The 72,089-nt window shown below is 32.6% G+C and overlaps 3 protein-coding genes, 1 long non-coding RNA gene and 1 other non-coding gene across 5 annotated transcripts; 2 read left to right on the plus strand and 3 right to left on the minus strand.

Moving 5' to 3' along the window:
- Nucleotides 1–21,883: 21,883 nt before the first annotated feature.
- Nucleotides 21,884–24,620, minus strand: LOC107922479 (uncharacterized). Its single transcript, XM_041103505.1, has 11 exons — nucleotides 24,490–24,620; nucleotides 24,322–24,400; nucleotides 24,059–24,206; nucleotides 23,781–23,904; nucleotides 23,453–23,621; nucleotides 23,174–23,202; nucleotides 22,897–23,045; nucleotides 22,705–22,807; nucleotides 22,504–22,599; nucleotides 22,360–22,412; nucleotides 21,884–22,263 (listed from the first exon to the last, which is right to left on the minus strand). The coding sequence occupies exons 2-11, from the start codon at nucleotides 24,389–24,391 to the stop codon at nucleotides 22,017–22,019; spliced, it is 1,188 nt and encodes a 395-aa protein (XP_040959439.1). The 5' UTR covers nucleotides 24,392–24,400; nucleotides 24,490–24,620; the 3' UTR covers nucleotides 21,884–22,016.
- Nucleotides 24,621–26,168: 1,548 nt separating this feature from the next.
- Nucleotides 26,169–28,642, minus strand: LOC107945644 (translocase of chloroplast 159, chloroplastic-like). The gene has a single exon (XM_016879725.2). The coding sequence runs from the start codon at nucleotides 28,414–28,416 to the stop codon at nucleotides 26,197–26,199; it is 2,220 nt and encodes a 739-aa protein (XP_016735214.2). The 5' UTR covers nucleotides 28,417–28,642; the 3' UTR covers nucleotides 26,169–26,196.
- Nucleotides 28,643–38,798: 10,156 nt separating this feature from the next.
- LOC107915824 (uncharacterized) lies at nucleotides 38,799–41,884 on the plus strand. The gene is made up of 2 exons (XR_001689287.2): nucleotides 38,799–39,656; nucleotides 39,788–41,884. It is a non-coding gene; the product is annotated as an uncharacterized lncRNA (long non-coding RNA).
- Nucleotides 41,885–45,944: 4,060 nt separating this feature from the next.
- Nucleotides 45,945–49,372, plus strand: LOC107915823 (probable protein S-acyltransferase 15). The gene is made up of 7 exons (XM_016845025.2): nucleotides 45,945–46,302; nucleotides 46,995–47,087; nucleotides 47,184–47,285; nucleotides 47,370–47,441; nucleotides 48,584–48,682; nucleotides 48,779–48,874; nucleotides 48,952–49,372. Exons 1-7 carry the CDS (start codon nucleotides 46,027–46,029, stop codon nucleotides 49,045–49,047), a joined length of 834 nt encoding a protein of 277 aa, XP_016700514.1. The 5' UTR covers nucleotides 45,945–46,026; the 3' UTR covers nucleotides 49,048–49,372.
- Nucleotides 49,373–51,561: 2,189 nt separating this feature from the next.
- On the minus strand, nucleotides 51,562–51,667 carry LOC121222741 (small nucleolar RNA R71). Its single transcript, XR_005920112.1, has one exon. It is a non-coding gene; the product is annotated as a small nucleolar RNA R71 (small nucleolar RNA).
- Nucleotides 51,668–72,089: the final 20,422 nt, after the last annotated feature.

Genomic DNA, 72,089 nt, shown 5'->3' on the forward strand with positions numbered 1-72,089 from the left:
TTGGATTTTAAAAATGAAAACGAGTATGGGAGTCACCACCAATCCTTTTTGATAAGGTGTGATCGGGCCACCTTAAAAAGTGGTTGTTTTTAATAAACAATTTAATTTTATTAAAACAACGATTTTGGTCCACGAAATTCAAAAAAATGGGTTCAGGAGTCGGTTACGTACGAGGAAGGATTAGCACCCTCGTAACGCCCAAAATTGGTACCTAGTTGATTAATTAATGTCTTAGTGTTAAAGATTGAAAACTTTAAAGAGATTTAAAATACGATCCTTTATTGAAATGTTGAAAATTTTTGGGAAAAAGGCATATTTCACGTTATTCGAGAAAGGGAATTATATCCAGTAAGTTAGGATACAATGTCTTGAATTCCCGATGCGCGAATGAATGACAAAAATTTACTTATTTAAAAGATATTTAGCTATCTCGGATTTAAAAAAGGGATCATACCCAGTAAGTTAGGACACGATCTTTTCTTAATTCCCGAGATCGTTTAAAACTTGAGGAAAAAATGGATCATGCCCAGTAAGTTAGGACACGATCTCTTCTTAATTCCCGAGATTGTTTAAAACTTGAGTTTGAAAAGATTCGTATATTTAGATTTATTGTGAAAATCGAAACCCAGTAAGTTAGGGTACGACCTTCCCGAATCTAAACACGAGATTTTGCTTATCCAAAAATCGTAATTTATGCACTGAATAAAATTAATCTAACATGAAATAGTAGAAATAAAACACGGTATTAATGTGCGTGACAAAACAATAATGAATCTGATGATGTAAATATAAATAATACAAACAACAAAATAATAAGTAAATAAAATAAAAGGACAAAGCAATTACATATAAAAAGACAAGTAAATAAACGAGTAGAACAAAAAATATTTATTTTAAAATGATAATGGAAATTTAAATAAATAAATAAATGAACACCAAGTAAACAAGGATAATAAAGAATAAAATAAATAAAGCTATAAAAATATGAAAATATATGTAAGTATGTATATATATGTATACAAATGTATATAAAAATTATGAAAATAAAATAATATAAAAATATGTGTAAATATATATTTACAAAAGTTAAAAATGTGTACGTATATATATATTATAAAAAGTATGTATATTATAAAAATATATGCATGTGTATATAGATAACAAAATTTGAAGTTTAAAAAGTATAAATAAGTAAATAATAATATTAATGATGTAATATAATAGTAATAATATATTAAAATGATTAATTTAATAATAAATAACTAAAATACCACGCAGCGGACTAAATCGAAACTAAACAAAACTTTAGGGTCGAAATCAAAAATGAAGAGTAGAGAAAAGGACTAAATCATAACGCGCGTGAAAGGAAAAGGACCAAAAAAAGAAATAAACCAAGTTCCCCAAAACGCAGTGCTGCAATGGGCTAAAATGAAACAAAAATAAAATTATGCGGCTAAATTAAAATAAAAGAAAAGAAAGAAAAAGGGCCAAATTGCATCGCCTTGCAAAATCGGAGGGACCGCGTGCACAAATATCCATTTTTAAGAAAACACGCGGATCCTCCCCCAAGGTCAGGTCAAGGTAAAACGACGCCGTTGTAGGGCTATTGTAACCAACCCAAAATGACGCTATTTAGTCAACCATAAAAGTCAGGTTTAAAAAAAAATTTCACTTCCCATCACTTTTCAGAGAAAAAAAGGAAAAAAATGAGAGTTTCCTCTCAAACTCCCTTCCCTCCGGCCTTTGAGCTTCCCTTGGCCTCCGTCGCACCGCCGCCATAACCAATGGCCGGCGTTGTGAAAAATAGGCTTTTAAGCCGTGAAACCATAGAAAAGGGATTTTCAACCCCCCTTAGGCCCAAATCGAGCAACGGAGAAGAAGCTCTCCGACGGCGAGGCCGCGGCCGTCCGGTAAGTCCTTTTATCTTCTTTATGTTATATACGCAGATAAATAAACAAAAAAAATGAAAATAAAGTTAAAATATTTGAAAAACCCGAAATGAAAAACACAAGAAATCACCTTTAAGTTTTTTTGCTTTTATTTCTGTGAAAATGTTCCAAAAAAGAAAAAAAGAACCCCCTAAATCGAGATGATATTCGGCTTTTATAGCCAATTTTATATGGTATTTTAGTTTTCTTTTTCTTTGGTTGCTACTGTTCTTTGCGTGTCTTCTTCTCTGCAGGTGGCTGACAGTGTAAGTGGGGCGGCGACGTGACGTCAGAAGGTGACGGTGGCAGAAGTCTAAAAGTCAGCAAATGTGGCGCTAGAGTTTCAGACCTTCTGAAACCCTAGCTTGACTGTTGGGTCAGGTCTTTGGGCCAATTGGGTTATTGGGCTTTGTAATTGGGTTTGGGTAGATTTAGGTGGGGTTTTGGGCTTATTTTGTAATTGGGCTTGTAACGGGGTTTGGGTTGTAATGGGTATTTGGGTTTGGTGCGGGCCCCGGGCTAAAATTGGGCTTGTACACTTATCATTTGAACTCCAAAATAGCTAGGGCTTAAGCCCATTGTGGTTAAAACCACCAATAACAATATGCATAGAAAACTATCGGTAAAAATGCAGACAAGCTGCCAATAAAAATGTAATAAATTGCCCAATCTCCTAAAATCTCTAGTGCAACACACTGACAACAGTATTGCGGACTTTAAATGCCGTCGGGTTATCTACGAAACTCCTTCGTCAACCACAAATACCCACCCCATGCAAATACAATTATGACATACAATCAGTGAAGCACATCATGTTTATCAATAATAGTTTAGTACAATGGCATGCTTATCATGCTTTTCGATAAATAGTATTGGGGTATGCCTTGCATACTTTCAATTAACAGAATCAGTTGCATGTGTACATGCTTTGAATACAATCAATGCCATACATGGTATGTAACATAATTACATACATAGCACAATTTCAATCATGGTAAATTTACATGCACATCAAATAGTAATACAAAATCTAACATGTTGTACACGTATTCCATTCACAATTTCATCACCCAAACATGACATTTAACAATCAGGCTTTCTATTAAATTACGTTCAAATGACATTATTTAAATATATATTTTTTAATTTTTAAGTTATTTCGACTTAGGGAAAACCCACACCTGATAAGTGTAAACACGAATCCTTAACATAAATTCGTAGCTCCTAAGACTTAAATCCAATCAAGACTCATTTAGATATGTACAAGAAATTATTCATAAAAAATCAGCCCTTTAAAGCCCCCACAGGGTTCGTCCATGCAACAACTTTTAACTGAAACTTCAAATCTGAAATGGAAAATTACTGCTTACCTTAACTAGCTTATGACGGCTTGCAAACAAACTCCCCAACACTACGGTTGATCCGTATGATTTAGATCCAAATCTTGAACATTTAAACACCAATAAAAGGATAACTCATCCGATTCGATTATATCAGAATATATAAAATAAAAAGAGAACTACATAGATTCAATTGAATTAACTAAAAACTATTCTACACTTACGCAGATTTGCGAAGATAGAAAAATAACGAAGAGTAGAGGAAGAGGAAAATATGGGCGGCAACGGAAAAAGGTGGTGTATTGGACGGTAGTAATGAAGAGTGAAAGGGCTACTAATATGTGGCAATGACAATAAAAAAAGAATATCAAAGTTTAACTTTTAGGAAAAAGGAAAGATGAGCAGAAAAATAAAATCAAATGGAAGGAATTTAGCTTGTTCGACTTTAATGACACCATCGCTTATCTACTTGCACATCTTGGAGAACAATTTAGCTTGCTCGACTACATTGGATCTAATACAGACGACTTGAAAACAGGAGATTTCACATTTGGACTATACACAGTCTTGCACATATAAGGTTTCCACTTATGATATTTCATAGAAGTATAATCAAAAATACATATTTATAGGCGTTTGAAATTTTGTGGATTATACTTGCGAATTCTTTCTTCAATAATTGTCTTTGCGGACTCCTATGCAATTAATTCCCTGAGAGATTATCTTTGTAGATTCTCACTTGTGGACTTATCAAAGAAGACCCACAGGTAATTCCTATGGTAAGTGACTTGCACTAACAAATACAGATAGCCAAGTGAGGTATGCCTTAGCGAATGGTTTTTGCTGTGGATTGTTATTAGTAACTTGTCTTAACGAACTCAAGTTTGTAGGATGATCCTTATGGCTCATGTTTCAGACTCAAGTATATTGATCCATAATTGCGAAACATATAGATGGATTCATAAAATAAGACTCTCATCTAAGGGAAAGTTTATAGACGATTTTCCATGTTGTGGATACATACACATTTCGCACCGAATCTTAGACAAATACATGCTTGAATAAGCAACTCACCCATTACAGATTTATAAAGAAAATGATTTCTCATATAGAAAAGGTTCACACCGGTGAACTGTTTCATGGACTTCCCCAAGGCGGAACCCCACATATAATTAGCATGTAAGTGAATTAGGCGGACTATCATGTCTTACATATGCAGGATCATAAAATGTGAATTCCTAAAAGGAACTCCTCATATAGAAAAAGATTCACATATGCGAATTTCCTCGCTGGCCTCCACTAGATTATGCCATACAGGTGAATCTAGTGAAACTCTATAGATTATGCTATGTAGGCGAATCTGGAGGACCTCCTTGGATTATGCTATGGACATGGAGTTGCTTTCATTCATACGACTCAAAACCTTAGACTCCACAGAGTCCTATACTGCTTTTAAAGGGTTCTCATACTACCCATAAAGGGCTTTCAAACTACTTGTAAAGGACTTTCATATCCATGTACACATATTCTCTATACAAACCAACCGAACCTCTGCAAAGTTGATTACCATTAATACTCATTCACTGTACAATCTGCTTGAACCTCTGCAAATTTGAACAACATATGGCACAGAGTGCACAGCGTGACATAACACCCTCTATCATCCACCAGTACATCCCTCCATGTAACAACCTATTTTTCAGTAGTTTTGAGACCACAAATTCAACGAGTGAGTCTTTAAATATTATATTTTAATATTTACAAGTCAAATATAGTATTATATGAAATTTTAATTTGATAAATTTCGTTAATTGGACGAATAATTAAGTTCAAGTGGTTTTAAAAAAAGAGATATTGGGACCTCATTTCCATAAACCGAGCCCTTAAATATTTATAATAAATATTTACGGAGTGGTTATATAGGTATATTGAAGTTTGGTTTGAAAATTTTAATATTTAGATGATTAATTAAAGAAAAAAGACTAAATCATAAAAAATGTAAAAGTTAATCGCTATTATTTTTATTAGTTAAAATGCATGATTGATTTTTATTTAAGGATCTAAATGGTAATTAAACCCTTTTTAATGTTGTTGTACAGTTAGTGGGTGAATTAGTTAAAAGAATATGTATTTTATAATAATAAAATTATAAATAAAATATGATAAAATAAGTAAAACAAAAGATATCTTCCTTATTTTTGTTCTTCCACCGAAATAGAAACATAAAACCACCATGTTTGAAGCTTAAAGGATTCAGACAAGTTGTGTTCATACATGGTAAGCCTTTGTTAATCCGTTCTTCGTAAATTTTATATTTTTAAGATCGTTGTAGCTTAGTTAACCCAGGGACTAATTTGTGAAACTTTAAAATTTTTTGAGTTATGTCATTGATGAATTGTGATGTTTTTAAGTTAAAGGTTATGTTAGAAAATGGGAAACTACATAAATGAAATAATGTGTATATGATTAAACGGTATAGATATGAAACATGACCCGCATGAACCTTGTTAATGCTTAGGATACAAATGACATGTTATTAGGGTTATTTACCGTTTCGGGTGCTGGTCTCGGATGTCCTACCGATGGCTGTGGTCCTGCATTTGTTACGGATTTTCCAAAGTTTATGTGAGAAACATCATGTAGCCTAACATCCTAACCCACAACTTGTGTGAGAAATTACAGTTACAGGTCGTGTGAGCATTTACAGTTACAGCTTGTGTGAGCATTCTTCTCTTGTATCCAACGCTATTTCATTATGGTTCATCAGGTGAAAAAAATGAATAAATGAAATGGTTATATGAATCAATTATATGGAAATAGATATATGAAATAGTTATATGAATCGATTATATGGAAATAGTTATATGAAATGGTTATATGAATCAATTATATGAAAATAGATATATGGAATGGTTATACAGAAATAAATATACGGAATGGTTATATGAATCGATAATACGGAAATAGTTATATGAAATATTTATACGAAACATTTTTATGCGTATAGATATGTAAAAAGGGATATTTGATATGAATATTTGAAATGAAAATGTTAAATGAATAGATGATGGATGAATAGTATATCAAATGTTTTCATATATGTAAATTTACTAATCTTGTGAGACTTGTGATGTGTATAGACAATTAAATGAACTCATGACCTTGATTATGATTTTTATTATGAAAGGTTTTGAGTCATTTATGGTAAGTTAAAGTTTACGTTCAATATGAACTTACTAAACTTTACACAAGCTTACCTCATTTTGGTTTTTCTTCCTTGTAGATCATCGAATACGAGCTGTCAATTGGATTGCTTTCAGAGATCACACTATCTGGCATCTTAATCGGTAACTAATTGTTCACTTTAGTCTGGTTATAAGTGGCATGTAAATAAGGTTTTTGTAGATATATATGTTATAAGCATTATGGATACGTTTTGTGTCAACTGAAGTTATAGATGTATATATTGATGTAATATTTTGGTTGATTGTGGTGTATGATAGCAATGGTATGTTTTTGGTTTTAAAATGCATTTTGAATGGTTGGTTTGGTACAAATGCTTAGGTAGTTTGGTAAAACTTGGTTAATGATTTTGGGCATGATAAATGAGGTATATTTGATAGCTGAATAAGTATGAAATGTTAAGTAGTTGTATTTGAATGGATTATATGTTAACACTTGACTTGTGGTGTCGATGAAGGCATATTGGTTAAGCACTTAGGTTGAATGGTATTTGGTATATTTTGGCATATATTAATGTATTTTAGGTAGGTTTAACGAATGCAAATAGTATGAATTGTAGCCTAAGTGTTTTGGATTGAAATTTTTTTTATTTCGAAGACACTTTTAGGTGCACCTGCCACACGGTCGTGTGCCATACACGGTCACTCCACACGACCGTGTGGCCTATTTAATTTTGGTGCATGATTTTCCCAGACGGCATCTGGTTGTTACACAGTCGTATGACCCTGAGATACACGGCATCAAGTTGTTACATGGTTTGGCCACATGGCCCTTGACCCCTATTTTTAGTTTTTTCCACATTTTTCTGTTTTCTTTCAAATTAGTCCTTATTTGTTTCCAAATTTATTTTAGGGTTATGTAGCTTGATTTAGAGCCTGTACTCGTATTCTTACTATGAATTATGATTGGTTATGAATATTTGATATTTAAATTTATTTACGAATTGTTTTATATTATTTTTTGAATTTGTTAACTGTTGTAATACTCTATAACCTTAATTCGGCAACGGAGACGGGTTAGGGGTGTTACACTCCATACTCCGCATATCATTTATATACAAGCCTTTTATACACAAGCACTCAACCAATACTACTGTTAATACACGACACATTATTATGCCAAAATTTCATCTATGCAACATGGTTAAACTTACAGTCAATCATGCATTTGCATATCAACACACAACATGCAACATGACACATCAACATTCAGCCGTAGAATAACTCATCATTTGCAGAACACTAAGTTAAACATACCCAGCACATGATACTGAAGAAATAAATGAACAACCATTTAAGACCTGAATTCTAGAAGTTGACACCAAATCCATTTACTTGGCTTTTCTCTTATTCCATGAGCCTCCTTAGCCAACTACACATAACAACCATTTCAGAAATCCAACGAAGACAATTCACAATCATAAGAATCATAAATTTTTTTTGCATGTACAGGCAATTTAATGATTATCCACAACTTTACCCATTACTCAATAGAACCAATGGACTAACTGAAATCCTTAGCTTTATTCTATTTTATTAAATTTGCTAATACATAGGGGTTAGAAAGCTTACCATCTACGAAAATTTTCAATTTATTAGGCTCAAACTTGAGTTTCTTCCCTCCATGCATAACACTCCTTAATCATTATCTCTTCCAGAACATACCAGACTAAAAGACGAAGAAAGAACATAAAGAAAGAATAGTATCGGATAATAATGTCTTTCCTTATATAATCCTCTTGTACTTGCTTTGTCAAAATCAATTCAAAAGCAATTGTAGATATCTCTAATCATCATATCTCTCACTAAGAATATTTCTAGTTGAAAAGTAACTAAACTAAAGGTTGAAATCTAATCTTTTATCAACCAGACCGCAAATTGCTCTTATTTACAATAGAGCCCACTCAAATAGAAAGTTCTTCAAATCAATACCCAAAGTTACCATTGCAACTTAAACTTTAACATTTTTGGGTGTGACATCACCAGACTTCTAGAGTAATAAAGCATTCCATGTCTCATCAGTAAAACATAATCCCTCAAATGTTTAAAGATTTGCCATTTTTTGTCCTCAACCATTAGAGGTGTACTAGGATTTAATATGGTTGACCTGTTATTCATCGCCACTACTCATTTATTGGCAGCAGAATACCTACCTTTGCCTATTTATGTTGAATGTCTGTTAGTCCTCCCTCCCCTCCACATGAGTATGACCATTTTCTAACTGAAATCGTGAAAACAACGAAGAAAAGAAAATTTTGAAATAGAAAAAATTGAACAAGAATCCCAAGAAAATTTTTGACATGACAAAGTAGTCCTAGGCAAAATAGAAGAACAATTTATAAACTTCTTGTAACGCCCTAAATAATTTATTTATGTTTCTATAAATCCTAATACAAATGTGTATCTGCTTTAGTGGCTAAGTGTTCCGGGTGTGTGTGTGAGGTCTTGGGTTCAATTTCCACTTTTGGCAAAGTTTTGTTCTTTTAGATCCATGTCTTATCCTTGTTGAGTGGGCTTATATAAAATTGTCTGTTAATCCATATCAAAATGAGCCTACTAGTTTGAGTGGTAAGAGGGTTAGTGTGTTGGAGGTCTTGTGTTTGAATCCCTGTGTGAACGTGGGTGATAATTTTTTTCCAATTGTCTGAAGAGGTTCGGTGGAGTTGGGAGTCTGAAATAGTTGAATGTGGTTAGTGTAGAGGATTTTATGGAATGTGGTTGTTGTGGGGAGTTGGGATATTAATTAAATTTATTTTTTAATTAATTTTTCTATCTCTTCCCAAAATTTGACATCAATTTCTGCTTCTTCTTCATTTTTTCTGTCATTCTCATCTTTTCGTTCCTCTTCTATTTGTCTTGTTTCTTATTCTTCCGCTCCTTTTAATTTGTGTTCACTCTTCCTGTTGTTCGCGCAATTTCGATAAGCCTTTCAATTATTTTTCGTTGTAGTAGCGTAACATTGATTGTAGATAATTTGATTTTTGCAGACTGTTGTGTAGGAGAAGGCGGTGAGACGGTGATTTTTTCTCTAACGGTTAGTTTATTACGTGTGGTCGATTTTATTATGGTAAGTTTTTTAGCCTTGATCGGTTTAGTTTTGTGAACTCTTTAATTGGTTGCTAATAGGTCGTTCAAATGCTACCTTTAGGTTTTGGTCGGCTCGGGAGTGCTGCAGTGTCAAAACCATACCAGGTGTGTACCTCAAACATGAAAAACCGAGCTTTGACGAAAGCTAAAAAAAGCATTCTGTCGACACTACACGGTCGTGTGCCCGATCATATGGTTGGATGTGTGCGAGAGACGGCCATGTGTTTGATGAAAACATGGCCGTGCGCATGATACGGTCGTGTGATTATGTAAGTGTGGCCGTGTGGGCCATGCAAGAGTGTGGGTTTTGGGCCAAGCCGTGTGGGCCACATGGGAAAGACCAATCTAGGCGTGTTGGCCCATGATTCTGAAATTTTTCTTAGGGTCGCACGGGTCGTTCCGATCGACTTTGGGCCTATCGTAGGGTCAGTAAGGGCTAACCAAACCCTAAATTATGTGATCTGATATTCTGATAGTCTACTCTGAGTAGGACACCATTATGCATATCTGACTATTCTGCTAAATATATATGTTATCTGTATACGAGCATGTTAAGCATGATATTTCTGTATCTGTATTCTGTATTTATGATTAGGGTGAAATCGTATATGTGGAGGCAGTGAGCTATATGGTGACCTTTCGTCTATATTCTGGTAGCTTGACTACATATTATATGTTATGTATCGTATCGACACTATATAGTGTGTAACACCCTAAAACTCAACCTAGAAGTTTAGACCGAATCTCGGGGGTTACATTGGCTACCAAATATTGTGGAAGAAAATACTTTAACTCAAACCAAGAAAACCTTTTTTCAATTAGGTTTGAAACAATATTAAACTGACGTCAAACATTCGGAAATAAAATCCACAGTTTCTAAAGTTCAGTCCAAATAATACCATACGAAATACCACCATAAAAACTTGTATCACAATTTATATAATCGTTTTACAAATCGACTTAAAATTAACCGTATAAAAATCAAACCATATCTTTCTGAGACCTTCGATCCAACTCCAAAACACGAAAAGTACCTGAAAGGAAATACACCATAGAGATGAGCTACGCGGGCTCAGTGTGAGTCTGAAACATGAACAGATGGCAAAAGACGGAGTGACACAATAAATACTTCAGACAAGCATATGTATAATAATATGACTTACGAAAGTCTCAATTCATAAGTCAAATACAGTATCAAACCATAAAAATGATATTTCAATCATACGCAATAATCAGAACATATTATATGACATTAACTATATTGTCAATAACCAAAAGTTCACACAAACTGACAAATTGTTCTGACAAACCGATGTCTATTCAGATGCGAAAGGATGCACAAGTCAAAATCCCACCCCACCAACCAAACACCACTTCGTCCATCCAGCACACCACAAGGGCTATGGTAGCCCATCCACCATACACACCACATAGAACCATAATAGGTTCATCCAACCAACTCACCACAACGTGAAACTATGCCACTTGAGTAACTGTATACAGCTGAGCTGATATATGTATAGAATAGTGCTGTAAATCACTATACAAAAGTATTGCAATTAAAACTACTAAGTCTGTTTCCTTCTCTTCATAACCAGATCCCAAAATTTTCATGCTATGCAACTATGCACACATTACACAGAAAACATACAGAAACGGACATTAACATTTCTAGTTGAACATATTCAGATTTCATTACATTTGTATTCTAATATTCAGTTACGACAACAATAATAAACTCATACTTATTCATCACATAAACGAGCAATAAAATTAAAGCTCATAAACTCACATATATACACGAACCAAACTAAACCGAGTCTCAAACACACTTATCGAAGCTTGACCAAGGGTCAGATTACACAGAAACATAAAAACAGACAGTTTATGACTTAAAACAAAAATTCTACAAAATAAAGCCACACGGCCATGTACCTCGATTGTATGGAAGTGCCTAGGCCATGAGGGGCCTACACCCCTATGTGAAGGCCACACATACCCATGTGAAGGCCATATATACTCGTGTAAAGGCCATACACGTCTGTGTCGAGGGGACACACGCCCGTGTGAGCAGCCAGTGTAACTCACTGTCCAAAAATGCCAAAAATAAAGAGTAGAGGGGACACGATCGTGTGGAGATCTTACATGCTTGTGTAGGTACACATGCTTTTGTGGTACCAAAATTTGCCTAAAACCCTAATTCCCAATTTCGCATGGACGTGTGAGCCACCCATGTAGGGCACACCCCCGTGTGGCCACCCGTGTGGTCACGAAACCAAATCGAATTAGCCTAAAATTTGTGTTTTTGACGCCGAAATGATCCCCTTCCTTTGGAAATCCAGAAATGTACTGAAATATGCAGAATATCATGCAATCCATTAATAACTTAATACTTAAAATCAATAGTTTCAGAAACATACCTTAAATTAGAATTACAAACAATAAGGATTAACCACTTCGCCTCCACAAAACTATTCTAACTTACATCCGGTAACATGAAACACGCAAGAGCAATCTCCTTTGATGGAGCGATAAATAAATTGCGTAAAATAGAAGAAGTAAAGACAAACGCAATTAAAATTAAAAAGAACAGAAAAAAGGAACGATGGGGAAGAAAAAGAAAAAGTAAAAAATGAAGAACATAAACTTATTTTCTATTCTAAAATTAACTTTCCCTTTTTTAAAAAATAAAATAAAAACAAATAAATATAAAAAAAACTCACTGGGATTCGAACACGAGACTTAGAGATACACTAACACACAACTAATCACTAGACCAGCAAACCATACATACCTAGAACACTTAACCAGTGAACCAGATCAATTTATTTTTCTATTACACATACAAACACAATGCCATATTCAAAAAGTTAAATCACTTACAAACAATAGCACACAAAGTCAACAATATCACACAACCATACTTGACTCAATGTCACCGAAGACAGTCCCTAATCTGATGCCCCGTGGACCCGCATTTGAGATACGCTCCTAACTTTTTCCAACGATCGCTCGGATGACACTTTTTACAATTCCCACAAACTGACAAACTCGTCCCACTACTGGAACCTCCCACATTACTCTTACTAATATTCTGCTGAGACCTGACATGCTTCGCAGATCGAGGCTCCAACCTCAAAGTACTACGATCTCTTTTCTTCCCATAATCCGCACACCTACCTTGAACAATTTCTCTAGTTCTATCTAAACTAGCCTCGAAGACTTTCTCTAACACTTCTCTCACAACCCGAGTCAACGCCTCAGTGCTAACCTCTACCTTGAACAATTTCTCTAGTTATATCTAAACTAGGCTCGAAGACTTTCTCTAACACTTCTCTCACAACCCGAGTCAACGCCTCAGTGCTAACCTCTGGGTCATCACTACCCGAAGCTGGCAGAACCACATTGACTTCTGACTCCTGAACAGACACATGTCTCAGAGAAGCCGACGACTCCTCGAGAGTCTCACCAGACTAACCCTCACGATCTTGCTTATCACCAAAATCCATATTGAACTTCGAACTAACCTCAAGAATCTACAATACCAAAATCAAACACAAAAATAATTGTCTGAACATTACCATTCTAATATTATAGAACTAATTCGACAAGTTCAGAGTTTCGCACGGACCAGCATCGGAGTCTTAGACATTTTATTTTCTCAAAAACTTTTTTGAAATAATGTGGTATAATTTTTTTCAAATATTTTTTACAAACACGCACGCACAAGAATACATAAAAACACAGGCCGATTTTTTTCAAACCTGGCTCTGATACCACTAAATGTAACACCCCTAAAACTTGATCTAGAAGTTTAGACCAAATCCTGGAGGTTACATTGGCCACCAAATATGGCGGAAGCAAAGACTTTAATTCAAACCAAGAAAACCTTTTTGTTCATTATGTTTGAAACAATATTAAACCGAAGTCAAACATTCAGAAATAAAATCCACAGTTTCTAAAATTCAATCTAAATAACACCTCACGAAAGTCCACCATAAAAACTTGTACCACAATTTATATAATCATTTTACAAACCGACTTAAAATTAACTGTATAAAACTTATGAGATTTTTCTTAAACTGAATCAAACCATATCTTTCTAAGACCTCCGGTATGCTGAATCTAACTCTAAAACACAAAAAGTACCTAAAAAGAAATACACTACAGAGATGAGCTACACGAGCTCAGTGTGAGTCCGAAACATGAACAGATGGCAAAAGACGGAGTGACACAATAAATACTTCAGACAAGCATATTTATAATAATATCATTTACGAAATTTCAATTGGTAAGTCAAATACAATATCAAACCACAAAAATGATATTCCAATCATACGCAATAATCAGAACATATTATATGACGTTAACTATATTGTCAATAACTAAAAGTTTACACAAACAGACAAATTGTTCTCACAAGTAGACGTATATTCAAATGTGAACGGATGCACAAGTCAAAATCCCACCCCACTAACCAAACACCACCTCGTCCATCCAGCACACCACAAGAGATATTGTAGGTCCGTCTACCATACACACCACATAGAACCATAATAGGTTCATCCAACCAACACACCACAACGTGAAACTATGCCACTTGAGTAACTATCTACAACTGAGCTGATATATGTATAGAATAGTGCGGTAAGCCGCTATACAAAAATATCGCAGTTAAAACTACTAAGTCTGTTTCCTTCTTTTCATAACCAGATCCCAAAATTTTTATGCTATGCAACAATGCACACATTACGCAGAAAACATACAGAAACAGACATTAACATTTCCAGTTGAACATATTCAGATTTGATTACGCTTGTATTCTAATATTCAGTTACGACAACAATAATAAACTCATACTTATTCATCACATAAACGAGCAATAAAATTAAAGCCCATAAAACGCACATATATACATAAACCAAACTAAATCGAGTTTCAAACACACTTATCGAAGCTTCACTGAAGGTCGAATTACACAGAAACATAAAACAGACAGTTTATGACTCAAAATAAAAATTCTGCAAAATAGGGCCACATGGCTGTGTGGAAGTGCCCAGGCCGTGTGGGGGTCTACACGCTTATGTGAAGGCCACACATGCCCATGTGAAGGCCACATAGGCCCTTATGAAGGCCACACACGCCCGTGTGGAGGGGACACACGCCAGTGTGAGAAGCCCATGTAACTCACTGTCCAAAAATGCCAAATATAAATAGTAGATGATACACGATCGTGTAGAGATCTCACACGCCTGTGTGGGTACACATCCCCGTGTGGTACCAAAATTTGTCCAAAACCCTAATTCCCAATTTTGCATAGCTGTGTAAGCCACCCATATAGGGCACACGCCTGTGTGGCCACCCGTGTGGTCACGAAACCACACCGAAACAGCCTAAAATTCATGTTTTTGACACCGAAACGATCCCTTTCCTTTGGAAATCTAGAAATGTACTGAAATATGCAGAATATCATGCAATCCATTAATAACTCAACACTTAAAATCAATAGTTTCAGAAACATACCTTAAATCAGATTTGCAAACAACAAGGATTAACCGCTTCGCCTCCACAAAACTATTCTGACTCACATCCGGTAACACAAAACACACAAGAGCAATCTTCTTTGATGGAACGATAAATAAATTGCGTAAAATAGAAGAAGCAAAAACAAACGCAATTAAAATTGAAAAGAACAGAAAAAAAGGAACGATGGGGAAGAAAAGGAAAAAGTAAAAAGTAAAAAATGAAGAACGTAAACTTATTTTCTATTCTAAAATTAACTTCTCCTTTTTAAAAACTAAAATAAAAATAAATAAATAAATAAAAACACTCACAAGGATTCAAACACGGGACCTAGAGATACACTAACACACAACTAACCACTAGACCAATAGGCTTATTCTGACATTAAAATGCGAATTGAACCCAAATGTTCAACCCACTCGCTAACCCTAACCACAAACCTCAAAACTTCTAACCTCAGATTTCGGGTTGTTATATGGTGTGTAGGGATGAGTGTGTGTTTTTAACCCCACATGGTGTGATAAGATGGTCGAAGTTGGTGTGTAGAGGATAGGGGTAGGATTCTGTATATCTGCTCTACCTATTTGATTCTATTATCTGTATCTGTAATGGACTTAAGTCTGAATTTGTATCTGACTGTATATGAGATATGTTATTGTATATGAGATTTCTGTATGTATAGCATGTCTTTTTCTATTGGATTACACACTGAGTTTACGAAAACTCACATTTGTTCGTCTGTTCTATTCAGGTAATCCACAGACTTAGGTAGATCGGTGAGACAGAGTCTCACGGTGACCACGAGTTCGTGAACTGCTTTTGATAATGGTTTTTATTTAATTTAAGTATTATTTTCTGAGAGTTTTGTAATTATTAGACTCTCTAGACTGTTTGATTTTTATTTTAGTTTTGGGTTTCGTTTGTTTATTATCCTACATGGTTTGATAAAACAATTTATGAAAACGACGGTTTTACGCAAACAAAGGTTTTTCTGAAAATACGAACTGGATTTCCAAAATATAACTGTTTTTAATACTTCCACTATAAATTATGTTTTGGAAAATGAATTAATTAAATAATGTTTTCAATAATAGATGAATAAATGAATATAGGCTATAAAACTTGGTTGATTTATTGAAGAACACTGATTTCAAAACCCTTCATCGGAACATTACCAGATTCGGCCATAACGTCTAGGCCGAGTTTGGGGTGTTACACTTCTTAACTATTCTTCATAAACGTGTCATATTAAAGATTTTTTAGGTCATGACTGATAGCATTTGACCACCTACACAATGTTAGATGCTCCTCATCATGACTATTACTCCCTAAAAGAACATCGCATTTATGACAACTGTTTGATGATGCTTTTCTTTCTCCAGCGAGATGAGCCTTTAATGGGGCCTCTGAGCATGTCTTACGGAAGGCCACATTATAACCTCCCACTCAATTGGAGGGCAATTGTTATATCTTTTCACCAAACAGACACGTTTTAGTCCAAAATGTATTGTTGACTCTTCATTGGCTTCCTAAGCATAACCACCCGTCCTATCTCAAATGTAACCATCTACCTGAGCTTAAGGGTGAATGTTATCCTAATGTGAATACAATGTTGGAACGCCGGCACCCCTACGGCGCAGCGAAAAATTAAACATTCGACGATCCTAACCATGGATCCATGTGTGAGGAACAAATCGGGGTGAATAAAGGTTTCGAAATTACCAAATCTTTATTCTGAATAGACAGCAACGCCTCAACAACAAGTAATATGATCTACTATCGAACCAAGCCGCAATCTATCGTGACTCCGGCCTCTACGTAATCCACCCAGTTGACAATAAACGGAAGGAATCCCTAAAAAAGTTTTGGAGAACACTTTACTTTGACGGCTGCTAGACCCCAAGCAAAGAAAAAATGGGATTTTTATATCTATTTTTAGGGTTTCTAGAAATTAAATAAATATAACAATGTTTTAAACCGAAAATTATAATTACATTAATTATAATAATAATTTCGGCAAACTATATATTTATTTGAATTTATATACTAACCCAATTCATGTTCTCATTATGCGTACAACAACCTTGTACATAATGTGTTCGATATTTGATTACCTAATTAAATTAATTCTATAATTAATTTAATTCAAGCAACAACCAAACACAATACCAACTATATTTTATTCCATTCATTTCAACTATAGGGTGTGACCCTGTAGGTTCTTGTAACGTTAGCAGTAATACTAGAACGATTCCAATGTTACAAACAATGAGTGGCACCTAGCAATACATCATTGCTACCTAAGTCACAAGAAATCATGATTCGACATAACCTTTTTATGATTAACCTTTCATGCAATAATCCTTAAGTCCTTTATCTCTGGATTGGACACAAGTCATGGAATAGTCACACTTGCATAGTCCATTCCATGTTTCTTGATATCTTAAGTAGACTATGATATACAAATAAGTATGACATCTCATATCAACTTATTTGAGCATGGCCATGCATTTCTAGTCTCACTCATCAAGTGGCCTAAGATATTACTCCCATTATGTAGGAGGGATTTATCCTATATCGATCAACTATATCCCTCTACATAGATCGTGGTATATCCAACATCAGCCTTTATAGAACAACCAGTTACGATGTACGTTTGACTGTATCAAAATATACAATTCACGATAACGAGTCAGTCCAATATGTTGTTCTCTAACACACATATTCATGCATCAATTTTGACACTCCATATCAATGACAACTCTTTATCATCAATCAACAACATGTTAGTCTTAATGCATTATTGTTGTCCTATCCAACAATAATACTTGACTAAGGACCTTTTAAGAATAATCATATTATTCTCAGGACATTATTATAAAACAGTTTGTTTATACACACATAAAAGAAACTGAAATAATAATGGTAACGCCTTATATTAATAAACATGATAAATCAAGTATGTTATTACAACCATCTCATGATTGATATTTGGGCATACTCTAACATACAATTCCAAGGTAATAAGGAGTCTATTTAGGTTTAACTACCTCGTATTGATAGAGTCTCATGATATGTGCTAATGATTATTCATTACCCATTTAACTGGATTGAATGTATATCCTAACACGTTATACTCGCGGATAAGGGGACCTCTCTTATAAATACTCTGAGAAATGAAGAATAAAGGATCAACCTTTTGGAACCTTAAAGTTACTCTAAGCATTTGTCTACCCAATTAACCTGTCCTCTTATCCTTGTCCCAGCTCTCAATCTCTACAAGTAAATCGGCTTCAATTACCTCACCTTGACCTCCTCCTTACTTCGCCTTATCCTCTTCCTTTATTGTAACTTATATCAACAAATTTTAAAAACATATGTTTTTTTAACAAGTCATATCCAGATTATCCTTCGTAAACCTACGTTTTTTAAATTTTGTATGATATAATCGTCACTATACATGAAACCAAGGTTTTATTGGATCAAATCAACATGTTAACATTTGCAAGTGCTGTACCATCCGCTTGCATACAAAAGTTTCCATTTCTCTGGATTCCCTCTTTCTTTCGAATTTCTCTTTTACTTTTGTGCTGCATAAACTTCCAAAATTTCAAAGAGAAAATAACTCCAAAAGGTGTTGGAATAGCACTAAGATTCTTTGCAGAACCTTTACGTAAATAGTTGGCTTATGTTCTAGCATATAAGTGGTTCAAGAAACAAAGCTCAATAGGAAAATCATTGAGCTACCAATGCTATATTTATAGTTCACAGAGCTGCAGTTAAATATTATAATAATATTGTGTATATATCCAATATATACAATTAGTTCCGACTTCATAGTTAATTAACGGGAAAAAACTTGACACATTCAAAGTCTTTATCTGATTGTTTATTTCCACTTAAAAGATTATATTGTCATTTTCATCGAAATAATTTTGATTGCAAAGCTTACCTTAGTTAGCTTATACCTTCATCAAAGTAGTTGGTTGTGTTTAGGAAATTGAGCTGACATATGTGTTTTATGAAGAGAATCGATTAGCAAGTCGAATAATAGTTATGGCTTTTAATTTAGAATTGGGTATTTGCGTTTTCTTACAATTATTAAATGTAATTCTTCGGATTTTACATGAAGATTTAGTTAATATTGTTAACTAGTTTAATCAAAATGCGAATATCAATTCTCTTTAAGAACATTGTTTGAAGAGAAAAAAATTATATATTTTATCATGATAAGTTTAAATGGATGTTTTAGTAAAAAAAAACTTAATAAGAGTTTTTCCCATTATCTTTATTGTTACATGACTAGATTTTAAAAAGAATTTCAAAATATCGCACCAAAACATTCAATAAAAATTTATAGTAGTGGTAATAACGAGATTTGAATTTTTAAATCCGAAAATTAAAAGGACTAAATTCCTAAAATTAAAGGGAAGATAACTAAATTTCAAAATGTATGGAGTATATAAAAACTTACAACATATTTTAACTTTTAAATTTTTTTGCTTAGAATTATCTATAGCCCCTCCCTAACCCATAAATAGGAGAATAATGTGCTTCAGCACACTCGAAACCACAATCTCCTGCATTGACAATTATATCCATGTCAATCGAGCTAACTTAAAAAGTTTTAAACTAAAATTTAATAGAAATAAATAAATAATTTAACGAAAAACATAGATTAAAAAGATATAAAAGGAAATTGAAGTTTTAGAGACTGAAACCATTTAATTTCTACCAAATTTTTTCTGTTTCCCAACATTATGTTAAATATTCATTAATATAAATATGGAAGTACGTCTGTAGTATTAAGGTTGGACGGCTGGCAGCTCCTAATTTTCACCTAACATCTCAATTTCGTCCGAGAAGAACACATCAAGAAAAGTGAATGTAAAGATGACCTCTCATTTATTTTAAATAGATTGATAGTCAATAAATCATAAATCATAAATGTTACATTCCTATTCCAATATGTTTATCACTCAATTTACATGATTTTTTAATCCTAAATTCAAATTCAAAAACGCTATCTTAAGGATTTCAGGTGGAGACCAAGTAATATCATCATAATTAGATAAGAGTAAATTGAAAGTCTAATCAATTTAACAAGTGATTTATATAATTAAAATAAAATTGGAATCGTTTAATAAAACTGAAAAAAAAATCAGGAATAACAAAACCAGTTAAAATCGTAAAACCCATGTACTTATTTATCTTTATCTTTTTCATTTTTTATTTTAACAAAAAATAATAATTTTACATTATGTTTTAGTTTACTTTTATCTTTTATTTTTTTGTAGACACAATTTCGAGTATTTTAATATGTTTAATTATTTTTATAACCTTTTAGTTTATTCTTTTTTAAATGATAAAATAATCTATTAATCTAGTTGAATAAAAATTTATCGGTCTAACAGATTTAGGGCTAATTTTTCATTGCCTTTGAAAAGTCATGTAAAAAAGTGTTTTTTTTTAAAATACTTTTGAAAAGTTTACTTTATAATTTAAGGGTGCGTTTGGTTCGCTGTATTGGATTAGAGGTGTATTGGATTAGAGGTGTATTGGGATTAGAGGTGTATTGGATTAGAGGTGTAATAGCTAATCCACTGTTTGGTTGAATGTAATAGAATAGAGGCGTAATAGTAATCTTGTGTTTGGTTGAATGGAATAGAGGTGTAATAGCATAATGGAAAAAACTAAAATGACTAGAATACCCTTAGCATAAAATTGTTTTGGTAAATGATTATTGTTATTGTTATTTAAATTTTAATAAGATTATTATTATCAGTAATAAATATTTTAATCATATTTAAACATAATTATTATTAAATATATTTTAATTAATAATATATAATTTAATAAAATTCTTATAATTAGCAGAAATTTGTTTTGGTAAATTATTATTGTTATTGTTATTTAAATTTTAATAAGATTATTAATATCAATAATAAATAATTTAATCATATTTAAACATAATTATTATTAAATATATTATAATTAAAATATATAATTTAATAAAATTCTTAATAATTAATATTCTTATATGAATTTACTCAAATCATAATATATGATACTGTAAAATATAAAGTAACATAATTATTATTAAATATATTATAATTAAAATATATAATTTAATAAAATTCTTAATAATTAATATTCTTATATGAATTTACTCAAATCATAATATATGATACTATAAAAGAAAATTTGAAATAATTAATATTAAATATATTTTAATTAAAATATATGATTTAATAAAATTTAAAATAATTATAACTAATAAATTATATTTCCAACTGAAACAAGCCAAACAACATAAGCAGTATTAGAACGGGGATTATTAAATCGACTTTTGTAGTATAAAGTTCCAAAAAAAATTTTCTTTATCTGTAGATAGAGAGAATCATGTTCATAAAACATATAAAATTTGACGTTGATGAACTGCAGTCTCTTCCATTGTTAATGCAGGTTGAAAGGCTTGATTTCAATAGTGTTACGGCCTTTGTATTTAACTTCAAATAGAAGTTTGTACAATTGCTCCAATTAATATTTTTTTCTTTGCTTCTATTGGCTGGGTTAGAAATTCAAAACAATATTTTTGAAAGACTTGTATAATTTCATCTGCTCAATAATTGGAAAAACTCAATTTGATTTCTTCCTTTAATTGTCTCTTTTTTAAGTACTAATTATCAGCAACAGGCACGGCGATTTAATGTGGTCAAAACAACCACATCAAGCACTCTCATCTCTTTGTTTGCAGCAAAGATGAACTCAACAGCTTCAAACCATGGCAAAATAAGTACAACATATATAACCAAAACAGGATATGCTTTCTTCAATAACATCTCAACTTAAATAACGAAACATTCATATTATGTTCGGAACACAAAATAGGTAACTTATAAAGTACTGAATAAAAAACAGAAGTGTCCACTGCCATGGTTTATGCAAAGTCCTACCAATTCCTCAACGATTGGCCTTGGCAACTCTCTCGATTTCGTCCTTCTTCTTGATGGCATAGCTGCACAAACAACACGAGAAATGTTCCTACGAGCTTGTGTAATAGTATTTTGTCTTAAGAGATGCTTCACAAAATACTTTGCAGATGATATACTAGCTGTTAACAGAGCAGGTGACCACCAAGTCCTGCAACCAAATAAATGTCCATGCTTAATAAACCGGTTTTATTTATGGATTCTACCAGTATTGCAATCTAGATTCTTCTTCAAGCTTATAATGAACCTTCTTTTATTCGATCCTGAGGCAGCTGAGTTCTCTTTATTGGCAACAAGAATCTGCAAAGTTATCAATGAAGATTATGATAAATCATAACAAACCTAATTTCTATTGTATGTATAGGAACAGATCTCGATAACATTTTCTTACCCGGAAAAGATTAAGAAGGCCTTCAGTTTCATCAAGAAAAGAAAAATCTCCATGGATATATGCATCTGCAAGGCCTATATCAGCTTCTTTCATGATCTGGAGGGAAAGCACATATAATGCTCATAAGCAAAGGTGACAATAGAGTTTAATATTAACAAGTAATCCAACTGAATTAAGAATTAAGTAATGTGTGGTGTGTACCCTCCAGTAAAACTGAGGATTATGCACTTTCAGAACTGTTTTAAGAGGACACTTTTCCATGTTTCCTTTGAAAGTGAAAATTCTGCCTCCTTCCTCTAAGAAACTGATGATAGCCACATGGTCAATTGTGTCAAATTCAAGTAAAAAAACATGCAGTGAACTAACATTGAGTGATTATATTTAAGAACTCACGTTACGCAGCCCATAGATATATATTGTTGAAAGAATTTAGTAACAAAGAGGCGTGCCGTTGTTTCCATGAAAGAGGGTGACATATTCTTTGGACTGTGCAGAACAGAAGAATGCTTTCCCAAGATACCATGTGCAGCATCCATACCAGCCTGAGAAAAAAAGAGCACCTTAGAAACATGCTTTGTGGATTCTTGTACTTTCATTGCAGCCTAAACTAAAGGAATTTATCTTGCTTGTTAAGAGTTGAAAATAAGCAGAAATTACTAGGTAGAGGTACCTTTAGTTCATCCTGATTGAAGTCATAGCCTGAAATAATTGTAAAACAGATACTCAGACGAGAGGCAGTTGACATCGTGTTTTATTATCTTATAATGACAGCTAATGAAGGTTTTAGAACACAAGAAATATAAAAGCACAGCACCATAACAGTAGCAATAATACTTCACAAATCTATAGCTAGTGGAAGAGAACTAAAAGAGCTAGTTTCATCCCTTGATAATTTACTTCTCCCCAAAATTTTGGTCCAAAATGTTAACTAATTTCATGAGGATCTCACCACAGAACCAGATTCCTCTCTTCCCCTGAATCTGACCAAGCTCAAGTGAAGGTTTTGATGCAGCAACAGAGGGAATTGCATGGCCAGTCGACCACTTAAGCAAGGTATTCTTCGGGGTATGGTCTGGATTGACAGTCACAAAAAATGGCTCACTTGTTTTCCCAATATACTGTAAAAAGAATAAGAACCACTCAGCATTACTCAAGTTATAACTGGATAAACAACCAAGTATTTTAGTAATTCTGATGAAATAAATGGTATCTGACAAGAATCTTCTATGCTTCCCTAGATGTTAGACAATATTAGCAAACTTAATTTTTTGACATACCTGTAATGCATTGAGCCAGTATGTTAAGAATGCATTATTTTTGCTACTATTGAGAAAATTCAATGCACTCCAAGCTGATTTGTTTTGTGGCATTAAAGTACTATCCCGGTGAAGGAAAATATCACTGCCAACAGAAACAATTGATTAGATTTCATGAATTTTAGTAGCTCACTTTAAATAAACTAAAGAACGTGCAAAATAGATTAGATTATACTTGCATATTAATTTTGAGACGTTCGAAGGCAAACAGATCAACGAGGGAGTACAAATTTTAGTACCTGGTAGCATATTGGAAAGCACCCAGTACTCTTGTTTCTTCAAATGTTGCTTGATTTCCTAATAATTTTAGGGCAGTGGGAGCATCAACAGCCATTATGCATCCATTGTAAGTTTCTTGAAAACCATCTCCACAGACCATGGTGGTACCTGTCAATCCATTTATACACAACTATCCTCAGGGGTCTGTAAAATCTGATATGAAAAAGTCATATTTTTCCTGGTAAATATTGAAAGATGGATGATTTTCGAGGCAAGCACTCACCATTATCAGCAGGCAAAACAGATTGTACTTCACAACCAAGTTTAAATTGACAACCTTTAGTCTCCAGCATTTCACTAACCTGATTTCATTGAATTGGATTATACTTTTAATTAGCTTACATCAATAGAACCGTATGTGGAGAGTTTAGGAAACTAGAAAAATGCTCACCCTTTTAACAAAATGTGAGTGCCCTTTGATAGTCAACCACTGTGGCTGCCCAAATTGCTGAAGATGGAAAAGGAAAACAAAAAGATCAACAAACGAAACCGACACATTGAGTTTTATATAGGAAGAGTCTAATGCAAATTAAGCCTACAATATACAAGATAGAATGATAATGCAGGAGAATTGATAATTTATCCCCAAAAAAACCCTAATTTCAACAGACAAAACCCACCATAGTTGAAGAACACAAATCTGTTTTTTGTCAACAAAACAATCATGAGGAAGAAAATTAAAAATCCAAATTAAGTAAAAAAAGAGAAAAAGCACTTGCCGCTTCTGTTGATGTTGGTGAAAGATGCCAAGATGAAAGTCGGCGAAAGATCTGAGCGGGTGGAGGTTTGGTTCGGTGGCAACTTCTGTTGATGTTGGGAGGGAGAGGGAGAGGGTGGGGAGAACGATTTCTGCTGGGAAGGGTAAAACAGACACCGATTAGCTAATCCTTTCTTTTGGAAGGGATTGGAAATCAGCGTTGAAGCAGAGAAAATGAGGATTGCGTACGTAACGTAATAGGCCCGTATTAGGGCAATACACCCAACCAAACGTGGGATTAAGTGGGCCCACCGATTAGGGGTGTATTGGCTATGCCAATACACCCAACCAAACATACTCTAAGGGCACGTTTGGTTCGCTGTATTGGATTAGAGGTGTATTGGATTAGAGGTGTATTGGATTAGAGGTGTAATGGAATAGATGTGTAATAGCAAATCAACTGTTTGGTTGAATGTAATGGAATAGAGGCGTAATAGTAAAACTGTGTTTGGTTGAATGTAATAGAGGTGTAATAGCATAATGGAGAAAACTAAAATGACCAGAATACCCTTAGCATAAATTTGTTTTGGTAAATGATTATTGTTATTGTTATTTAAATTTTAATAAGATTATTTATTATCAAAAATAAATAATTTAATCATATTTAAACATAATTATTATTTAATATATTTTAATTAAAATATATAATTTAATAAAATTCTTAATAATTAGCAGAAATTTGTTTTGGTAAATTATTTTATTTAAATTTTAATAAGATTATTAATATCAATAATAAATAATTTACTCATATTTAAACATAATTATTATTAAATATATTTTAATTAAAATATATAATTTAATAAAATTCTTAATAATTAATATTCTTATATGAATTTACTCAAATCATAATATATGATACTGTAAAATATAAATTAAAATAATAATTATTAAATATATTTTAATTAAAATATATAATTTAATAAAATTCTAATAATCAATATTCTTATATGAATTTACTAAAATCATAATATATGATACTATAAAATATAATTTGAAATAATTAATATTAAATATATTTTAATTAAAATATATGATTTAATAAAATTTAAAATAATTATCTAGATTCAAATTTAAGAATTATTTACATGAACAAAAATATAATATTTGTTTCTAAGTTAATTATTTTAATAAAATAATTAAATATTTATATAACGGTGTTCTCATCTTTTGGTATTTTTATATGCAATTTTAAAGATTGAATCCAAACTTAAAAGAATATTTATTTGTAAGCATTTCACCGGTTTACTTCAACTCAATTATTGATTAATTTTTAATAAACATAAATTCAATCACTAATTCTCTTGGCTCCTCTGTTTCAATATATGAAACATGACTCAATCACTAATCCTCATAACTCAAAGGTGAGCCAGATGGTCCATCAGGGGGTGCAGAAGCAGCATGAGTCAAAGCAACTATGGCATTTTTCCAGAAAGAGGAGCCAAGAGAATTAGTGATTGATCTTAACAATGGCAGATCATTAAGATCCCGGGTCTGGCTGTCCAACCGATCAACATAGACTACAACATCGGGGGGACACTTCTTTATGTATTGCTTTATAGAAGCTAGGACCTTGTGATTGGCACCTTGCTCCATGGCAGAAGATTTCAAACCTGGGGTATCAATGATTCTCAGTTTAACACCATCTACCATTCCAGTAATCTCTTTCACTACTGTAGTGGCAGGTTCAAATGCATGAATTGAGGTCTTTGACTCACCAAAGATTGAATTTATTGTGGCACTCTTGCCCACCCCAATCTTCCCAAGCACAAGCATGTTTATGGAGAAGCTTAAATCATCTTTACCCTCTGTTTCAAGTTCCAAAGCTTTCCTCTTCGCAGAATCAACACTAAACAGTTCACTGGTTTGTCTCCTTGCAACATGTGCCAGTCTATAAAGAACCTGTGCTGCTAAAGAATCTTCAGTAGAAAGTCCGAGCCTTTGAAGAATCCTCAAAAATTTGACTCTTATAAGCTGTAACTTTTCCAATTTTATTTTATCTTCTTCTGTCAAGTTGTTGTCAGAATCTCCCCTACTTGTTACAGCAGGACTAAATATGTTAGGCCTGTTTGATCGAGGTGCGGATGTTGCATTTTGCAGTGAGGATCCTAAGCCTGCAGGACGTTCAACAGTGAAAAGCCTAGATCCATCTTGAGAGGTTATAGTAATGTTGCCGCCATCAGAGCCAGCACCAGTTGCTGCTTTCAAGAGGGCTGCCAAAGCAGCAGAATCAAATAACTCCTTCCCCTCTCCTTCTTCATCCGTATCCCCTTCTTCATCTGAATCAATAGCATTTGTCTGTATATGATTATGAGAAGTATCAGCACCCGAGTGAGAACCAATGGCAGATCCTCGTTCTAGCTCCTCCAAGAATTGCTTAGCAGCTTCAGCATTCTTAAAAAACATACTTTCAGCCTCTCCATCAGTCTCTGAGCCTTCATTCTGATGCTGCTTCTCTTCCATTTCACCTTCAAAACTAACTTTTCCAGCCACTGTAGTTTGCTCCACTGACTCAGGCCAATGAGATTCTTCTCCTGGCAGGGTTACTGACCTTTTGCTTTGAGAATCACTATCTAAATTCTCTGTTTCATGAGCTGCCATTATTTCTGTAGGTTGAGCAGAACTATCCTTTGCCTGAATTCCATCTCCACCCCCTCCATCTACTTTCTCAGCAAATGCTTGTTCCAAAATATCTATGATCTCCTCATCTTTGAGATCATTTAGCTCAGTCCCAGAATTGTCTTTACCAAGCATAACCCCACTGGCAATATCAGCTTTATTCTCAGCATCAACAGCCAACTCGTCTCCGCCGAAAAACTTCGAACCATCAGCATGATTCAAGCCGTTATCCAAGCTCGCATTATCGTCAACTGGAACCACCTCTGTCTCCTTCATCACCAATGTCTCAATGCCTAAAGCAGCTCCAGTCAAAGGTTTCGCATCGACAACCAACTCCTCTTCGCCAGAAAATTTCGAACCATCGACTTCAACTACCTGATGATCTACTGTTTCTACAATCATAGGATTGAAACCCTTAGCTCCACCATCTAACACCAAATTATTCTCAAAAATCCCAATTCTACCTTCCTCTCCACTTTCCATTGATAAAACAGATTGGTCGACTTCTCCAATGGAACCCATTTCCACCTTATCGTCCTTTTCCCCATTACCAACACTATCAACATCAACCTTCCCCATCGAACCCTCACCTCTATATTCCTCTAAACCATTATCGCCATCCCCAAACGAGTCCTCATTCAAAATCACATTCGAACCATCAGAACCAACAAAAGGGGCATCACTAACATCCCTCACGGTCGGAATTACTTCATCAGGGTCAGCCATAAATGGCCTCTCGGGTACTGTTTCAAACTTCCCCTCACCATTCTCGTTACTATCATTAGTTTTACCATTCCCATTATCTTCCAAAGTACGTTCACTTACTGAACTAGTTACAAACTCAGAATCATCATTCGAAGTTAAAGAAGAAGAAGAGGAAGAAGAACCTGGAGAGGTAGAGAGCGACTGAGAAGTGATTTCCGGGGCAGAAAGCAAGGCGTCCATGGTTGAAAGAGAGGAAAGGGAGATAGAGAGAATTGGGTTTTAGGATATGGAATGAATTTTGAGTGGCGCACAGAGGGAGCAAATCGGCAGAAAGGGTAAAACAGGGAGGGGAAACCGAAGGGGCAACTAATCTGCAGAAAAGAGGGGGATTAGAAATCGGTGGTTTTCACCGATTAGGAAGGTAAAGGATTACACCCGTATTAGAAATACATCAAACCAAACGATGGAATACAGTCGCATTAGGTGGGGCCCACCGATTAGGGGTGTATTGGCATAGCCAATACACCCAACCAAACATGGTGTAAGTGTTTAGTATTACTGTCAAAAAATAATTTTGAGAAATAAAATATCATATGATATTCTAAAGTAAAAACTAAAAAATATGCATTTAAATAATGTTTAAATTTATAAATATTATGATATTTCAGTAATATATAAAAAAGAATTTATTGCAACTCATTATTAATATTTATATATATAATATAAATTTTAAATATTTTAAGCAATCCATATTAATTATTTGTAAAATTTAATTTGACTATATAAACCATATTTTAAATATTAAAATATAATCATTATAAATTCAAATATACAATGTTATATATTTGAAATCAATTCAATACGAAAATATTTGTACACCCAATATTAATACTAGATAACATGCATTAGATTATAAATAAGGGTTAAATTTATGATTTGACTCCAAAATTATTTTTTTCCCAAACACAAAAGCTAGTTTGGGACTGTTGTTGTGATTACAAAATACTTTTGAAAATTGATGTGGGTGAAATATTACGGTTTGTTAATTTTAAGTATTTGGCATTGTTGTTAAAAATTGAGTTAGAAAGTTAAAATATCCATTTTAGATATAATTTTAAAAATAATAATAAATTAATTTAGATAATATTTATATAATTATACATGAAATATGCTTTTTTAAGTAATTAATAAATTATTTGTAAATTTAATGATAAATAAATTTTTCCACCAAAATGATAAATAATATTTAAATAATTTAATATAATGATAAATTATATTTTTAGTAATATCATAAAATGTAAATTAATCTAAATATTCAAATATATTTTAAATAATAATATTTTGATAATTTCACTTCAAAATACATTAGTCAAAAGCACTTAAATTTCGACTTTTGTCATTAGGTGATAGAGCACTTTTTAACCACAATTTAAATCTTAAAAAGTTTAAAAACACTTTTTAACTCTAAACCTCCAACCACAATTTCGAACGAGACTAAAAATTATAACTTTTATGTATAGCTTTAAAAACTATCTATTTAACATTACTTTTCTAAAAATACTTGAGTCTTTAATCTCGCACCCAGTGCTTATAATATTGCCTTAAAAAAACAGAAGAAGAAGAATCTCAGTTTGCATGTTTCTTCAATGTTTTTCTTAGCATAATATGTGTCCAAAATTGGATTAAACTAAACACAGCTGAAAAGACAAATATGGGGTACAAAATATAATTAAAGTCTATAAACTTCTTGTGTCTCTATTTATGACAACTTGACAAATCACTGACAAACTTGTCTCAAAACTTTAATGAAAACCAACCAAACTTGCACTAATTTTCTGTTGTCTGCAAGCTATCATTCATTCGACCAAAAAACAAGAATCCATCAGTCAGGCTAAATTTATGAGACGTTTGTGTTTGGATTCTTAGGGAAATAATAATCTTGTGAAGAACAAACTCTTCAATAATTATATATAATACAAGGGCATGTGTTCTTATTTACGTTCAAGAGAAAATACACAAAATTTTATACTTAGCTTATACAAGAATATTCATATAAAAATCAAGAATACTGTATAATAATTTTTAACATATAGTATTGTATAATTACAATTAAATTTAATTATTACAATGTATGAACGAATTAATAAATAAAATGTTGAAGCAAAATAAGTTGAAACCTGCTGGGTGGCACTCGACAATGTCAACTGTAAACTACCATTGAGGTGGTTAAAATTTTGTCTTATTTGTTTTGACAATTTAATGAAGAAAATCTTTAGGTCTGGATATTTGTGGTTTTATTGAAGATGTTTTTGGTTCATCTATGAAAGCCAACTCTAGCATTTGAAAACTGGATTGGATTCATATGAATCAATTAAGTCTTTGGAATGTGGAGATTTAATCGAGATAGTGCTGTTGATTTTGGAGAGCCTATCTTCGAGTGATTTTATTTTGATTGTCATTGATGTAATAACTATTTTTAAGGAATTACTTTGTATTCACTTAGATTCTATGTTAGCAAGCCGAAACCAATATTTGCTTGGAGGCTTCTATAAGTTTTGTATGAGAGCTTATTGAGCGAATTCTAATATGTTTGTTGTGGAATTATCTTGTGAGAGAGTGCAAACTGATATTGTAAACATTGTTGAGTGTTTACTGCTCAAGTTCTCAGGGGACAATTTGGAGGTGAGTGTTCTAGTAATTTGGTTCAAAGGTGAGATCTCTATATTTGAGGAGTAATAGAGTGTGAATCACTTATTATATTATGGATTAAAGATAGTATAATTACTCACTGAGCTAAACTCCGCAAACAGAAAGAAACCGAACTGCGTAAACAAACATTGATTTTTTTAAGTTTTTGTTTGCACATTTTTAACAATATCAAATCATAATAGCTACTACAATGTAGCGTTTCCATTGCAATTCTCATTTTAAGCAAACAAACAACTTAAAATAATAATATAAAATATATTTAAATCAAATTTAAAATAAATTTAAATAAGATTTACATATGATAAAACTTAAATCAAAATAAATTTATTATAAATAAATGGATTAAACATCTCAAAATCTGCAGTCTTTTGAAACTTTTGACAGTTCTAATACGACAAAATGATATATTCTTTTCAGCTATCTGTCCATGATAGGTTAATGTTTTGGATAAAGACTTAAACAATCGATCACTATTTTGCGATTTGTTTTGGGTTTATTTCCTACAATGATTAAGAAGATAATTCAATGGAAGATTGATGAAAAATATGATGAAGAGCAGGAAATGATGATAATTATTGGACAATGACAACGAGGCAAAGGCTAGTGGAGAACTTACGTAAATGATTTCATCTTCTAAATGCCAATCATCATTAATTCACATCTTCGTAGGCAAATTAATTAGACACACACATATATATATTTCATTATCAGCAAAATGCAAGTGTAATGCTCACTGACTTTCAAAAATTTTGAAATTTGTATATTGATATATATATATCATACTTACGACGAATTTCTTTTTGGAATAGAACTGTGAGGTTCCCGAATTCAATTGGATAATAGTTTATAAGTTGAGTGCTATACTGTGCAAGCTACCTCTAGAAGCCTAAGAGAGCTAATATTACATGTTGAGAGTCACTTAAATCGCAATACTTGATGTGATTCGCATTTTGTGTGTTTTATAGTAGGGTTGACGAGGAAATCAGGCTTTAATGACATCATTTATAATGTAAGGTGCGTAATTTGTAAACTTCGTCAACTCAATTATTTTAATTAGAAAAGTCTATTTATTGAAAATACTTCACTCAAATACATTTTATCTTGCATAATCATTGGCATTTGTTTCTTACATGTTTAACATTTGGATCTTTCTCAATTACATCAAAATTTATCTAAGATAATTTATAAAGGCAGACTCTCTCTAACTTTCAAGTCACATATTAAATGCTCATCTATGACGCAACAAACCTATAACTGAGTGAGATAGTTGGCTTCATCTGGGATTCACATGAAAAATTTATAAATACCACCATCATCAAAAGGATAGATAAAGACGACACACATTGTTAATCTGTTCAAACATTCTCTCAACCCCCTTTTCAAACTACAGCTTTATGCATACGCACTGTTTGAACCATCATCGATAACTTAATGCCATCTTTGTATCAATATGATGAAAAGTCTAAGAATCTATAATAAAACATAGGCTTCATATAACATTTGATACCTAAACTTGACATTTTTTCTCTAATTTGATACCTAAGCTTTTTTATTTTGTCCAAGTTTGTACCTAAACTTGTCAAATGTTTCCCAAAATACAAATAGTGTTAGTTTTTTTATGAGGGGAGAAATAGCTAATGTATGACCTACACGTGATAGGTGACATGGAATTTAATGATAAGGATGATTGCATTTATTTGGAGTTTCTTTTGTTTCACTATGCTCAAAATTTTCTTTTCGTTAAGGTTGATATTACTTTAATTGCTAATGGTGGGAATGATTCAAGAACTCATGCTTAAATCATGAGCAGACACAAAGCCCTTATTTCCACAAAAATTTTGTAAATATCAAAGGAAATTGGTATTCAAAATTTGTGCTTTGAGCTATGCTTAACAAATTGGGTAAAAAGACCTTTCCAGTCCCTCTCAATTCCGAAATTGAGTAAACTGGTCCCTCCCGAAAAAAAAATGAAACAATTTAATCTCTTTCAATTTCGAAAGTGAGCACATAAGGATAATTAATCACAACATTAATGCCTTTTGTCAATTGTACATAATTTTGATTGGTATAGTAACAAATTTAGCCTTCGATGTTTACATATTTTGTCAGTTTGGCCTTAATCCTAAAAAAATTAACAAATTCAACCTCAACATTTACACATTTACATAAATGTTGCGGGATAAATTTGTCAAATTAGGACCAAATTGATAGAACTTGTAAACTTTGAGGGCCAGATTTATTATTATACCAATCAAAATCACATACAATTGATGGAAAACACTAACATCATGATTAATTGTCTTTATTTGCTCACTTTCAAAATTGACAAAAATTAAATTGCATTGATTTTTTTAGAGAGACCAATTTACTTAATTTTGAAATTGAAAGGGACTGGATAAAACTTTTTACCAACAAATTGATATTCAAGAAGAAAACAATAATTTTAAAAAACACATAATAAAATAAATTCATTGTGTTAAAACTAAAATTTAAAATAAATTAAACTAAATTAAAAGTAAATAAACATTTAAAATATATATATATAAAAGAAATTTCCTGTAATCTGTCATGAGTTTAAAGAATAAACTCTAGAGTAATTGTACAGGGATTACTTACGAGAAAATTTATTTGCATTTAAAGTGTTGTGAGTTGCCGACTGAATTTTAACTTGATTGGCATTATTATTATTGTCAGTGCAGGAGGATGTGTGTTTGAGTGCGCTGAAGCGCATTATCCTCCTATTTGAGAGTTGAGAGAGACTACGGATAATTTTAAGGATTATATCAAAAAGAACAAATACAATAACAACCTATAAATAGATAAAAATTAAAAAAAAAAGTGCTGTGAGTTAGGGCTAAACCGTTTTTAAGCATCCAAGAACTCTGAAAATTGAAATGTAAGGTAGATTTCGTCACCATGATTTGTGCTTAGGTAACCAGCTATTTCCTGTCTTTGATTTGAAAGAAATTGCAAAGGTTAATCTGTACTAGCTAAACGGGGAATCTCATCTAAATAACAAAATATATCATCAAATCCTACATGTATGTATATATATATCTCAAAATTATCTGCAACAGTAGCATTTAATTAATATTTCAAAAGTAAATTTATGATGTGATCAATTTTTCATATAAAAAAACCGATCTTAATGTATCAAGAATCTGCTTCTGATAACGTAAATGTAATTAGTCTTACCTACTTTTGTAATCTTTTTGATATCTTCAATTTAGTGTTTGGTTCATCAGTCAAATTAAACAAATTTTAATCATATCAAAATTCTAAAAAAAAATAAAATTAATTGTAAATCATAATATATATTAGAGAAAAAATTTTGAGTAGAATTTGAATTATAAATTTTAATAAATTAAAATATAATTTTAATGTGATTTTATCATATATTTTAGAGTTTAACTTTTTTTTTCCATTTTAAGAGGTTAAGGCCTAAGTCTCTACTTATATCCCTTGGCGTCGCCCCTTTATATATATGGACAGTCTACTTATATCAATATAAAAAAGAAAAAAAATTAAGTAGTTTTACACAATTATATAATTTTTTTGTACGATTAATATTTTAACAATTTAACTGTCGCCAATTGAGTCTTAGTTTATTTGGCATAAATATTGTTGCAAATACAAAAGGACGTGGATTCAAATGTGCTAAAATGCATTATCTTCCTATTTATGAGTTGGGGAGGGGCTATAGGTAATTATAACATCGTGTCAAAAAGAACAAATATGATCAAAACTTATAATGAGATTATTCAAAAAAACAATTCAATTGTCATATTTTATATTACATTCATATAAATCATACATATCAAATTTGGAATATAAATTAAAAAAATTCTAACTATTTATATTATATAAAATTCTTAACAGTTGAATTGTTAAAATATATATGATAAAAATATCAAATAATTTTAAATTTTTACATAAATAGTTAAGATATTAATCTTAAAATATCTAAATTTACTTTAATTTAACATGTTAAAACCATCCTTTAATATCAAAGAAAAGCTTGATAATGCCTAGGCACATCATCATTATTAATGCTTAATGAAAAGACTGATAAAGTCTATGTAATTAATGATCATAATTAAATTATATAAATGGCTTGCAATCACAAGGTTACAACTAGAGTTGTCTATAGGTTGGCAAAGTAAAAATGTTAGGTCTGTTTTTAGGTTTGGATTCAGTCCGACCCAAAAATTAAATTTAAAATTTTGTCCAAAATCTAAAACTCAAGCTCGGTTTGCATGTATTAAAATTTTTATATTATTTTTATATAAAAATAAGTTAAAAAAATATAATATATCAAATATACAAAAAATATTAAAATAAATGTTTCCCAACAAATCGAAAAATAAAAAAATGTATACTTAAATAACAGTAAAATAAATGCAACTTAGCAAATAAATACTTCTAAAATAGTAGCAAAATTAATAATAAAACAAGTGTTATACAATATCCAAATAATAACTATAAAATAGTAGCAATCTAATAGTGAAATGACAACAAAACAATAAGAAAACAGTAAAAAAGCAGTAGATATTTTTTTTACAAATTCAAATCAGGCTGGACTGAACCCGAACAAAAAAAAATTACTCAAAACCCAATCAAACTTTCCACTTTTCAGACTGACCAGGTAGCCCGGCCATGGTTACAACACATTTACATTTTTATTTATATTTTGAGTATTAAGAATTGAATTTGAGAGTCAATTTTTACTAACGAATCACATGGTTGTAACTTACAAATCTATCCAATTGGCCAATTAATTTATTTGATCATAGAGGTCCAAATTACTATTAGAATAATACCAATATTTTATTTAAATTTAAGTATAAATATATATATTAATATATGGTTTTTTAATATTTTAATACATAATTCTATTTTAGCAAAGCCTTATGAACTAAATGATAGAAAAAAAATGTTAGCAAAAAATAAAATAAAAATTTATGTAGCTTTTGTTTTTCTTTTTCTTGAACAAATCTGGAATGGTTTTTCATCAACTTTATTTTAGCTATTTTATATGTTTCCTAACAGGGCATCTAGATGTCCTCTGCTCGATTGAAATATTTATTTAAATGTTATTATTTTTTGTTGTTATTATTATTATGATTTGGTTAACAAGATTCCTTTCTTTGTTTTATTCAACTACTCATTTCCTTGTCCATTGGCAATTGCATTGATACAGCCCTACACCTCATTGATTTAGGGGCTACTTGTCTGCTATAGAAAATCTTTTCAATTTTCCACTAATAATAATAATTTAAATTTAAAAAATTAAATTGCATTTTCATAGTATATCCATATCTAGGGTTTAAATTACTTTGAATCAGTCAATCTTAATTGAATCAAAAAGTAAGCTTTATTTAAACATAAACATATAGTGGAGGTTTAGATCTTCTATTATTGGAACTAATCACAAAAAAATATTGAAAAAAGAGAGAATAGGGTAAACTACTCTTAAGGTCATTAAGCTATTAGTAAGTTTACGTTTTGGTCATTCAACTTCAAAAGGTTACAAAATAGTCAATGAACCATTCAAAAGTTTCCATTTAAGTCATTGAACCATTTGAAAGTTTTTATTTAAGTTATTGGGTTGTTAAGTTTTTTTCTTTCAAAAGTCTTGCTAGCGAGCTCTAAGTGATGATTTGACGATTAATATGGTAGATCAATAAAACACACTTTAGATCCAAGTTGATTCGTCGATTAGTGTCAAAGATCGGAAAAGAAAGTTGTTTAGATTTTAGTTTGTAGATTCATGCTTTTAAAAATTGTTTCATGAAAAGAAAAAACCGAATTGTAGAAGGAAAGGGGGAGGAGAGTTCTTTTTATTGGTATAAGCAATGCAAATAGAGAAGGGCATACGGTAACAATTTTAACATTTTAGTAAGTTAAATGTAAACTTTTGAATAATTCAATAACCATTTTGTAACATTTTAAAGTTAAGTAATCAAATCTTAAACTTATTAATAGTTTAATGAGTTTAGATGTAGTTTACCAAAAAATAATAAAAGAGGAACTAAAGAACTTCTTCATGATGTGCTAGATTTAAGAATTTCTTGTCTTGTCTGTCCATACTAGCATATTGGACCGTGATGTGTGATATACATAATTAATAGAATTTTTTTAATAATAGTTTGTAAGTTGAGTTATTATTAAAAAAATGAGTTATAAATGTTTTTTATTATTGAAATTAAATAATTATGATGATGTATGAGATTCTTTGTAGAACTCATAGATTATGATGTAAGAAAATTCATGATTAATGAAGATAAATAATTGGGTTGAAGTTAAATCCTAGATTAATATTTGAGATGTTGATCCAACCTCATATGGTATAATATAGTTTTTTAAAATTATTATTACAATTATTATAGTTATTAATAATTATTAACAAAATCAATTATTATAAAAATTGAATTAAATAATTAATTTGATTGCACTTAATTAATCAAAATAAATTTGGATCAAATCTAGACATGATAGGATTTAAATACGGAAATCTCAAAATTTTAAGTAATCTTCTTTATCATTAAGCTAAATTCTCATTAGTTAATATATTATTAATTTGAAGTGTTATAATATACGTTGATAATGACAGTAGGAATGACCGCAAAATAATAAGAAAGAAAAATAAGAACACTCAGATTTTACGTGGAAAACCCTTATCGAGAAAAACTACAAGAAGTGGATGAGAAATTGACTAATATTGAAAAACAACAATATAAGAGGTTTTCGGCTATGCTTCGTTTTTAAAGGTTAAACGACCCTTTTGTAATCAAAGCCTAATAGAAGAAGTATAGTCCAATACGGATTCAACTTGTGCGGCAAGGTCCGTATTGCCCCAATATTATCTCTCTATTTTCTTTCTTTAATAAGTGAGTTACACCTCGAACTTTTCAAACCAGATCAAATAAGATTCGGGTCACACAACTCTAACATAAAGATTAAAAAAAAAAGGCCATATGGATGTTTTAATATTCTATCTCTTAAATTCTTTTAATGCATTTTTAAAAAAAATATTATTATATAAGCCAAGTAAATTTAAAAATACATAATATAGCCTACTTTTATTATGTATAAATTATCTTGCACCAACCTTAGTGTTGAAAATCTTTTTGTCTTTATAGTATTATCAATTTTTTAAAAAGTTGACCTTTGACTGTAAAAACTTTTAAACTTTAAATAAAAAAAATTATCATTATTATTTTTTATTTTCTATGTATCTTTTTAAACCAAATAAAATCTAAAACAACTCTAATTATTTATTTAAACTCATTTTTAGTAGTCATAAAATACAAATTAAAGTTCCATGAAAATATTTTATTTTTCATTTTCATTTTTAGAAAAAAGTTTCATTTTTTATTTTAAAAAATTCAAATGGTAAATAATTTTCTTTTCAATAATGAAGACACGAAAACATGTTTAGTAACTATTTTTATTTCACAAAAATAAAATAAAAAAATTACATTTGCATGGATTTTAACCATCGTACCTGATTTAATATTTGACGAATTGTTGAAAAAATATCTTTGCATTTATCTAGATTTAAACTGGGTTAAAGCATCTAAATTTATTTTTATTTTTTTATATTATTTTTTAATTTTCACATATTTTAATTTTTGTTTTTTTGAAAATAATTTTTAAAAAATTTAACTAAGCACATTTTCTTCAATATTTTTCACTTTTTAAGAAAATGAAAATGAAAATGAAAATGAATTATGTTTTCTTAACCCAAATAGAGTCTTAATTTGTTTAAAAAATACAATAAAAAAGAAATAGAGAGGGCATAGAATTTCCATGCACCCATAAGTGACTTGAAAATCTCTCATGGGAATGTGATGTGTATATAACCCCCCTCAAACTATTCCCTTCTCTTCACCTACTCTTTCCTCATATCTCTTATGTTTTCTTTTATGTCTATTATTAACTTGCCTAGATATTCATTTATCCAATAATCTCTGTTTTCTTTTCCTCTTTCTTTTCAAAATGTTTAAGCCCTTTTTTTTTCATCTCTTAACCCTTTTTTGGGGGGATTTGTTTAACTTTGAAGATTGAAGAACCATGAAATATAACAAGAGAAGAAATTAAGAACCCTTTTTTCTCTTCTTTATTGATTTATTTTGGTTTTTTTTTTTTGGGTTTTCAAGGTAAGTTGAGTTATCAACTTTACTCAAGTTTGATGTTTGAAAAAAAAAAATTTTGACCCACAAATTTAAGAACCATGAAATCTAACAAGAGAGAAAAGTATGTGGTTCTAGTAGTTGGGAAGTGTGTTCTTTATTTTTAATATTTCACAGACTTTTTTCTTGTTTTTGAAAGATAAAGTCATTTTTTTCTACACATATTAACATATAAAATCATTTGTTTTACCGATTTTTGCTTGTTTTCATGCCGTTTTCTTTTGATTGGTAAAGCTATACATATTTTCTGTATTTAGGATTTCGATCCATTTGTGAAATGCCAAGTTGCCATATGCTAAAAACAAATTCAACCCTTTGTTCTCTCTTTTCATTTTTTCTTTTTTTAATTTCCTGGAAATTTCACACTTAGTTTCAGATTTATCAGTCATTTTTTGCTGATGCAGCATCTTCAAGATTCACATGCAAAGTATAGTACGGCCAGGCCATAGCTTTTGTTTGAAGCATGAGAATCTTGATGATGCTGCATCGGCCATTAATGACTCCACAACTCATCTATAATGGAAAAATCTTTATAGATCTTTCAATTTTCCACCGCTTTTTTGGCAACTATAAAAGGTAAAACTCGACTTAATCCTAATACCCTTATTTTGGCTTCTTCTTTTATTTATATATATGTGTGTGTGTGTGTCTGAGTGTCTGGTAAAAAAGCTGAATTAATACTCGACTGTTGTTGTTTCTTTTTGCAGTACATCACGATGATGATGATGACTTTTAATTATATCAAAACACATGGACTGTTTCAATTTGATGAAATTAAGGTTAGAAGAAACTTATATATGTAGTTTTAGAGATTATAAGTATTATTTCCCCCCTCTCCGTACAATCCCAGTTTCTCTTTTTCTGTGTTTTAATACTCTTGTTAGGGTTTTGAGAATTTAGGGTTTCTTTTTAATGCCCATTATCAGAAGCCTTTTTTTTTTTTGCTTTTTTGGTATTAATTTCTTGAAGTTCGTCCACAAACCTCAAATGGGTTTCTTTTGAAAGGTACAAATACTTAGTAGTTTTTTTTTTAAATGATCCTTGAATCTCTTGTTTTTGCTAGTTTGAGATCTATTGTTGTGTTCTTATTTTTGAATTTTAGGATAAATATCATGGACCAATATTTCTCTTCAGTTCAGGCTTTTGTCAGCTTTCTTCTAATCATTTAAGGAATCTGCAATTTAAAAAAAAAAACTTTTTTTTCAACATATGCACATTAATTCCTTGAGGCAGAAAAAAAGACATTAATAAAATAACATTGTACTCCATGTTCTTGAGTGGTTTGAGGAAGTATATATATGTATATAATTGAGGCAAATTCCCAGACTGAAACGTCCCACATGCAAAACATAAGAAAAAACAAATTATACATACAAGCATTAGCTGTAAGTCAGCAAAAAAAATGGGAACCAATATGATTCTAAATTACAAATCTGCATTGCATTATCTTTCAAAATAGCACATGATTATACATGGAGACATCATGGGGTAAATGATATGATGGACTTTGTTGTTTGGTACCTGAGAAAATTAACTTCAAATTTTCTTTTTCTTTTTTCTTGGATATCACGGGGGTAAATGCTATTGAATCCAGAGCAAGACCCTGAGAAAGTATATAATTTAAGAAACATACTTTAGTTATAAACTTGCCATGAAGCTTTCGGGGAATTAGCTTATAGTGAAGTGAGAAATGGTGATATGAAACCATGTATTTTGTGGAAGAATTTTAAAAGCCATAATAAAAAGCAGTGGAGAATGGATGCCTGCTGGTCGAGTGTACGGTAAGGTTTAGAGTTTTAACAATGTGGATGAAAAAAAAAAGTTAAATCACTATTTGAATCCTCAATTTTTTTTCAATTTAATCCTAAACTTAGTAATTGTTTCCATATTGGGACTTAAAAAATTTTTGTCCAAGTTAGTAATTCAATTTGACAATTGTTCCCACATTGAGGATTGAACTTTAGGTTTTTCAAGAAAATATTAAGGATTAACTTGGATAAAAGAAATTTAGACTTCAATGTGAGAACAATTGCCAAGTTCAGGACTAATTTGAAAAAGAAATTCAAGCCTCAATGTGGGAATAATTGTCAAATTTAAGGGCTAACTTGGACAAAAAAAATTTAACAAGTTCAGGGGTTGGGGCCTAAACTTATTGAGACTTGAACTTCAAGGTTTTTAAGGTAATATCAAGGACTAACTTGAAAAAAAAATTCTAGCTTTAATGTGAGAATTGTCAAGCTCATGGACTAACTTGGAAAAAAAGTTTAGATCCGATTCAAACACAAAATATTAATTTAACCAAAAGAGTCTAAGAAAGCTTTATCTTCCATTAAAAAATTTGATCCGATTCTGTATTGAATTTAGTCAAAAACCGAAAGTAATTATGGGTATCAACTATATACATATAAAATTATATATATAAAGTGGTGGCATTTAGTGACAAAAGCTATTATGTCATTTTTGACAATGGAAAGGAAAGTGTGATTTGAATCATTCCTTCTTCAAACAGGTCCACTCAGTCTGAAGAAAAAAACAACTTCAAAGTGTACGATGTTATCCGAGCAAATCAACCCTAGATGCCAATGTTTACAATATATATATATTATATTCTTGTGTTATGCTTTATTTTAATTATATTTTTCATGTAATATTCCCTTTTTTTTAAAGTTTTTTCATGTAATATTCATATCAACGTGTCTAGGTTTTTGATGGTAATGTTTGGGCTGAAATGGATTTCATGAAAAAATAATTCATTTTATACATTATCATCACTATATATATACTGTTTCATTGAATTTAGTTAATAATTTTTTCTTTTTCTTTTTTATTTGTTGCTTTCACTATTTATTTATTTATTTAAGTATTTGTGTTTAATGCAAATATATCACACATAAATATGAAAATTTCATTTTTCCAAAGATTTTTCAAATAGATTATTTAAAAAAAAGAGTCAAATATACCAATCCTAAAATAATATCCAATACTCTCCCAAATAAAATTAATAGTTCTTCACTCTTTCTAGCCAAATAATTATTTTACTTGATACAGGTGATATATCTTGTCTTCACCTACCCTAGGCAAAAGCATTATTGCAGTAGGCACTACATATATATACACATTTTTAAAAAGAATATATATTTCATGACCATCTATTTATTTTAATGCATGACAGCCTTCTTTTTATACATTGAGTACTATGCTTGCTTCTTAATTTCTTCACGCTCTCCTCGACCCTTCAAGCCATATGCTATTTGTACATCAAATTTAAGAAACACTGAATCAGACAAATTCATGGTCCCCTGCTCACACATTTCCTTTGATTAGGTAGCTCTACAATAACTCATTCGATTGATTTATATAGTGAATTTTATGATTCTTCTTTTAATCTTGGATTAAAACAAATTAAGTAATATGGTTGGGCCATGAACATGTATAGTTCGGCAGCAATGGTCCCCCATGGGAGGCATGATGATAACAAAGAGTTAAGGCTTTGAGAAAAAAAATACAGTAGGAAATTGAAAGGAGATGATGATGAGAATTTAGTCATCATTATAATCCATTTACATTGTACGTTCTGATTTTAGACCACACAAATTTAAGTGACGGACGGACAGCTAGATTTGTGGGACTTATGACAAACATTAAGGTTTCATTTACTATACATACATATATATGACATACATTAAGGTTTTATTTACTCATATATGAAACAACTCAAAGTTAGGATATAAATGAGGCACTTATATTTATAAATTACTCAAGTTTGATTAAAAAAACTCGAACTCGAATTGATAATTATTGAGTTAAACTCGAGCTCGAGTTATTGATAGAGTTGAATTTGAACACCATAGTACTTGATTCAAATAGTCCTCAAGCCTAACGAGCTTTTCACTTTAATATATTTTAATAGACTTAATGGTATAAAACGCCTTGAAGAATTTCAAAAAATAAAAATCAACATTGATCATTAGGAACTAGATGCAATGCTGGTGTGGCTATTAATAGATGTCATGTCAACCAACAAATATTGACATTGTGATCCATGTCAACACTAGATGCAAACGTGGCATTGCCACATCAGCAAAATAAAAAATTTCAAAAAAAGATTAATTTTTTTAAAAAAAAATCTAAAAAGAACTTAGATGACTGATTGTCCAGGTTCATTTGATTTTGGACACGGTGTCCATATTCATTTTAAAATTATAAAAAAAAAAAACCAAATTTTTTTATAAAAAGCATGAAAAGTTAATTCAAAACATAAAATTTATAAAAACGTAAAAAAGTTATAAATTAATTAAGATGGTAAAAACTCATAAAATTTATTGAAAATATAACAATTATAAAAAATCATAAATTATATTGCATCTTTTCATATAAATTTGGTATTTCAGACCAATTATTTTTTCATTTAAATATATTCAAATTTAAGATAGAACATTTTCAATTGAAATATAAGAATGTGGAATATAAGTATAAATTAATGGCATGTAAGAACACGTACGTATATAAGAAGTTAAACAAAATTTAAAACATTGAATACTTTTAAATTGAAATAAATGGATTTTTTTTTGAAAAATATTATGGTTTGATTGTAAATTTAATGAGCTTTTTATAATTTTTTTATGTTTTCTTATAGTTTTTAATGATTTTAGAATTATTATAATTTTAATAATTTTTTTAATTTTTTATTTTAGAATGAATCTTGATAAATGGGTGTTCTGATTCAAATGAAAATGAATAATTATTTATCTAGGTTCATTTGGATTTATATTTATATTTTTAAAAATATATGTTTTTTATTTCAGCAACCAGTATTGATCTGACGCCTATTAGCGACCACGTCAATGTTGTTATTAATTTCTAACAATCAACATTAATCAAAGGGTCTTACTGGTCAAAATTGTAACTTAGGAGTTTAATTGGGTGCAAAAAGTTGGGAGAGGCTTAATTGATTTTTATTTTTTTTTTGAAATTCTTTGAGGACCTTTTATAACATTAAGCTATTTTTATACTGTAAAATACAATTTTACCCCTATTATATAAAAGGATGTTAATTACGAACAAACTCGAGCTTGAATATGAACAAGCTTAATCAAGCTCGAGTTCGAACTTGAGTACAAAAATTAATAAATGATCTTAATTGAGCTCAAACTCAAGTAATTCGATTATGTCTCGACCCCAACTCGTGCTTAAGAATTGATGTTCGAGTTGAGCTGTTGTTATCAGATTCAAGCCTTAGATGCATTAAATAAGTCTGCACCTTCTATAGAATCAAAATAGTATTGTAGCTTTGGTATGAAGGGTAACAATCTGAAAGGAAATGTTGTTGTAGCTAATAAGCTAAGTGAAAATTTAAGAAACAAGTGAAGGAGAAGTGAGAAGGATAGTGGCAAAGACTCATTATATATCATACATAAGGTGGAGAATATAGGGAACAGAGGAGAATGAGAGTCAGAAAGCACAAATGCCTCCATTCCCACCCCTTGAAGTTGATTCCAGCACTCCAGCTCAAGTCTTGAAACTCATGATCCTTCTGCTAATGCTGATGCTTCCAGTTCTAATAACGCTAATGGGTTCAAGCCTCCCAAGTCGCCATGATTGTTTTAAGTTGGAACGTAAGATTCTGGTTGACTCTAATGTCGTATCAGTGTCACCAATTCACTAAGAAATACGAGATTACTGTTTACTTTTTAATGGAGACTATAAACAAGGTAACCTTTTTTGTAATGCTTTAGCTTTGAAATGGGGTTTTGATTATGTCGATGGGACTTATAGTATAGGTCTTAGTGGTAGCACTTATGTAATAAAAAATGCATTTTCATTCTTTTTGTCTTCATATTTTTATATCATTTAAATAAAACAATCGAAAATTATAAATCTAATGATCGAACAAGTATTTGATGATATTAATTACAAATTCGTTATTATTCTACTTACATTCATTATTGAATTAAAAAAAATAGTTTTAACATAAAATATTTTCTTTTACCAACATGGTGAGCATGACAAAATCTAGTATTATTTAAAGAAATAAGATTTACTTATTATATCAAACCTTAAATTGGAGGGAAAATGTATTTAAGTGTGTTCGAACTAGGTCTGATAATGGGTCAGGTCATTTGCCTAAGCTCGAAGGCCTGCCAGAAAAATAAGAGGATTTGGGCAAAAATATAGGTTCAAAAAATGGGTTTGGATAAAAAATAAGGCACCTGATCTCAGGTAGGATTTTTATGCCCAGACCCGGCCCGAATTAGCTATTTTGTTGTCATTTCGCTATTATATTGCTACTATTTTTTTTGTTATTGTTTGAATATTGTATAACTCTTGTTTTATTGTTAATTTTGCTACTAGTTTAGAGGCATTTGCTTGTTAAGTTGCAATTATCTTAGTGTTATTTAAGTATAAATATTTTTAATGTATTTTCAATTTGATTTATTTTAATATTTTTAGTGTTCTTGATGTGTTATATTTTTTAAATTTTTATATAAAAATTAATCTAAAAAATTTAATTTGGGCGGGTTGAGTCAAGCTCAAGTTTAATTTTTTAATTCGGATCGAGTTTTGACAGAATTTTGAGTCCATTTTTTGAGTTGAACCTAAAAACGAACTTAAAATTTTGCATCAGCTCAACCTGAATCCAGTCTGACCTGACCCATGATCAAGCCTAGTTCGAACTCATATCCTCCTATTCCTGCTGCAATAGCAACAAAGTGAGTGGATGTGAAAATGAAATTGGCCCAAAATGAAATTTGAAAAGAGGAAAAAAAACATTGTTGGATTATAAATTGGCCCAAAAATCTGAGCCCAAACCACAAAATAATCTAAAATGTTTTAGATCATGAAACCCCAAAAATTATATACGAAATTAATGTTCTCCATCAACGGGTACCAAAACCTTTAATGCCTGAGCTCTGTTATTCTCAAACAACGATTCTCCCCCAAAAAAATGAAATTGAAAAATTTCCTCTCGCTTCCAATTTTTTCAGTGTTTTTCGTGATGGGTTTTGTTTATTATATCACAGTTTTCATTTTAATTGAAGATTGGGTTGGTTTGCAGACCTCAGCTGGGTCTTTAAATTCCATGATCTTCACCACCTTGGTTTGTCTTTGTGTCTTGTCTTTCCTCGTTGGTGTCCTTACTGACCCAGGCCGTGTTCCTTCTTCTTATATCCCTGATGTTGAAGATACTTCTTTTGCCTCAGATCAAGAACCCAAGAAAAATGTAAGATTTCCCCCCTTTTTAAAATTTTGTATTGAATCAAATAGTTTCAGAGAAAGTTTTGAATTTTTGGCTTAATTAGGTTTTGATGATATTTGGGTTTTCCTTATTGACTAGGAAGATTAGGGAATGGATGTGAAATTTTGGGTCTTAATGGTAGATCTTGGCTTTTATTTCCAGTTTCTTGAAATTTTGGGAAATTGGGATTTTTTTTTTAAATATACTCATTTACGTTTTTTATTGGATCTAATATTGACCCTTAAATTTTCCGTAACATGTAATTTGCCTATGGTTTCCTGGAAATTAATAAGAGAAGATTACGTTTGTAGCAAGAGAATTTTGTAGTTGATAATTTGTTGATGCAAAGATTGTTAGCCCATATCCATTATAAGGTATTGTCCGGTTTAGAGGTCTAAAGATTGTCCTTTGAGAAAAAGAGCCTCAATAGGAAAAGGTGACTCGCATTATATCAATGGAGGATCATTATGTACCCTTTAACTTCAGTGATGGATAATTTAGGTTTTAGAATAAAAATACTGTGACGTAATGTTCGTTTTAGAGGTCTAAAGACCGTTTTTTGAGAAAAAGAGCCTCCACAGGGTAAGTGTAACTTGCTTTATATCGATGGAGGACTGTTTTACCGCTTGGGAAACAAACTTCATTATGTAATCTGACTTCAGTAATGGATGATTTAGGTTCTACAATCAAAATACTGTGACAAATGTGCTGCATATAAACCCCCAAGGACACATCACTGCCGGGTTTGCAAAAGATGCATACTAAGGATGGTAGGACATTATCTTTAACCAATTCTTGTACGAGTAAAAAATTTTCTTTGACCTTGAAACTTCTGGTAATGGTTTCAAATGCTAAATTGAGTGTAGGATCATCATTGCCTGTGGATAAATAATTGTGTTGGTTATTGGAACTATAAAGCTTTCTTCAATCTTATACTTTATGCAACCATTGGTAGCATCCACTCCTCAGTATGTATCATTTGCTCCTTGTCTTGTTTTTTAAAACCCATTTGATGTTGCCCTGAGTTGTAATATAAAACCTGTCATTGTTAGGTAATTGTAATAAGCTGTTTCCGTCAGAAGGACTGGAATTACAGTGGGACAACTCCCCTCAAAATTTTTTATGTAAGTTGTAGTTAATAGTATGTAGTTATATATGTGTATCTGCAATTTATTGTTGTTACAATTAATATCGTTTATCAAGTGTATAAGTTCTCGCAAGTGCCTGTCCTGTTTCTAAATTTATTTGTCAAGTATGCGGGGAGAATCATGTCTGCTGTAATCTTTTTCCAGCTAGTAGAAAGATCATGTATTTTTGCAGCTGAGTATGAAGCAAATCTATGTTACTCAGTCTTGGGAGTGAGTTTCGAGTAGGAGTATGTGCCCTACGTGGATATACTCTGTTTTTTTTTTTATGTTTTTCCGTATATTTGGAGAATCATACCCCTATATTTGTGGCCAAACGTATGTAGGATACACCTTCAAAAAATATATATGTGGGATACAGGTGTTGTACTTGAGTACTTTAGGGAAAACGAAGAGTCAAGGCAACATAGAAGTAAATACAAAATCTAGATGGTTACAGCTTTTTACCCATTGTCTTTTAGATCTTGTGCAAATTCCGGTTAGATATCTCCGAACTGTGTTGATCCCGTACTCTTTTAAGTTTTACCCTCAGTCCACCCATATCCTCTTATTTCAAATATAAACGCTGGCTTACTTTTTAATTTTACTTGCATCAGTTTTCTTATGAATCTGTGCAGATTTCTCTTCTTTATAGTAGGGAACATGTTAAAGTATCATACTAGAAGCATAAATTTTTACTTTTTAGGTTACGCTTGATTTTCTGATCCCAAACATGGAAGAATAAAAACAACCCTAATCTGGCCCCAGCCTTTGACAAGCTGAGTTGCAAGGTCCCAAAATAAAAAGAGCTAACTGGCCTTTCTTATTTGGATGCATTCTATTCCAGACTTGAAATTTGAGTTTGAATATAGTGAACTGAATTAAAACTTGATTCCCGTGTATGACATCCATGTTTGAAGCTTATATAGGCATAGGTATATGGGGATATGAGCCTCCAAATGTATGACATGCCTATGTTGGACACATCCTGTACTCAAGCCTCACATGAATTCGAGTAATGCAACTTTTAGACTCACACTCTCCCTCCCCCAACCAGGAGGAAAAAAAAAGTGTTCTTGCTCTTCAATCCAGCTGTTTAAGAGTTTATAAGCTATTTAACAAATTCTCAGAATGTGTTGTAGCTTGCGTGTGGATTAATGATGCTTGCATTATCAGTAACACTTGGGACTCTCTTAGGTTGGCATATCTACCTTATAACTCACAATATGACAACTATAGAGGTACACCATTGACTTACTTTTCACAGTTGACTGCATTGGCTTGAATTAGTGTCCTGTACAATTTTCTAACGCCACCTTCAAATTTCCTTTTGCCAGTATTATGAGGGAATACGAGCTGCATGGTTGGCAAAGAAATCCGGGCTGAGCTATCGTCATCCATTCGATATCAGTGTTTACAAAAATATTACCTTGGTACTGGCCTCCTCCTTTTCTCACTTTTGCTCAATTATTATCTTTGCTTATATGTGTTTTATTGACTTCTTAATCAGGTATTGGGTCCCAACACACTGAGATGGTTTTGTCCGACATCAATGAGCCATCTAAAAGACGGAGTTAGCTTCCCTACTTTACGTGATAGTTCGTAGATGTTTTGCACTTCAACCCGAGTTGTTACCGGAATAGTCCTATACTTGCATATAATTACTTAATCATATTATTTACAAAGGAGAAAGGATAGCTTCAATGAGTTGTTGGCCTCAGTGGGTGAAAATGAAATGGTCAACCATAGATGTATGCTTTGCCTTTATTGTTCTTTTACTTCTTTTAAGTGTGTGTTTTCAATTCCATTTTGTAGGAATTTTATACATCAAGTTTTGTCACATGATATGATAGACTAGGCAGTTCATACAGGTTTACAATTGAATGTAAATTGTTGAAATGAACATAAAATATATAATCGTTTTAACTTCATTGATGCGTTTAAATTTATTCCATTGTTTTATATTTACTAGTATGAATTTCAATGTCGCTGAAATTGGACTAGACTGATTGGACTAGAAACCAGCTGGTATACCAGTCCAAACAAAGGGGAAAAATTGATTGAACCATGGTTGAATTGCAAACCCTGGATCGGATGAATCGGTAAAAGAATCGGTTTTCTACAAATCGGTGAAAGAATCGGTTTTTTACATTTTGGGTCATATTTCTCGGCCCACATCGAGAAAAAGACCAACCAACACTAGCTAAAGCCAACAAAAAAAAATAAAACAAATAAATTAAAAAATTAAAAGCAACCCTAAGACTAGTCAGATAAATCAAGAGAAATGTAAACATTATCATTAGGATTTAATTATGGTTTAGTAAGTTTTGTTAAGTTCAATAAAATGTGCAAATTGAGTCTTTTATTGGCCTTAGGGCCGAATGAGGCCTAAGGGCGAGCTAATGAACTTTAGAAGTGTGCAAGAGACTGTTAGAAGGCATATTAAACAGATATTGGCCGCTATGTCACAACATGAAATGATCGATGTCACAACATAGGGAGCAGAATGAAGAAATCACGAAATTGTCTTCATTATCGTGACACAGACTATGGGTGTCACGACATACCCCTAAAGATATCCCAAAAGGAGTATACTAACTCTTATGCTGCGACACAGGTCTTGATGTGTCACGACATCGACTCTGGATGGGAATTACACACGAGCCAGAGGGCGTTTTGGTCTGCACAATCAAACTTAAAGCTTGAGAACATTAGCTAACCTAGGGTTAAGGACGGTGGCCACCTGAGATCTTCAAATAGGCTCATTTGTCACATGTAAAGGACACTATTCACTTAGCTTAAAATTAGTCTTTTAAATTCAGTTTAGTTCTCTCTTTTCTTAGGTTAGATTTATTTCTACTTGTTTTTTTGTTCTATTTGGAGAGATCTGAATTGTGGAGATAATTAAACCTTGTGGATTCGTGATCAATCTTAATACAATAAGGCTCTTTCGTAAACTCTATATTGTCGTTTTATTTAGCATGCTTTCTCTTTATATCAAATTTATATTGTCTATGGAGACCATGAGGAACTAATCCCTCTATGGGGGATTAGCGAGTAGAGGGATAATCTGTTAATTATTTTGTAGGGATACTCAATGGATCAGCTGTTTGGAAAAAGGAAGAATGTAAAACAAACCCTAGCCTTGACAACCTTAGGAAGTCATCAAGGTAGGAATTAACCCAAAATTGGTATGACCTATTTGTGAACACCTTCGCCCTAAACCGGTCTGGACTGTGAGGTCGAAAGGCAAGTAGTCATTGTTGACTCGTTATTCGAGTGGAAGATCGAAAAATCCTACTGAGATAGCAACTAGTTGATTGACAATGAATGGGAAGTGACAGTTCATGGGGATTATCGAAGCGAGCTAATCACCCATAATTGATTCGATTATTTCTATTCTTGAATCTCTCTAATTTTATTTCTTTATGTTATTTTATTTTATTATTCATAAAAACCATAAAAACTCTTTTTTACCTTGACTCTCGTACTATAATTAACTTAAAATACTAATTAGATCTTTTCGTGTTTAGGTTAAAATTGATCTAGCACTCGCCTCCCTTAGGTACGATCCTCGGAGTACTCACCTACTCCGTTGTAACTATATTACAACTGGACCCATATACTTGCGGATACCGCCTCATTTATATATATTTTACTGCAGTATTCACATTCTAGACGTTCGTACGTCTAAAGGCGGTCAAGTCCACTAGCACCACCACTACTTGCGAATGTGCACATGGCTCGTAACAAGAGAACCTTAAAAGACAACACATTACCAAGTTTGGGCATGGTTCAGAAGAGTATAACAAGGGCGGCTATTACAGCAGATAATTTTGAAATTAAATCGGCAATGATTCAAATGATCTAGAATAATCTACAGTTTAGGGGCACAATAACAGAGGATCTGAATCAACATTTAAAACGAATTCTCCAATTGTGTGATACTTTTAAGTACAACAAGGTCACTGATGACACTATTGTCTTCGATTGTTTCCTTTTTCTTTGATTGATAACGTCTTTTATTGGTTAGATTCGTAGGCACCAAGGTCTATCGCGACATGGGATGAGCTCGCAGGAAAGTTTTTGCAAAAGGTCTTCCTTATTAGCAAAGCAGTTCAACTAAGAAGAGAGATTGTTGTCTTTAGACAGATGGAAGGGGAAAGTTTCTATGAGGCATGGGAGCGCTTCAAAACATTGATTCAAAAGTGCTCGCACCACAAATTTCTTGAGTGGATACGACTGTAGGTGTTTTATAATGGGTTGGATGCGAATGCAAGATCAGGACTAGACGGAGCAGTAGGAGTAGCCCTTATGAATAGAACGTATGAGGAGCGTATGAAATCATTGGGAACATGGCATTAAACTCCTGTCAGTGGCAAATTGAAAGATTTACATATGGCAAAAAATCTGCCACGATAAAATGTAACAGCCTGATTTTCAATGGTGTCGAAAACAGTGGTTCGAGACCACCAAATCTGACGAGTAAGCCCATAAATTTTTTTATTTAGTATTTACTAGTCAAATGTGATTTTAGAAAGAGTTTTGCATTAGTAATTTGTGTTTTATAAGGATTTATTAGGTCAATTGGTTTAGAAAATGAGGTATCGAGACCTCATTTCTATAAACTGAGCCGTAAATATTATATAAATATTTACCAATTTTTATTAAGGTAGTATTAAAGTTTAGTTAGAAAATTTTAACGTTTTGATAGTTAACTAATTAAAAATGACTAAATTGAAAAAGGTACAAAACTTGCTAATTAAAAGAAATAGTGATTAAATGGCTTAAATGATAAATAGGGAGGACTTAAAGAGTAATTGAGCCCAAGTGAAGTGGCTGAGGTAGCATAAGCACAAAAAAAAAAGACAAAATAATGTGATTAAAAGGGCAACATTAGAAATAAATGAAATTAAAATATCAAATTGAAAAGCCTAAAAGTTTCTAGACATTTTCTTCATCAATTTTCTGTCTAAAAACACCATTGAAGAGCTCTCAAAGCTGGTTTTCATTAGCTTCATGTGAGTTTAATTCTTGCCTTTTTCTTGTATTTTTTGTGTTTTTAAGACTTTTACAATTAGGTCCAACTAACTATTTCATTAGTTTTTTATTTTATTGGAAATTTATAAAGTTGCCATTGATGAATACTGAATATTTTGTATGAAATAACATGGATTTATAGCTTTAATTTTGTTGTATGATGATTTTACATAGTAATTTTGATAGATATTGATTTTAAGACTAAATTGTGAAAAGGTTAAATATTAGGGTTTGGTATTAAATTTCTATTTATCAAGGGTTGTATGATAGCCAAGAATATTTAGATAAATTATCAATTGAGAAAAATTAGTTCCTTTGATAAACAAATTAGTTAAGGGACTAAATTGAAAAAGTTGTAAAAGTTAGGGTAATTTCATAATTTTGGAAAATTAAGGGGTATTAATTGTGAAGTGAATTGGAACTGAAATATACGCTAATGAATGAGTAATTTTATATTTTAGATCAAGAGTCCGTAGGTACTCGTGAAAAAAAATTAGCAGAATAGTCCCTGAACTCCTGCAAACATTACAATTTAACCTAGGTAAGTTTGTATGGTTAAACTTAAATATTGATATTGATATTGACTTGATGAATGATATTATGTATTTATTCTACTCTTGAAAATGAAATATTGTTAAAGTTAAAAAATTGAATTGAATGTTCGAATTTAAATGGAACACGAGATATGAGTACATTCAACAATCGATGAATTGACAACATTGGAGGAAAGTGACAGCAAATTACCCAAGTAAATTGAGGTTCAGCATTTTTTGCGAACTTTTGTGTTTACTTTTCGTTTACCTCTCACGAACTTCTGTTTAACTCATATGAGTTTCCGTTCAGCTCTATTGAGCTTCTGTTTAACCCTTATGGGTTTTCGTTCAACTCTTACGAGCTTCCGTTCAACCCTTATGGGTTTCTGTTTATCTCTCATGAGCTTCTATTCAGCCTTTGGGCTTCTGATAACGATGTACTCTTATTTGTAAGCCGTTCTCCTATTTGGTAAGATTATGTAAGTGATTTATGTATTTGAATTTGAAAGACTTATTGTTATTATTGGTATTGATTTGAAATAAGTATGTTCATGGATTAAAGTTGTGGTTGACAAGGAGATTGCATGTATAATTTATTTATTGATTTGTTATATTAGATTCGATAAGATTTATGTTTAACCTAACGAACCTACTAAGCTTAATTAAGCTTACTTATGTTGTTTAATGTCTTTGTAGATTATCGTGAGGTCGGGAGATCGGATCAACATCAAGCCACACATCCAACTTGTTCCGATAGTTTTTGTAACGTACATTACGGTTTATATGGCATGTATAGGGTTGGAATGGTTTGATCAAAGTTGGTTGTGTATATAATATGAATTACATTTTGTTATTTTCTTACAATCAACATATATACATATGTAGGTAGTTTATCATGCTTGATATGGGTTTGGTATGATTAAATGAATGATAGTTTATATGTATGTTGGTGATTGAAATAGTATAGTATAATTAGCATAAATATGTGCATATGTGTTTTGATCAATATGGTAAATTTTAAATGCTATGATATATGAGACAATATGACATGTTTAGAGTTTGATTTGAGTGTATTGAAGGTCTTGTTATGCCCTATGAGTATGAAATTTGAAGTGTTTAGGTTGAAAAAAATGGGTAAGAAATGTGGCCTTAAAATGACCTATTTTTGTCCACACGGGCTGAGACACTCTCACGGGCAGAGACACGAGTGTCTCTGTTGTGTGTGACATACAACCTAGCACATGGGCATGTGGTCTGGCCGTGTGTCCCCTGCATCTTTAAAATTGAGAAACAGAATGCCCAGGTATTTTCAGATGGCCTGTAACACCCCTTACCTGTGTTCAACACCAAGACTTATATATATATTTAAAATTAAAACTTTCAATCAAGTCATGCAAGCTTGCACATCCACGAAATGCATCATCATGAACATATAACTTGATCAATATTAGCCAACATCAATGGCTTTATACAAAATAAATTATCAAATAGTATAGACCAACATTTTAGGTCAAATCATTTATGACACATAACAAAATAACCAAGCCTTTAATACATGCCATAATTCAAAATATTGATTTCAAAATACCAAAAAGTATTGATAGTGTGGATGGAACTGTGACGATCTCCGTACCCAAAGCTAGCTTAGTGACACTATAAGACAAGGAAAAGAAAGGGGGTAAGCATATAGCTTAGTAAGTTAATATATAAATAACAAACAATTTTTTAATATGCTTTTATCAATCTTCACAATATGTTCTCAAACTAATACAATCATAAAAGCACATAGTTTCAATATTTACTCAAATTCGTATCTAGCTGTCTACTCACATCATAGTCACTAAATTATTTATATCTTGAGTTATGAAACTTCAAATTTAGTTCTGCAAATAATCCCTAGAACTAGACTCACATATCTTCTTACCATAAAATTTTCAGAATTTTTGGTTTAGCCAATAAGTACATTTTATTCTTTAAAGTTTCCCTTGTTCTGCTGTTTGACAGTTTCGACCTTTATGCACTAAAAATTAATTATCTTCTCATACGGAATTCAGATGATGTTCTTGTTTATTTCTATAAAAAAAATAGACTCATTTAGGATTCTAAAAATATAAATTCCAACCCATAATTATTTTTTTTAAAATTTTTAATGATTTTCCAAATTCAGGATAGGGGATTCCAAAATCATTCTGACCTTATCTCACTTAAATTAAAATATCTCATAATATGAAATTATTTTGCTTATACCGCTTCTTTTGTATAAAAATAGAATCAATAAGCTTTAATTTAATATCTCATTCAACTTCTAATTCAGTTTTTATTATTTTTAGTGATTTTGCAAAGTCACACAACTGCTGCTGTCCAAAACTATTTTATTACTAAATTTCACTCTTTCATGTTTTCTTTATAGTAACTTTCATTGTAGCACTTACTCCGTATTAGTCTTACCAAAGTTCAATCATATATCAAGTACATTGCTCATAATTTTACACGCACATACCTGCACTTATTCATCCATAGTCATATTCGTTTACACTTAGTCATTTCCCGTTGAACACATCAGAATAATAATGGATACCCGGTGGCCTGCACATAGTACTACCCTTGTAGACAAAGCTACCTTCTTCACAAAGTGGCCTTCACATAGTACCACACTTGTGATCAAAGCTATCTTTCTTCACAAAGTGGAATTCACATAGTACCACACTTAAGTCATTCGTGACATGTCACTTGTATCCTATTCTATTTCTAATATTCAATCGGGAAATTTCTCACTTTTCGATACTTGTCAATTTCATTCAATATTCAGCCACATTTCATAAAACATAATAAAATATGATAACGTAAGTAAAAACGATGCATTATTTACATACAGACTTACCTCGGTGCAAGATGTGACGAATTTGCAATTTAGTCCACAACCTTTTCTTTTCCCTAATTCTTTCTTGATTATTGAGCTTAAAAGCTTGAAAAAACCCTAGCTATGGAGAGTTATAGAAATTTGGCCAAGCATGGAGAATATGGACGCAATTTTGGCCTTATTTTCTCTTTTTATTTCTTTTATTAACCAAATGACCAAAATGCCCTTCATTAAAAACTATGGTATTTTGTCATTCCTTAGGTATTTTGCTCAAACTAAAGTATAATGGTCTAATTACTATCTAAGGACCTCCACTTTAAAAACCCATTACAAACAAGTACCTTTATGAACTATAGCACACATTTTCACCTATTGTAATTTAGTTCTAATCATCAAATTGGACACCCAATCGATAGAATTTCATAGCGAAAATTTCATACAGTCATTCAATCACACAGTAAAAATTAAAACTTAATCGCAATAAATTTTTCTACTTCGAATTTGTGGTTTCAAAACCACTATTTCGTTTAGGCCCTAAATCGGGCTGTTACAACTCTCCCTCCTTTAGGGATTTTCATCCCCGAAAATCTTACTAGAAAAGAGGTTTGGGTACTGTGTTCTCATGGCTTCCTCCGAATCCCACGTAGCCTCTTCTACTCCCTGTATTTGCCACAACACTTTCAGTAAGGCTATACTTTTATTTCTCAACTGCTTAACTTCTCGAGCCAAATTTTTTATTGGTTCCTCATCATAGGTCATATTCGGTCGAATCTCAATCTCTGTCGGAGAAGTTACATGTGAAAAATCAGAATGATAGTGTCGCAACATCGACACATGAAATACATTATGTATCGTTTCCAACTCTGCTGGCAAAGCTAACCGATAAGCCACGGGTCCAATCCTTTCAATGACCTTATACGACCAAATGAAACACGAACTCAACTTGCCTTTTCAGCCAAATCTCAAAATCTTCTTCCACGGAGATACTTTCAGAAACACTTTATCACCAACTTGAAACTTGATCTCTTTTCTTTTCAAATCCGTGTATGATTTTTGTCGATCTGAAGCAGCTTTCAGACAATCACGGATTACTTTCACTTTCTCTTTAGTTTCTCTGACCAAATCAACCCCGTGAATATGTTTCTTACAGAGCTCAGTCCAATACAAAGGAGTTCTACACTTGTGACCATACAATGCTTCGTACGGTGCCATCTGTATACTTGACTGATAACTATTGTTGTAAGCAAATTCAACCAAAGGTAGGTATTTTTCCCAACTACCCTTGAATTTTAAAACACAACGTTGGAGCATGTCCTCAAGAATTTGAATTACTCTTTCGGATTGACCGTCGGTTTGCAGATGAAATGCGGTACTAAAATTCAATCTTGTACCCAAGGCTTCTTGCAACTTTTTCCAAAACCTCGAAGTGAACCTCAGATCTCTATCCGAAATAATAGACATAGGCACTCTGTGCAATCTCACAATTTCAGCAATATACAATTCAGCCAACTTATCAAGTGAGTAGTCGGTACGTACCGGTATAAAGTGAGCCAATTTTGTTAATCTATCAACAACAACCCAAACAACATCCTTCTTTTTAGGAGTCAGAGGCAAACCTGTCACAAAATCCATCGTGATTCTGTCTCATTTCCACTGGGGAACCATCATTGGCTGAAGTAAACCCAAAGGCATCTGATGCTCAGCCTTCACTTGTTGACAAATCAAACATTTTGATACAAATTTAGAAATATCTCTTTTCATACCTTGCCACCAATATAAGCTTTAAATCATTATACATTTTAGTACTACCCAGATGAATTGACAAACAACCACTGTGTGCCTCATGTAAAATTTTCTGAATCAACTTATCATTCTTTGGTACACATATCCTATCTCGGAACATCAAACAATCTTCTAAACCGATCCAAAAATCTGAATCACTACCCGATTCACACTGAGCTCTTTTAGCTTGCAATTCCCTGTCATTCTTCTGAGCTTCACAAATCTACTGAAGGAATAACGGTCTAGCCTTTAACTCAGCCAATATCAAACCATCATCAGACAATGCCAAACTCGTACTCATAACTCTCAAAGCATACAAGGATTTTCTGCTCAAGGCATTTGCGACTACATTCGCTTTCCCCGGATGATAATCAATCACTAGCTCATAATCTTTCAATAATTCAAACCACCTCCATTGTCGCAAATTTTAATCCTTTTGATTCATCAGATACTTCAAACTTTTGTGATCGGTAAAGATTCAGCATTTCTCACCATACAAATAATGACGCCAAATCTTCAATGCAAAGACGATGGCGGCTAATTCCAAATCATGCGTCGGATAGTTCTTCTCAGGCAGTTTTAGCTGTCTCGAGGCATAAGCTACCACTTTGCCATCTTGCATCAGCACACACCCACATTTATATATCACAAAATCTTTCCCCGACTCAGGTTGTACCAAAACTGGGGCTTCAGTCAATCGTGCTTTCAACTTCTCGAAACTTTGCTGACATTTTTCTGTTCACTCAAACTTTACATTCTTTTGCAGTAACTTAGTCATAGGAGTAGCAATCATCGCAAATCCCTCGACAAAACGTCAATAATACCCGGCTAAGCCCAAAAAGCTTCTAACCTAGGTTACATTCTTCGGCGGTTTCCAATCAACAATTGCCGAAATTTTGCTCGGATCAACTCAAATATCATCAACAGAAACTATGTGTCCCAAAAATTCGACCTCACAAAGCCAGAACTCACTTTTATTGAATTTAGCAAATAATTTATTCTGTTTCCGAATCTGCAACACAGTTCTCAAGTGTTCAACATGCTCTGATTCATCTCGAGAATAAATCAAAATATCGTCTATGAACACAAATACAAACTTATCCAAATACGGTCGGAAAATTTGGTTTATCAAGTCCATAAAAATAGCCGGAGCATTAGGTAAACCGAAAGGCATCACAAGAAATTCATAGTGTCCATTCCTCGTTCTGAAAGCAGTTTTTGGCACAACTGACTCTTTAACTCTCAACTAATAGTAACTGGATCTGAAATCAATCTTTGAAAACACTGTTGTCCCTTTCAACTGGTCGAATAAATCATCAATTCTCGACAACGGATACTTGTTCTTTATAGTCACTTTGTTGAGCTAACGATAGTTAATACAAAGTCTCATAGAGCCGTATTTCTTCCTCACAAATAATACGGGAGCACCCCAAGGAGAAAAACACGGTCTCACAAATTCTTTATCTGTTAACTCTTACAACTGAGCTTTTAATTCTTTCAATTCAGCCGGAGCCATTCTATACAGAGCAATGGAGATCGGTGCAGTCCCAGGTAACAAATCAATAGCAAACTCAATCTCTTTAATCGGACGAAACCTAGGCAATTCTTCTGGAAATACTTCCGAAAACTCATAGACTACCGGCACTGATTCAAGCTTCGACTCAATTTAACACATAGGCAAGATAAGCTTCACACCCTTTTCTCATGTATTTTTGAGCAGACATGTGAGAGATCACCATAGGCAATTTATTTGATTTATCTGTTTCAACCCAAAGAATCTCACCATTTTCACATTTCAACTCAGGGGTTTTTTTGTTTACAATTTACCTTAGCATCATTTAATGTCAACCAATCCATACCCAAAATAACATCAAACTCATCAAATGGTAACAACATCAGATTAGCCGGAAAACAGTGACTTTGAATCATCAAAGGACAATTATTGTAAACCTTATCAACTAACACATATTTGCGTAATGGATTTGACACTTTAATCACAAATTCAGTAACTCAATAGGTAAATTCTTACTAGATACCAAATTCACACTAACATAAGAATAAGTAGATCCGGAGTCAATCAATGCAATAACAGTAGTATCATAGAGAGAGAATGTACCAGTAATCACATTGGGAGACGGCACCTCCTCACGAGCATGTATGGCATAAGCTCTAGCAGGTGCTCTAGCTTCTAATCTCATAGCTGAATCTTTCACCACATTTTTACTACTAGCTCCGCTTCCGATATTTCTCGGTGGTCTACCTCTGCTGGCAGTATTACTCGGTCTAACACTCTGAAAAATTAGCAGTATTACCCGATCTAACACTCTGAATTTTTTATTTTTCAACCTTCTCAGGGCAATTTTTAATATAGTGCTCTCGATAACCACACTTGAAACAAGCTCGGCTAATTAACCAACACTCACCAGAATGTCACCTACTATAATGCTGACACTCGGGTTTATTAGACCTCACATTACCCACACTTGCCATTGAAATAGCTTGAACTTTAGAACCCGAATACGATCTCCCACGGTCTCGGTGCAAATACCCAGCTGAAACAATCAATCGAGGATTCATCTATTTGAACTTCTTTGACTGAGATTGGAATGACTTACTCATTGGCCTTTTTCGTGTATCTCGAGCGTCAATCACAACTTTTCTCTTTTCTTTGTTCAATTTTTCGGCCTTGCAAGCTCGATCAACCAGTACCACAAATTCCCTCAGTTCTAAAATCCCAACTAACAGTCTGATGTCTTCATTTAACCCATCCTCGAATCTCTTACACATGATAGCCTCTGTGGACACACACTGTTGAGCATATTTACTAAGTCTAACAAACTCTCTTTCGTATTCTGCCATAGACATTCGACCCTGCTTTAACTCGAGAAACTCTTTGCCTTTTTTATCAATGAACCGTTGGCTTATGTACTTCTTTCTGAATTCCTCTTGGAAGAAATCTCATGTAACCCTTTCCTTCGGAACCACGGAACCAATGTCTTCCACCAATGATATGTTGAATCCCTCAATAAAGATGTAGCACATTTCAAGCATTCTTCAGGAGTACAAGATAGCTCATCATATACCCGAATAGAATTCTAAAGCCAAAACTCTACTTTCTCGGGATCATCATCTATATTAGCCTTGAATTCTTCATCCCCTTGCTTTCAGATTTTATCAACTGAAGGCTTCTTCAATCTTACCAAATCAACACCTTGGGAAGCTACGATGACCGGTTGGGGAATAGGAGGGGGTGAAGGAGGTTGAGCATTCGGATTCGCTCGAACAAATTTTGTATACCAATTATTCATTATATGGAGGAAGGCTTCCCAAGCCCTATCTCCCTGATTATGTGTTTCAGTTCTACTATCTACTGGCGCGGTCCCTTGCGCGGGATCCGACGCATTACTCTCTACGTCACCAGCTACAACTCGGTCGGGATCTATTTACTATATAAAAACACAATTTAAATTGTCAAGAGTCATCACACTACCACAGTATATTTGTGGCATGTATAGATAGACTTTTACACACATTATGTTAGTTCGAGAACCGACTAAACCGTAGCTCTGATACCACAAAAGTATAACAGCGCTTACCTGTGTTCGACGCCAGAACAAGGTACGAGGCATTACCAGAACACAAACACACGCAATCGAACCAAGACTTATATATATTTTTAAAAATTAAAACTTTTCGATCAAGTCATGCAAGCTTGCACATCCACGAAATGCATCTTCATGAACATATAACTTGATAAATATTAGCCAACAAAAATGGCTTTATAAAAAATAAATTATCAAATAGCATAGACCAACATTTTAGGCCAAATCATTTATGACACATAAAAAAATAACCAAGCCTTCTATACATGCCATAATTCAAAATATTGATTTCAAAATACCAAAACGTATTGATAATGTGGATGAAACTCTGACGATTTTCGTACCTCGAGCTAGCTTAATGACACTATAAGACAAGGAAAAGAAAGGGGGTAAGCATATATCTTAGTAAGTTAATATATAAATAAAAAACAATTTTTTAATATGCTTTTATCAATATTCACAATATGTTCTCAACATAATACAATCATAAAAGCACAAAGTTCCAACATTTACTCAAATTCATATCTAGCTATCTACTCGCATCGTAGTCACTATATTATTTATATCTTGAGTTACAGAACTCCAAATTTAGTTCCGAAAATTTTTCCTGAAACTAGACTCATATATCTTCTTAACATAAAATTTTCAAAGGTTTAGCCAATAAGTACATTTTATTCTTTAATGTTTCCCTTGTTCTGATGTCTGACAATTTTGACCTTTCTGCACTAAAAATTAATTATCTTCTTGTACATAATTCGGATGATGTTCTTGTTTATTTATCTTCAAAATAGACTCATTCAGGATTCGAAAAATATAAATTCTAACCCCTAATTATTTTTTTACAATTTTTGAATAATTTTCCAAAGTTAGGACAGAGGATTCGGAAATCATTTTGACCCTGTCTCACTAAAATTAAAATATCTCATAATATGAAATTATTTTGCTTACACAAAGCTACCTTCTTCACAAAGTGGCCTTCACATAATACCACGCTTGTGACCAAAGCTATCTTTCTTCACAAAGTGGCCTTCACATAGTACCAAACTTAAGTCACTAGTGACATGTCACTTGTATCCTATTCTATTCCTAATGTTCAACCGGGAAATTTCTCACTTTTCGATACTTGTCAATTTCATTCAATATTCAACCACATTTCATAAAACATAATAAAATATGATAAAGTAAGTAAAAATGATGCATTATTTACATACAGGCTTACCTCGGTGCAAGATATGACAAATTTGCAATTTAGTCCACAACCTTTTCTTTTCCCTGATTCTTTCTTGATTATTGAGCTTGAAAGCTTGAAAAAACCCTAGCTATGGAGACTTAGAGAAATTTGGCCAAACATGGAGAAGATGGACACAATTTTGGCCTTATTTTCTTTTTTTATTTCTTTTATTAACCAAATGGCCAAAATGCCCTTTATTAAAGACAATGGTATTTTATCCTTCCTTGGGTATTTTGTCCAAACTAAGTATAATGGTCTAATTACTATCTAAGGACCTCCACTTTAAAAACCCATTACAAACAAGTACCTTTATGAACTAGATCACACTGTTTTCACCTATTGTAATTTAGTCTTAATCATCAAATTGGACACCCGATCGATAGAATTTCATAGTGAAAATTTCACACAGTCATTCAATCACATAGTAAATATTAAAACTTAATCGTAATAAATTTTTCTACTTCAGATTTGTGGTTTCAAAACCACTATTCTGTTTAGGCCCTAAATTGGGTTGTTACATGGCCTAGCACATGGGCGTATAACTTGGCTGTGTGACCCAAGTTAGAGAGTTACACGGGCAAGGACACGGCTTGGGACACGACTATGTGCCCCACTTCAAATGTCGACAAGGCCTAAGACACGGGCGTGTCTCTTGGCCATGTGAGCCATAGGGCCTGGCCACACATGCATGTGTCACTACACCTAAATTTTTTTTGAAATTTTGCGAATAATTCTTTGAGTTTTCGGTTTAGTCCCGATTCATTTCTAACGTGTATTTTGGGCCTCGAGGGCTCATACAAGGGATAATATGAATGATTTATGATTAGTATCTGATATGTATATTTTATGTTATGAAACGTTCGTATTTGATCTGAAAAGTTTGGTAATGCTCCGTAACCCTTTTTTGACAACGGTTAAGAGTTAAGGGTGTTACATGAAAGCTATCCAAAAGGATGAAAAGTATCAACATTTAGTGGATAAACTTAACCATATCGAATCTGCTAATAAACCATCCATGTGTGGATAAGACAAATCGCTCTTTCACTACGTCTACAGTCTTGCCGAGGATGTGAACTATAGCTGGAGAGATCACTCGAATCTGATATGAGGAGGAAACCAATGCGTAGTTAGTAGTTTGAATCAAGCCAAAAATACTAATTATCAACCTCATTATTTGCAGAAACCTCAAGAAAAGGTCAACCTAAGTGACCATATTGCATGTGGTCAAAGACTGGATAGAATCGAGTGAGAGGTCCAATCAATGAGAATAGATGTAAAGCAGGTGCAATCTGAGTGCACCAACTCAACCAAAACATTAACTAAACTTGAGGACCAAATGAACCAACTGATGAATATGAAGGGTGACATCGAAAGGAAAATTGGCACCGATATCCCCTGTAATACAGAAAATAAACATCGAAAGGAAAATTGGCACCGATATCCCCTATAATACAGAAAATAATCCTTGGAAGGAAGTTAAAGAGCACGTGAAAGCAATAGCACTCCGATTCGGCAAAGTACTGAGTAGCCTAGAAAATTCTACTCTGAAGGTAAATACGGAGAATGCTGACGATCCTCAAGAGAAATCCTTAGAAGATGAACAGAACCAGAATAGGAAATTGCACCGACGGTTGAACCAGAAAATAAATCATTAAAGATGCTGTCGTTACAAAGATCCCAATCCCTTCAAGACTAGACGAAAAACAAAAGCGGGACAAAGAGAATTTGTAAGTTTCTTAAACTTGTTTAAAACATTAAGTCTAAGCCTTCCTTTAATTGAGTTAATTGAGAAAGTTTCTAAGTACGCTAATTGAGAAAATTAAGGTAGAAGAACAAGTTAATTTAAGTGTCTCCTATAGTGTTATTACATCAAGATAGGTTCCCCAAAAATTGAAAGACCCGGGAAGTTTTACTATTCCAATAAAGATAGGGATCATTGATTTTAATAGAGCTCTATGTGACTTAGGGGTTAGTATTAATTTATTGCCTCTATCTATTTTTGAAAAACTCGAGTTGAGGGATCTCAAAACCACTCAAATAACACTACAGTTGGCTAATAATTATTTAGTACATCTGAAAGGAGTACTGGAAGATGTGTTAGTCAAGGTGCGTAGCTTCATTATCCCAGCAGATTTTGTGATTCTTGATTTTGAGGAAGATCGTGAGATACCGATCTTACTAGGTAGACCTTTTCTAGTCACTTCTAGGTCCACCATTGATTTAGAAAAGAATGAATTAACTATGAAAATCAATGGTGAAACTGAAACATTTAAATATGGTTATCACCTGAGCAAAGAGGATGGTAGGAGAACGTTAGGTGATCAGCGTAAAGAATTATTTGTCTTTAACACTCCTAAGTCAAGGGATATACTTCCTTTTATGTATCCAGAAAGAATAAATATGTTTAAGGAAAAGGGGCAAGCGGGCAACGGTAGAATGGCATGACGGACGATGGACTAATGTTGATAGAATAGAAAGACCGTACAGCTATGAATGGATGATATTGTCGGATGAATCCGATAGTAAAACTTAAATTATTCTGTTCCAAGCTAAATTGTTGTAAATTATTGTATATGTTTAGCTAACTATTTAGTATAGCTTATAATTTTCATTAATTTTTTGTTTTATAGAAACCTTAATATTCTAGATAAGGGAATTTCGGGTAAAAACAGAGCTAGTGCTGTAACAGAGGGCCATTGTGTCGCAACACTGAAGGAAGTTTAAACAAAATTGAGAAAATCCTTTCGATGTCGCGACACGAACTTTCCATGTCGTGACACCGAAGTCAGTATACCCAAAAATCCAAAAATCTAGAGTGTGTTGCAACACCGAACCTCAGTGTCGCGACAATGGTAAACTGCCAAGGATGTCGCGACAGGGAACCCCTTTGTCACGACATGGCTACAATTTTCTGCAAGGTTTACCTAACCTATTCGCGCAACCTGGCGATTTAAACCCCTAGTTACCCAATTTTAACCCTCCAAAACCCATAGTTTTTAACCTAAATACAACTTAACTCTTATTTAAACATCATTTACTTCTTTTTCTAAAAAAAATCTCTCGAAAACCTTAAACCCTAAAACTTACTTTTCCCTTTCTCTTTAAATTTACTTAGGAAATTTTCCTTTTTTAGCATTATTTGGTGTAGAAAAAAGAAGGAAACATGGCAAGGAACAAAAGAAAAACACGGGTGAAAAGGAATCCAATGTTTAAACGTAAGGTTAATGGTTCCTGACTCAACTTTTATTGTTCCATTAAAATTACTTGCTGAAAGTTTTATCAACTAGTAGAACTAAACATGCCTCCTAGAAAAGTTAGGCAAACTATTGAAACAGAATCATCGATGAGTCAAAATCCCTCTAGTTTTTCAAATCCGAATGTTGAAAAATATTTCAATAAACTTCAAGGAAAGACATTCATTCAAGAGTGGGGATTTGACTCATCTATAGTTCTTTGTAAGGAAATATGGCATTTGGTTAGGTATCATAGGTGGGAGCATTTTTGGATGATCCCAAAAGATAATGCCGTGGTCCCTTTTGTTTAAGAATTTTATGCATCTTTATGGGACTAAGAGTCTAGAAACACCGAAGGTCATATGTGAGATATAGTACTTGTGTGAGGGAAAGAAGCGTGAGTAACCCCTCGAACTATTTGCGACTTTTATAATGCTCTATACTATGAAAACAATTTTAGTGGTGAAACTGATTTAGAATATTTTCAGGACATAGATATGAACAACATTATAAATTTTTTAACTGAAGAAAGGGGGCAAATGGAAATATCGCCCAGGTACCAATATTCCCACATCCTTTCATCAAGCTATTATGTTTCCAGAGGCTAAAATGTGAATTTAATTTGTGTGCATGTGAATAGTCCCTGCTTTAAATGTTTCTAATGTTAATACCTTTCGAGCAATTTTATTGTATGCAATTTTGCAGAAAAAGCAAGTATGCATATGAAAATGGATCCACCAAAACATGAAGAGGCGTATCAGTGGCCAGAAGGTGGGATTTTTCTTTCCCCACTTTGTGACGACCTTATGCAAAAAGGCAGGTGTGCGTATGACATCCACTGAGTAGTCACTGGAACCTTCCTAAAGTATTATCGGTGACAACTGTATATAGAATTACGAGTAAAACAAATAAAAGATTGGAACAAATGACAACAAGAAGCGGCATCACAGTGGCCGTCATAGGATATTGATGAGAGTAGTCATCCAAAGCTAGATTGAATAATACAGTGGATGCAATAGTTGGGACCAATTTTTCAAGAATTTGCTAGGAAAAACAACATTTGGGTCCCAAATTATACACTTGACATGTTTGGGCCAAAGAATCTAGAATAGGAAAAAGAGGCACATGAAAACAAATAGGAAGGGGAGGATAAGGAGAACGATGGAAACGAGGAAATAGAGTTTGAGGAGGGCGATTGAACATTTGTATTTTTGTTTTGAAAAACTTCTACTAATTTTTGAATAATTTTGATTTAGACTTTTTACGAGTAGGATTAATAGTCAATTTAAATTATATTTCATTTTGTTTAAGTTTTTTATGTAGGAACCCAACACGAAGGAGACACAAACAATTCGAGCTTTACACGATCAAAGGAAAAAACACTCACCATTAGCAGTTGGAGCAACCACAATCAATCGGGTAATTTATTTCCTTATCTTTTTATGGGCTACACATTGAGGACATTGTGTTAACTAAATTGTGGGGGTAACATAGGAAATTTGTTTAGAATTTGTACGTTTTTCTTTGATTTTTCTTGTCTTTTTTGTCTTTGAGCTTGTAGAAATACAAGTGATTGGTTAGAAGCATGTACATAGGTTGCTTATTTTTACAAATAAATTTGGTATGATGATAGGTGATTTTAAATTTTTTATTATTATACTAGTAAGTTCTATACGTTACACAGTAAATAGGCATTAAGCAATCAACTATACTAAAGGATATAGAAAAAACAAGGAAACGATCACGCTAGTATGAATGATAAATGGTTGAATTTGACTTTGTTTGATTGATTAAGTTTGTGCATATTGAGATGTTTAAGGGGTGACCTAAGGCATTGTTTAAAACACATCTAGAGCAAAAAAGCTGACCTATTTGTATTTCACCTTTAGTACTAATTTTTTTAACCTATTGACACTTCTTGAAAAACCTCATTACAAACCCCGAGCCTGAATCATTAATTTGTATTTGCCCTCTTTTTTTTGGTCCTGTACTGCACGACTATAGACATATGGCTATACATCTTGAGGGTTAAGTAGATACATCAAGGTAGAGTTTGTAAAAAATAGAGTGAAATAGGAAAGACCGGTGTAATATGAGAACTAGAGGTTAGCCTGAAAGTTTAAAACAAAAGAAAATTTCAAAAAGAAAATCAGTACGAGTAGAGAATGTCTTGAAACAACGAAAAAAGCATTTGTGGGTAAGATGAGCTAAAAAAAATGTGGCAAAGTCATAAAAAGAAAAAAACTCGTTTATTAGTGCACAACAAACTTGTAAGGTAGTTGTAGTTACTATATCATGCTATGATTTCATATGCAGATAAACAAGGATGCTGATAGAATGAGAAATAAGGCAGTGAGCGGGTAAGGGTCACTAAGGGGGAAGAATAGGGATCGATACGATGTGCCAAACTCTTTTCTTGTTTGTAAACCTTTTGATGCTTATTGTCTTTGAATTCCTTACTTGTCCTAAGCCTCAGAACGTTACAAGCCGAAAACTTCTATGTGACCTAAAAATCCTTATGCATGAATGGACATTATATTAAACAATTGCATAAATGACTATTTGTATTCTGGCCGGATAATCAAATTACTTGTATGATTTATTGATGGACCCCTATAGGTGAGATCTTTAGTGTTTGTATACTTTGTAATTTACTGAACTTAAATGTTTGTGATCAAAAGTGGTAAGTCAATTATTCATCATGTTAAAGTTACTTGTGAATATGAAACACTTAGTCATGTGCTCCAAAGTCAATACGTGTATGATATCTACTCAAGGGACTTCTTTTATTTCTTGTCTTTTTTCATGTTGCTTGAGGACAAGTAATGACTTAAGTGTGGGGAGTTTGATCAGTCTTAATTCATGTAGTAGATTAAACTAGTTTTCACACTTTAGGAGATTGAAATTAAGCATTATCGTTAGGATTTAGTTATGTTTTAGTAAGTTTTGTTAAGTTTAATAAAGTGTGCAAATTGAGTCTTTTATTGACCTTGGGGGCCGAATGAGGCCTAAGGGTGAGCTAATAAACTTTATAAGTATGCAGAAGACTGTTAAAAGGCATATTAAATAGATATTGGCTACTATGTCGCAGCATGAAATGATTGATGTCGAAACATAATGAGCAAAATGGAGAAATCACGAAATTGCCTTTGTTGTTGAGACACAAACTATGGGTGCCGCGTCATACCCCTGAAGATATCCCAAAAGGAGTATACTAACTTCTATGTCGCAACATAGGTTATGGTGTGTCTTTACATCGAATCTGGACGAGAATTAAACATGAGTCGGAGGGTATTTTAGTCTGCATAATCAAACTTAAAGCTCTGGAATGTCAGTTAACCTAAGGTTAAGGACGATGGCCACCTGAGATCTATAAATAAGCTTCTTTGTCACATATAAAGGGCACCATTCACTTAGCTTAGAATTAGCCTTTAAAATTCAATTTAGTTCTCTCTTTTCTTAGGTTATATTTATTTCTATTTGTTCTTTGTTCTATTTGGAGAGATCTGAATTGTGCAGACAATTAAACATTGTGGATTCGCGATCAATCTTAATACAATCAGGCTCATTCGTAAACTCTATATTGTAAATTTATTTAGCATGCTTTCTCTTTATATCGATTTTATATTGTCTATGGAGACCATGAGAAACTAATCCCTCTCTGGAGGATTAGCGAGTGGAGGGATGATCTGTTAACTGTTTTGTAGGGATACTCAGCAGATCAACTATTTGGGAAAGGAAGAACGTAAAACAAACCCTAGGCCTGACAACCCTAGGAAGTCATCAAGGTGGGAATTAACCCAAAATTGGTATCGCTCATCCGTGAACACCTTCACCCCAAACCGGTCTGGATTGTGAGGTCGAAAGACAAGTAGTCCTTGCCGACTCATTATTCAAGTACAAGATCAGAAGATCCTACTGGGATAGCAACTAGTTGATTAACGAGGAACCCGAAGTGGCAGTTGATGGGGATTACCGAAGAGAGCTAGTCACCCATAATCAAATTCGATTATTTCTATTCTTCAATCTTTCGAATTTTATTTCTTTATGTTATTTTATTTTATTATTCATAAAAACCATAAAAACTCCTTTTTTACCATTACTTTTGTACTATAACTGACTTAAAGTACTAATTAAATATTTTCATGTTTAGGTTAAAATCGATCTAACAGTCGCCTCCCTTAGGTATGATCCTCGGAGTACTCACCTAATCCAATGTAACTATATTACAATTAGACCCGTATACTTGCGGATACCTCCTCATTTATATATCTTTTACTACAATATTCACATTCTGGACGTTAGTTCGTCTAAAGGCGGACAGACATATGAAAGAATCTAGCCTCGTGCAAATAGCCACGAATTTGATGGATCAGAGGCTTTCCCATATTATGTATGAACCTGTAACACCCCTAACCCATATCTGTCACCGGAACAGGGTTACGGAGCATTACCAGAATTTACAGATTTAAAAATAGTTTACACATATCATTTATTATTCATAACCGAAATCAAACATATTCAATCATAATGTCCCTTGAATGGGCCCTTGAGACTCAATTCATGCTTTAGAAACAAGTCGGGACTAAATCGGAAACTCAGAGAATTTTTCACAAAATCTCAAAATTTTTCTTAGGTGCAAAGGACACATGCCCGTGTGGCTAGGCCATGTGGGCATTTGATGTGAGGCACACGGCCGTGTCCCAACCCGTGTCCATACCTGTGTAACTCTCTGACTTGGGTCACACGGCCAGCCACACGCCCGTGTGTCAGGCCGTATGGACAATTTAATGTTCAAAAATTAAGTACATGGGTCACACGGCCAAGTCACACGCACCTATATCAGGAAGTTTGAAATAGGAAGTTCAAGTGAGCCATATCAGGAAGCTCACAAAGAGCCTATATCAGGACGCTCATAAAGAGTTGCGGTATGTTCGCAATACATGCAGGATCAATACTGATCATATAACATGACGCTTACAAAGAGCTACGGTATGTCCACAACACATGCAGGATCAATACTGATCGGGATGCTCACAGGAACTATGTAACAGGAAGCTCGAGAGGGCTTATAACAAGATGCTCGTAAGAGCTATGGTGTGTCCGCAACATATGCAGGACCACAACCAATACAGGAAATCATGTATCCATCGAATTTCATTTATTCAAACGGGACTTAGCACTTGTCACACATTATCGGATATGTGATTTAATGTTTATACATGGCAATCATACATTTCACAATCATAACATTCAATTTAATCATATAAACATGCATTTTACTTACACGAACTTACCTCGTCACTTGCTCGTATACGGAGATCTACTAATCAGATACTTTTTATTTTCTTTGATCTAACTCTTTATTTGATCTTTTTTGGTCTATATAAATGAATTTAACATCAATTTAACACATTTCATATTCAATTCAATCCAACTTACATCTTAGGCTAAAGTACCATTTTGCCCCTATACTTTTAATTAATTCCAATTTTGTCCCTAGGTTCGGAAAATGAAATTCATGCAATTTAATCCTTATTCCAAGCCTAGCCAAATTTTCCATATAACATTTACAACCCACGTATTTCACAAAATTCAAAAATTTTCCATGAATTTTACATCTTTTCAATTTAGTCATAAAATCACAATTTCATGAAATTTTCCTTTACAAAAGTTGTTTATCTATCAATAACCTTTCATTTTCTACCATGAATTTCAAAATTTTTAGCATACTCGTCCATGGAAAAAATTTTATACTTTGATAAATTTGCAAATTGATCCCTAAAATAGATATATTAGGTTATTACGATCTTGGAAATATAAAAATTACTAAAAACGGGACAAGAATTCATACCTAATTGAGCCAAAAAAACTTGCTTGAACTCACTTTCCCTTAGCTAGGGTTTCCATGTATTTTAATTTGGGGAAGATGATGAAATAAGATGATATTAGCTTATTTCCATCTTTAATTAATTTAATTTCCAATTTAGTCCTTTTATTTTTCTAATTTTCTATGGATGAATCATCATAAATATCTACTAACACCATTAATGGTCTAATTGCCATATAAGGACCTCAAATTTTGAATTCTATAGCTATTTAATCCTTTTAGCTACTAGAACTCAACTTTTTCATTTTATCCAATTTGGTCTTTTCTATAATTATACATGTAAACGGTAAAATTTTCTTATCAAAATTTTCATACGTCATTCCTATCATAATGCAGACCATGTAATAATATTAAAATAACTTTTTTTCTTTTTGACTCGGATTTGTGGTCCCGAAACCACTGTTCTAATTTCACTGAAAACGGGCTGTTATAGAACTCCTCCAAAACAAGATCATCCACCTATTTATAACATAAAAT

The sequence above is a fragment of the Gossypium hirsutum genome, chromosome D10, assembly GCF_007990345.1.
Source record: "Gossypium hirsutum isolate 1008001.06 chromosome D10, Gossypium_hirsutum_v2.1, whole genome shotgun sequence".
In the NCBI taxonomy this organism is placed as follows: Eukaryota; Viridiplantae; Streptophyta; class Magnoliopsida; order Malvales; family Malvaceae; genus Gossypium; species Gossypium hirsutum.

Excerpts from the sequence above, each read along its gene's own strand:
- LOC107915823 (XM_016845025.2), top strand. The coding sequence starts at position 46,027 with ATGAAATTGAAAAATTTCCTCTCGCTTCCAATTTTTTCAGTGTTTTTC. Across the intron at positions 48,683-48,778 it reads ACAATATGACAACTATAGAG|TATTATGAGGGAATACGAGC; the intron begins GTACACCATTGA and ends TCCTTTTGCCAG. Across the intron at positions 48,875-48,951 it reads TTTACAAAAATATTACCTTG|GTATTGGGTCCCAACACACT; the intron begins GTACTGGCCTCC and ends CTTCTTAATCAG.
- LOC107945644 (XM_016879725.2), bottom strand. The coding sequence starts at position 28,416 with ATGGACGCCTTGCTTTCTGCCCCGGAAATCACTTCTCAGTCGCTCTCT.
- LOC107922479 (XM_041103505.1), bottom strand. The coding sequence starts at position 24,391 with ATGCTGGAGACTAAAGGTTGTCAATTTAAACTTGGTTGTGAAGTACAA. Across the intron at positions 23,046-23,173 it reads TCAATCAGGATGAACTAAAG|GCTGGTATGGATGCTGCACA; the intron begins GTACCTCTACCT and ends TTTTTTTCTCAG. Across the intron at positions 22,413-22,503 it reads GCCTTCTTAATCTTTTCCGG|ATTCTTGTTGCCAATAAAGA; the intron begins GTAAGAAAATGT and ends ATAACTTTGCAG.